Source organism: Maylandia zebra, linkage group LG3, assembly GCF_041146795.1.
Source record: "Maylandia zebra isolate NMK-2024a linkage group LG3, Mzebra_GT3a, whole genome shotgun sequence".
In the NCBI taxonomy this organism is placed as follows: Eukaryota; Metazoa; Chordata; class Actinopteri; order Cichliformes; family Cichlidae; genus Maylandia; species Maylandia zebra.
The window spans coordinates 46,968,307-47,029,254 of record NC_135169.1 but is presented as its reverse complement, the minus strand read 5'-3'; the positions used below and the strand labels follow the sequence as shown (position 1 = coordinate 47,029,254).

The 60,948-nt window shown below is 40.5% G+C and overlaps 3 protein-coding genes and 1 pseudogene across 4 annotated transcripts in view; all 4 read right to left on the bottom strand.

Moving 5' to 3' along the window:
- Positions 1-17,430: 17,430 nt before the first annotated feature.
- LOC101471435 (uncharacterized) lies at positions 17,431-20,550 on the bottom strand. Its single transcript, XM_004567112.3, has 5 exons — positions 20,475-20,550; positions 19,975-20,319; positions 19,753-19,863; positions 19,633-19,667; positions 17,431-19,307 (listed from the first exon to the last, which is right to left on the bottom strand). The coding sequence occupies exons 1-5, from the start codon at positions 20,515-20,517 to the stop codon at positions 19,155-19,157; spliced, it is 687 nt and encodes a 228-aa protein (XP_004567169.1). The 5' UTR covers positions 20,518-20,550; the 3' UTR covers positions 17,431-19,154.
- Positions 20,551-30,623: 10,073 nt separating this feature from the next.
- On the bottom strand, positions 30,624-32,554 carry LOC143417121 (uncharacterized). The gene is made up of 4 exons (XM_076882749.1): positions 32,512-32,554; positions 31,973-32,365; positions 31,752-31,874; positions 30,624-31,534 (listed from the first exon to the last, which is right to left on the bottom strand). Exons 1-4 carry the CDS (start codon positions 32,552-32,554, stop codon positions 31,509-31,511), a joined length of 585 nt encoding a protein of 194 aa, XP_076738864.1. The 3' UTR covers positions 30,624-31,508.
- A 6,233-nt stretch (positions 32,555-38,787) lies between these two features.
- LOC105940687 (uncharacterized) lies at positions 38,788-40,150 on the bottom strand. Its single transcript, XM_023153784.2, has 5 exons — positions 40,070-40,150; positions 39,581-39,913; positions 39,385-39,495; positions 39,273-39,307; positions 38,788-38,949 (listed from the first exon to the last, which is right to left on the bottom strand). Exons 1-5 carry the CDS (start codon positions 40,110-40,112, stop codon positions 38,830-38,832), a joined length of 642 nt encoding a protein of 213 aa, XP_023009552.1. The 5' UTR covers positions 40,113-40,150; the 3' UTR covers positions 38,788-38,829.
- A 16,632-nt stretch (positions 40,151-56,782) lies between these two features.
- LOC106676849 (NXPE family member 3-like) overlaps positions 56,783-60,948 on the bottom strand; it is a 4,542-nt pseudogene continuing 376 nt past the window's right edge. The window contains exons 1-5 of the transcript XR_013097335.1: positions 60,920-60,948; positions 60,396-60,688; positions 59,761-59,831; positions 58,492-58,698; positions 56,783-58,414 (exon numbers count right to left, since the gene is read on the bottom strand). The exon at positions 60,920-60,948 is cut by the window's right edge and continues 376 nt beyond it. The product of XR_013097335.1 is annotated as an NXPE family member 3-like (transcript). The remainder of the gene's footprint in view (positions 58,415-58,491; positions 58,699-59,760; positions 59,832-60,395; positions 60,689-60,919) is intronic.

Below are 60,948 nucleotides of genomic sequence, written 5' to 3'. Positions count from 1 at the left end.
ACAACCTTCCTCACTGCCACACACTGAAAATTCAATTAAAATACAATGTCAGGAATAGTGATTGTATAGATCTATGATGGTTGTTTCTTTCTTGACTAATCTCAAACACTTACCTCCACGACCTCTTTGTCCACTGACATAAGCCCCCCCACAGTTTAGCTCGTTCTCAGTGGCATTACAGGGGCAAGGGAATGCAGAAGGTCCTCCGCTTTTGCCATAAGCTCTTCAGGGACTGGAAGGACAGCTACCCTGAAAAACTGAGTCTTGGCAGTTATATTTATCACGTAAGGGGGATTTGTGCCTCTGAGCTCATGTCCCCCTCCAGGACTTTTGAGGAGAACTCCTCAAACAATGCTATTTTTATGACCATCTCCCCATCGGAGATGGCTGCCACCTTGTTTTTTTTTTTTTGTTTTTTTTTGTTTTTTGTTTTGTGATGAGTGGTTTAGCCACTCCATCCTGTAGGTCCCAGGTGATGACCCTGACCCTGTCCCGCATTTTTAAATCCCAGATGTGGATGGGTGGGGGCTGGAAGTAGGGTGTCTCCAGGAGGTTGTAAATCAAAGTCAAACAGTGACCACATGTCTTCTTGAACATCAGCAAAACAGATGGGCTCTTTTCTGTGTTCAAAGAATGTAACTGCAGATGAAAATTATGTAGATGAAGTAGAATCAACAGGAGAAGCAGGGCTGGGGCCCGTTCTTCGTACGTCACTTACTACATCCAAGATCAAATGACAAATCCAAGACCAAATCATCGCGCTAACCGTGAGCTCGCTAATCCGGTTCTCCGAACACACCTGCTGTTGACGATTAGTACAGCTGGATGAAGTAATGTGAGATCACTGGGTGTCGTAAAAGGAGCTACGCATCGATAGCAGAAACATTGATCGGCAACCCTCTGATTGGTCGGTGAAAATGTCGAAGGAGCGCGCCCGGTATTTCTCCGCAGCAGAGCAAGAACTCTTGATTGAGGGATTTCAGGAGTTCCAGAGTGTAATTAAAATGCAAGGGAACACTGCAAAGGCTGCAAAAGCAAGGAGAGAGGGCTGGCAGAAAGTTGCTGACAAATTAAACACGTAAGTAATTCAACATATTACATGACACCATACCATATCATATTATATCATATCAAATCATATCACATGATATCCTCCTACACATTAGAGCCACAAAAGGACCCACCAGAACATGGGAACAAGTAAAAGTGAAATACAAGAACATTCTACAGAATGGTAATATCTATCACTCATATTGCTGTCAGTCTCTTGAAAAGACACCCTGAAACAATCCCTGTGTTTGTGTATAACAGCAACCAAGAAAAGGGCAGAGCAACAAAAGACAGGTGGTGGTCCTGCACCCCCTCGTCACACCCCGGCAGAGGAGCTGGCCCTAAGGTTGAATGCCACCAGACCCATTGTTGAGGGCATCCCTGGGGGCAGCTCTTCCACAGACCAGAAGCCGGGGTGCAGTAGCAGCAGCACCTACATAACTGGTGAATGGGCTCATGATTCCATTTGCACAATGTAAAATATTTGATTGTTGCCTTAATGAAAATGCTATTCGTACTTTGACATTCATTGGCATTGTGGGTTTCCTTTGTGTGTAGTGTTACATGACACTCCATCACTTTTACCTGTTCCCATGGAAGGGGTGACTGGAGCATGCATAGTAAGTTGGGAGATATATATATATATCTGTCCCCACCCAATTGTACAGAACAATAGGCTGTACCACGTCCCTTTGTAACACCATTGTGTTTCCATTGCACAGGACAGTGACGCAACCCTGTCAGATGACTGTGGTTTGGAGGAAGACCCTGTGAGTACATGCATGAATTGGCCTGAATTGCCATCTACTTGTGCACTGCCATGTGTGTCTGACTGCAGTATGATTTGCAGGCCAAGAGGCCGGCAGAGAGGCCTGCTGATACAGAGGTGGGCAGTGTTGTGATTAATTTTACTGCCTATATGACATGTATTTCCCGTTAAATGTTGTCACTACAATTGAAACAGGGTGACATTCGTCTGCTCTACAAGAGAAGTCTCCAGCAAAAAATGGAGTACACTGAGCTGAAGAAACAAAGGCTCCTAGGTGAACTCGAACTTCAAGCTCTAATGAGGCAGAAACTTCAACTGGAAATCAAGTTGCTTCAAAAGGAACTTCAGAGTAAGTAAGAATACACTTTCATACGGAGCACTATTGATGACCTTGCATGACACAGTATATATGATTTGTTTTTCCAGGCAACTGATGACTGGCTTGTGTGTGATGACAGACAAAGATGCTCAAATAAACGTCAATAGAAAATATGTTATGTCATGATTTAATTATTCGAAATTGTGTTGCACAATTCTGTCCCGTGCAGCTCTGCCACTAGGTTGGTCCAAGTGCACTGGCTGGAGGTCATCATCAGGCTGCACCTCCACCACGGGAGTCCTCTCTTTTCTGATGGTGGCAATGTTGTGCAGTACGGCACATGCAACAATAATGTCACATGCCCTGTCAGGTGCAACCCTCAGGCGTTTCAGACACTGAAATCGTTCCTTCATTTGCCCAAAGGTCATTTCAATGCGTGCCCTTGTCCTGGCTAGAGCTGCATTGTAGCGGGTTTGTGGCCCAGGGTTGGGGTCAGGGAACGGTGTCATGAAGTACTGCCTGCATGCATAACCCCTGTCTCCAAGGAGAATCCCATCGTAGGCCCCTGTGTAATGGAGAAATGCTGTTATGTTAGGCCCGAAATGAGTGTGAAATATCAGAATAAGCCTCTTTTTCTTACCACGCTCGAATAATGTGCATAGCCCTGACTCTCTGAAGATCCTTGAGTCATGCACTGATCCGGGCCATTTAGCTTCCACATTTGTGATATGGCACATAGAGTCACACACCATCTGGGAGATTACATTATATGTGAACACACTCCTCCCATTATATATTGCCATCTGGAATGTTAGTATTACTCACCTGCACATTTATACAGTGAACCCCCTTTCGATTGACAAAATCCCCTTTATTGGGGCCTGGGGGGGCCTTGATCGCAATGTGTGTGCAGTCTATGGTACCAATCACATTCGGAAAGCCTGCGGACAATCGAGCTACAGTTAACGACATAGGTCATGATTGCATCACATTCACTATCGAATTTACTGTACCTGCAATGGCAAAAAAGCCCTGTTTGACAACCTGTGGTCTTAAGTGGCTTGGAAAAACCACAAACGCACCCAGGAAATGCTTGAGTGCCAGGTACACTTTGCGAATGGCCCGGCAGACAGCACTCTTGCCAACGTTCTCTGCGTCTCCAACAGCGTACAGAAATGTGCCACTCGCAAAGTAACGCAAGGCAATGCACACAGTTTGTGCAGTTGTTAATGCCCGACTACGGTGAGTGGTACTCTTAACATGGGGATCCAGCAAGTTGGTTAGGTAGATGATACCTTCACGGGAAAATCGGTATCTCTCTATGAGCACACTGTCGCGCTAAGCTAAAGGATCCTGTCTATCCCGCAATATACGTTGGATTCTGAAAACTCTCCTTATCACTCTTGCACCTTCCGCAATGGGTGGCTCGCGTACAAACGGACAGGACATGGCTGCGACAGACTTCCCACTTCCACCTTCGCTTTTATAGCCGTGGTCTCCCATCTTGATTACACGACGTAATTTGCTGTTACTACTCTGACATATGAGTTGCATCTGGCGTGATCACCTACATGACATAGCTTGATTAATAGTGCATTTCCCTTTTTTTAGGAAATGACCTGTATGTATCTGTGTGACATCAATAACAGTATCAAGTGCTGCATTATCTTTAGTTACATTGATGATGTCTATTTCTGGTGAAACAGTGGTGGGATATCGCTGTTGCTTTCGTATACATGAGGCGGACATACCTGAGTGGCCGCGATCTAATCCTGTTTACATAAAGTAAGCCTGCTCCCGAGCAGGTTTACGCTTACGGCTCTGTTGCTATGACAGCAAGTCCCGGATGAGCGTCGGGGAACCGAACGATCCAAGATCACGCGAAATCGTCAACAGTCAAATCCAGCTAACTTACTTAGCGACGTACGAAGAACGGGCCCCAGGTCTTTTTAAATAGAAGATCAGTGCCGGGGTCTGCACATAGACAGGAGGGCTGCTGAGATTGTGAGAAGGTGAAAGGATCAAGTTGAATTCAATGATCGTCTCTGTTAAAGGTGACCTCAGTGCGGAGCTGAACGGGTGCAGCAGAGGCAGCCAGTGACAGGAAGTGGGGACCTGATTTCCTTGACACACAGGTGTATTGAGTGATGTCTGTGTGTTTGGATTCTGCGCACACACTGACTGCTGGTGAGGCACTTTGCTAACATCTAGCTGTGGCTGCTGATCTGGGTCCTTCACAACTGAATAAGAGGAAGTGGATGGCTCTCTCAGCTGGCCTCATACAAAGCCTCTTGGTTTGCTGTGCTTCATCCTTGGATTCAACTGCAGATGCTGCAAAACAAACAAAAACACCAAATTATTGTCTTGTTTTTATCACATTTTGCAATAAAAATAACTGAAATGGTTTTTTCACTTGTGCTAGATGTGTGAGATGTCTTTTCCTCTTTTTGCCCTAAATACAAACACATTAGAATTTTAAAAAGTGATTCAAACGCTTTGCTGTGAATGTTTCATCATTTAGAGCAGCGATGGGCCCATGTATGAACTGCATATTGGCCCTTTGGACGTATGTAGTTGTCTTTGGTAGACCACGCTGGATTTTCTTTGGCATGACGACATCTTTCTGTTTCCGCCTGATCAGAATATTTCCTATGCTCATCCTTTGAAAGTGACTTCCACTGTGGACAGAAGAACACAAAAAAACACTCAGCACATAGAAATACACAGGTACACTGCTACTTCACATAGCTACAGCATGCATGCACAAACACAGGCATGAAATATTAGGAGATGCATAAATATATGGAGAGTTACAAACTTACTCTCTCTCCCACGACTGCATTTAGAGCTGCTCTCTCAGTGACGTTTAGTTCAGCTTTGACCTTTGGCCTTTGTTCCTTAGGATAAAGCATGAAGACGTTTGGTGGCTTCTTGATGTATGGCCTGTCTTCATCTTGTTGGGACACAGAGTAAGAGCAAGCAGATTCTGCGTGAATCATTGTAGTCAGTTTCCAGAAAAAACAGCAGAGAAACTTACTTTGGAGTGGAGCTGTCGGGTGGAGGAGATACAAAATCACACACCTTCACACCGTGCTTACAGATATACAGAGAGACAGATACACAGCAAATTCAAAAGTGTTAAATGTTTTGGTGTTAGTAGTCTTCTTGCAAATGTAGAGTTAATTTTACTCTAAGCAGAGTTACATTCTTTTAATGTAACTCTGAGGTGTAAAATGATAGTAGTTAAAATCGAGTGTTAAAAATGAGTGTTTCTCTGTCAAATCTGGAGGTGTTACAATGGAAACATTAACTCTTGACCTCTTAACTCTGAACTCCTAGAGGGGCTATGACACCAATAGAGTAAATTCACAGACTCCGCCCCCAGCACGGCTCCAATCGAAGCTGAAGTGAAGCCGTTTCAGAACATTTTGCTCTACATATTTGAGTTGTTTGCCATGCTTGGTAAGTCATTTTTTCAAAGATTGTTTCAATTGTTATTAGCTTTTACTTCTGTGGCTCTTTGGAGTTGAGACAAAGCTGTGTGAAAGGCATTAGCCATGTTGCTTGCTGATAGCATAATATTCTGTTTTAGCTAGCTGAAAGGTATTGTTTGCAGGCAAATACCACAGCCTTGAAAAAAAGCTTGCATGTGAATTTTCAGTCAAACCTTTGGTCAAATACACCTAAAACAATGTCTAGAATGTGAAATGTTGGTATAATGGTGCTACTCGAAGCCTGAAAATGATCTCCCATAAAAATTTAAAAAAAAAAGACGAGCAAACAGCAGTAGCAGACGTCCTGACTGGATTCTACGTTAGCATAGATCCCTCCAGAGTTTTGTGCACACGATTTAGGTAAAAATTAAAAAGGTTGAGGTTTTACATTTAGTTCAGTATAACCTGTTGCCTGTGTCCTTGTCTTTTGGGAAAATACTTTACACAAGTAATGGCTCAAAGAGGATTCCTTTTTTTTTTTTTACTGTGCTGCAATTGATTACTGGATTATTTGTGCCATTAATTAGTGTCAACTAATTTTTATTCAATCTCCGCACAGGATATGCTTGTGAAGATGGAATATGGGGGAGAGCAGAAGTGCGTTGAAGTTCCACAAAGGGATGAATGAAGGACATGCATATTGTATTGAAGAAATAAGTGATGAGAATGCTGTTATTTGCATTTACTATGTCAGACCTTTTGATAAACAAAATTCTAATGAAAGTGAGAACATGTATGCTGTTACATCTTTCAGAAAATGTTTTGAAATTGTGGTGCACAGTTCAGAATAAATGTTTTTCAAAAACCATTGCATCTTTTTAGTAAATGTTTATTTCCAAAAGAAATTTCTAGAAGTTCAGAACAGTAAAATTCCCGCTTTTTAGAATGAATTAGAAGATAACTCTTACGTAGTTAAACTAAAATACTCTTTGAGAGTTAATATATAAACTCTTAACACCAAGTGTTAAATTATCAACTCCAGACAGATTTGGTGTTTAACACTAAATCAGAGTTAACGTACCAACTCTCCAAAAAGAGTTAAATTAACACTCTGGTGTGGACCCATATAGACACTTTTCAAATCCGACAGTGTTAATTTGGACATGCTGGATTTGCTGTGTATGATTATGATTTCTCCACTAAAAGTGAGATCAGTGGGCTGTGCATAAAACTACATTCATACATAACTTCACTTTACGCTGCTGAGTTTTCTTTTGAATTATGATTCGCTGGCAGTGATTTACTGATTAGCAAAGCTTCAAAGCACAGTTACACAAAGGTAAAATACAAGGAAGGTGACCGCAGATTGATTTTAGAGTTAGGGTCCAGTGGGGAAAGGAGGAGGACGGGAAGGGCTGGGTAATGGCCCAAGAAAAAGGAGTACCTTCTGACCCCATGTTTACACAATATCGTCTAAATTTTCTCTGTTGTCCATTTTAATGACAGCGGAAAGTTTAAGTGCTGTTCTTGTCAGCAGTTAAACCTTGTGCAGAGTGGTGGTGATTTAACTGATTAAGCTAAATCGTGCAGCAAAATAAATATGTATACATTTATATTTATAATATACATTTAAAAGCAAAAGGTTACTCTGCAAATTCGAATTTTAAAGCCTTTCTTGTGATAATGGTTGGTTCAGTAAATTTACTGAACCATCACATCATCATCATTCAGCAGTGATGATCATTATGTTTGGATCAGACAGCCTGCAGCGAAGGACTTGGGTGTGTGTCAGATGCCACAGTAACACAAACCATCAGGGGATCTGAACAAAAGCTCTGTGGCTGACAAGTCGTAGCATGAAACCACGAGAGGAAGAACTTGAACACCAGTCATTTTGAAAGATTTTGCATTGTGTGTATGTGTGTCTCTAGGTTCTTGTTTATGTGCAACACCAAGGCTGGAGAGTTTCCCGCCCTGAAGTCAGCCACACCTGCCAACAATCATACTCACCTGCTGCTGATGATCCTCGTCATAGGCTCACCCTGAAACAGAGTGGCTGAGGTTTGGGATCACTAAGTGAGTCAGTAAACTCCGGCTCGCTCAGGTGAACCTGTCTTTGTCCTTTGTCGGTGAGAAATGAACTAAATTGTGTCTTGTTTTGCAAACAAACCAGAAGGGAGAGTGTGGGGGGAGCCGAGCACTTTTATAAATATTGCTGAGGGAGTTGTTTCTTGTACCACGGACCAAGAGGAGAATTCACTGTTCGGAAGTTGGGAGATTGTCACGGAGGAAACCATGCTATTCAAACTGTTTTTGCACATCTTTGCTTGTTTGTTCACTATTAAAAAAATAAATTCAAAAATTAACTCTCACCTATCCAGTCCTGTTTCTCCAAAACCTGACAGGCTGAATTTTTAGGTAAAATGTTGCATATGACTTTGTTGTTTGCAAAATTGGGCGTAACTTTCTAAAATTATAAGCATATATAATTACAGAAAATTACACTCCAAGTTGACATTAAGGTTACTCACTGTTGGTTTCACATAGCTGTAGGCTTCAAGCGTGTGTTTTTTTCCAGTCGGTTTTGTATCTTTTGTTTCACTATTTTTCTTTTTTGCATGCAAGTATGGGCAGAAATCTGTGCCATCAGAAACTGAATTTGAATAAGTTAAATTTGAATTTGAATTGCTCAGATTGAATCTGAATTGTAACTTGAATAAATGCTTTTGAAAACTGAATTTGAATTAGTCTAATTTGGAATTGAATTTATGGTTTGAAAATGATCATCACTAAATTGAAATTGAATTTTATATTTTGAAAATGAATTGATTTGCTTTGAAACTGCATTTTATCCTTTAAAAATTCAGCTCTCGAATAATTTCAGTTTCACTTCTCACCATTCAGTTTCAGTTATACAATTCAATTTCAGTTCTAAAATTCAGTTTTTTGGAACTTACATCCGGTTCTGGTTCAAGCGCAGATTAATAGAGCTACGTTTTACTAGCGGACCGAAAGTGTTACTGACGGGAATCTACAGCGTCTTTAGCTGAATTAAGACTTCAGAAGTCATTCGTCATGTCGAATGAACTCTCAGGTTGGTAATAAATGTACTACATGTATAAGAACAAGCGTCATGTTAACAAATGATAGCCGTACGGTAACTTTTATGCTTATTGTAGCTGCTAGCTAAAAACGCTAATTTAGCGTAGTTTGCCCTGAATTCAGCTTTGACAACAAATATGATCGACTGTTTCTAGTAGAATTCCAAAGTTGTCATCTTGTACCCTCTCAGAGTACCCCCTCTGTATGCTTGCAGAGACCCCTACAGTAGGGAAACATGCAAAACGGTGTCCAAACCTTTGTATTTTAGCTTTATTTGGTGCATCATATCTTTATTCTCTTCCCCCTCCTGCCCCCCCCCCCCTCTTTCTTAAATAGATAACTATCATATCTCACAGTACAATAATATTGAATGGGTTGCATTGTTGTATTTTGTCATGTTTCTCAGGTCTTTGTCTGAATTTCTACGAACATTATTGCTAAGGATTGTCTTATTGCATTGGAGTCACACTGGGTTAAATATGTACACTTGGGTTTTAAGGGGTATTTATTATTTTCTTCTTTTTTTTGGGTTGTATGGAAGCCCCAAACGCAATTTCATTGTTCTTGACAATGACAATAAATAAATAAATACTAAAATACTTTATTTATGTCTTACACAGCATCCCAACTCTTTAGCTAACTTAATAACTTTAGCTAAAGTGAATAGTTAGTCTAATTCATTAGTGCAGCATTACTGGATCACCTCTGCTTGAAGTGATATAATATGATATACAACTATCACTGTGTTTAACTACCATAATAATTCTACTTAATTAGATTTTTTTTTTTTTTTAAACATACTGCTCCATTAATATGTTTGACAGGCTGAAGTTGTCGGGTCACCTCCTAAATCGACCATCTTTTACAGGTGGTTTGTGCCAGAAATGGAGTGTCCACTGAAGACTGAAGATACTGAATCTCTACGCCTTGCCATCCATCCCTCTTGTGCCTTCATCTAGACAAGAGACAAACGTAACCACTCTCATATGCTCTGTACCTACATCACCTTCCCTGACAGTCGTAGCTTGGCTCATCTGAGGGTGAAATTATAAGAATGTGTTATTTTGCAAAGTGCTCTCTAGGGTTCCTAAATAAAATATGGCATTGAGGTCTTTTGAATTAATCCCTTCTTCTGAAATATAAGAACCTCTCCTGGTTTTAATGGCACTTTGGATTTCCTTACTTTCTGTTCCACTCCCAACCCCAAATAGATGCTGACAAGCTGCCACAGTAACATGGAAGAGGGAAAGAAGTTGGAAAGGACTACTGCAAATAAACCTAATGCCTAACAATGAAAAGTGTAAAATAAGAACAATAATAAAGATAAGATGAAGTAACAAGTTTTTAGTTTTTAGTTTATTCCAAATGATCATCCAGATGTCTGTGACATGTGATGACAAACACCATAATGGAAGGCCTTAGTCATCACATGCTTGAACTCATCATATATTTTTGCATATGCTGAACAGGCAGCCAGACATGCTGTAACTGTGGGGTAGAAAACAGCATAAACACCATACGGCAGGGGTCTCAAACTCCAGTCCTCGAGGGCATGGAAAAGTTGCATGACACTGGCCCTTGAGGACTGGAGTTTGAGACCCCTGTCATATGGAATATGACAGGTGTGGTTGAACTGCATGAAGACTCTGAAGCTTCTCTTCTCTTCTGGCAGGACAAGAATGTGGCCTTGTCCTGTGAGCCACTGTAAGGATGTACTTAGAGTAGAACTGGACTGTCACCGGCCTCAGGCTCTTCACCCTTTTCAAAGACAAAGCAGTCATTTAGATAAAATATTAGATATTGTTTACCTGTAAATGCACAAAGTAAATTTAGAAATGTAATTATTGTCAAGAGTGAACAAGCACTGATAGTGTAATCTACAGCTGTGGCCAAACGTTTAGAGAATGAGAAGTGTTGTTTGCTTATTTACAAAGTTTGCTGTTTCAGTGATAGTTGTATATCACATTATACCACTTCAAACAGAGGTGATCCAGTAATGCTGCACTAATGAATTAGACTAACTATTCACTTTAGCTAAAGTTATTAAGTTAGCTAAAGAGTTGGGATGCTGTGTAAGACATAAATAAAGCTAAAATACAAAGGTTTGGACACCATTTTGCATGTTTCCCTACTGTAGGGCTCTCTGCAAGCATACAGAGGGGGTACTCTGAGAGGGTCCAAGATGACAACTTTGGAATTCTACTAGAAACAGTCGATCATATTTGTTGTCAAAGCTGAATTCAGGGCAAACTACGCTAAATTAGCGTTTTTAGCTAGCAGCTACAATAAGCATAAAAGTTACCGTACGGCTATCATTTGTTAACATGACGCTTGTTCTTATACATGTATTACCAACCTGAGAGTTCATTCGACATGACGAATGACTTCTGAAGTCTTAATTCAGCTAAAGACGCTGTAGATTCCTGTCAGTAACACTTTCGGTCCGCTAGTAAAACGTAGCTCTATTAATCTGCGCTTGAACCGGAACCGGATGTAAGTTCCAAAAAACTGAATTTTGGAACTGAAATTGAATTGTAGAACTGAAACTGAATGGTGAGAAGTGAAACTGAAATTATTCGAGAGCTGAATTTTTAAAGGATAAAATGCAGTTTCAAAGCAAATCAATTCATTTTCAAAATATAAAATTCAATTTCAATTTAGTGATGATCATTTTCAAACCATAAATTCAATTTCAAATTAGACTAATTCAAATTCAGTTTTCAAAAGCATTTATTCAAGTTACAATTCAGATTCAATCTGAGCAATTCAAATTCAAATTTAACTTATTCAAATTCAGTTTCTGATGGCACAGATTTCTGCCCATATGCAAGCTCTGTCCTAAGAGGTCTTTCTGGTCCATCATGAGTTTTGGTTTGCCCTCATGGATGAGGTGTTAAGGCAGAGGCCTTCTACCAGGACTCCAGTCCTAATGACCTCCATTAACCTGAGTGTCCCAGTGTGCACAGGCACCTTTAATCAGGCCGGATATTTGCCTGAGTATGAAGTCTCGAGCAGTGCTGCTGAATCTGCTGGACCAGGACCAAAAAGAAGGAGGTGCCACAACTGAGACCCTTGGTTTGTGTTTCCAGCTACTGAGTGGAGCATCATACAGGGTGGTCTCCACAAGGTGTTCAGGGATGCTCTTCTCCATTGTCCACTGCATCATGTATCTCTTGGGTTTGCAGGGCTGATGTGACTAATGCCTGCCATGTCACTAAAATGTATTCAGAACGATGCAAGATCAAAGTGGTGCAAACCAGTCTCCCCTTCATCTTGCACATCATCCTTGGGCTCATCCCCCGGGGCCGCAATGTCACCAACACCAAGGCAGATGTTATGCAGAACAGCACATGCTGCTATGACCTGAAACAGATGTTTCGTTCTGTAAATAAAGTGTTTATACATGCACATACACTAAAAACAATAAAGATGTATTCTAATGACTTATATATGGTACAAAGGTGTGGTGCACCTCCAGCGCTTGGAGGAAGATGGCATGGAACCTTGTCTTCATCATTCCAAAAGCATGCTCTATAATAGACCATGACCTGGATTGATGAGAGTTGAAGCGCTGGGCACCCACACCTTGGACTGGCCTCTTGTAGGGAATGATAAGAGGGAGTGGATGTTGGACAGATGGGTACCCTCCATCTGTGAGGATGAAATGCACTGGAGGAGGGTAAATGGCCTGCCAGTACAGTGGGCTGTTGTGGAGCACCCTGGAGTCATGCACTGACCCCGACCAGCCCACATATGTACAGGGAGTGCAGAATTATTAGGCAAGTTGTATTTTTGAGGAATAATTTTATTATTGAACAACAACCATGTTCTCAATGAACCCAAAAAACTCATTAATATCAAAGCTGAATGTTTTTGGAAGTAGTTTTTAGTTTGTTTTTAGTTTTAGCTATTTTAGGGGGATATCTGTGTGCAGGTAACTATTACTGTGCATAATTATTAGGCAACTTAACAAAAAACAAATATATACCCATTTCAATTATTTATTTTTACCAGTGAAACCAATATAACATCTCCACATTCACAAATATACATTTCTGACATTCAAAAACAAAACAAAAACAAATCAGCGACCAATATAGCCACCTGTCTTTGCAAGGACACTCAAAAGCCTGCCATCCATGGATTCTGTCAGTGTTTTGATCTGTTCACCATCAACATTGCGTGCAGCAGCAACCACAGCCTCCCAGACACTGTTCAGAGAGGTGTACTGTTTTCCCTCCTTGTAAATCTCACATTTGATGATGGACCACAGGTTCTCAATGGGGTTCAGATCAGGTGAACAAGGTGGCCATGTCATTAGTTTTTCTTCTTTTATACCCTTTCTTGCCAGCCACGCTGTGGAGTACTTGGACGCGTGTGATGGAGCATTGTCCTGCATGAAAATCATGTTTTTCTTGAAGGATGCAGACTTCTTCCTGTACCACTGCTTGAAGAAGGTGTCTTCCAAATTCAAATTCAAATTCAAATTTTATTTGTCACGTACACAGTCATACACAGTACGATATGTAGTGAAATGCTTGGACAACTGCTCGTGACCTAAAGAAAACAAAAAAGGAAAAGGCTATGAATAAGATAGGAAATAAATATGAAAAATTAAAAAGGGTAAATTTAACTAGGAAGGAATAAAATATAAATTAAGGTTAAAAATGAAATAGCTGTACAACACAAATTAGAATGAAGGGTAAATTTAACTGGGAAGAATAAGATAAAGATAAATATATAAATTAAAGTTGAAAATAAAATAACTGTACAACAAAATACACAATACACAATATAGAACTATATAAGAATGTATGAAGAAATCTAAATATAAATAAATATATACACAATAACAGCAGCTGTACAAGTATTAACTGGAAATGAAGAATATAGTGACCAGTGTTGTGCAAAACCAAAGTCCAGAAAGTCCAGTGTGTGTGTAAGAACCATATGTGTGGGTCAGTACTGTGTGGTGGTGTGATTGAGAGACCGTATCGCCTGCGGGAAGAAGCTCCTCCTCAGTCTCTCTGTGTTGGTCTTCAGGGAGCGGAATCGCTTTCCTGACCTCAACAGAGAGAACAGTCTGTTGTTGGGATGGCTGAGGTCCTTCACGATCTTCCTGGCCTTGGTCCAGCACCGCCTGCTGTAGATTGAGTGCAGGTCAGGGAGCTCGGAGCGGATGGTGCGCTCAGCTGACCGCACAACCCTCTGTAGAGCTCGTCTGTCCTGCATGGTGCTGTTCCCGAACCAGGTTAAGATGTTTCCCGCCAGGATGCTCTCTATGGTGCACGAGTAAAAGTTCCTGAGCACCTTGGAGGGCAGTTGGAAGTCTCTCAAGCGTCTGAGGTGGTAGAGACGCTGTCGGGCCTTTTTCACCACGGTGTTGATGTGACAGGACCATGACAGGTCCTGCGTGATGTGAACTCCGAGGTATTTGAAGCTGTCCACTCTCTCCACTGGGCACTCGTTGATGACGGGGGTCTGGTAGTTCCTCTCCTGCTTAGTGCTGAAGTCCACTATCAGCTCCTTTGTCTTACTGACGTTTAGAAGGAGGTTGTTCCTCTGGCACCAGTTCTCCAGATTCCTAATCTCCTTCAGGTAGGCCGTCTCGTTGTTATCAGAGATCAGGCCCACCACGACGGTGTCGTCAGCAAACTTGATGATGGTGGTGGAGCTGGTAGTGGCCACACAGTCATATGTGTACAAAGAGTACAGCAGGGGGCTCAGAACACACCCCTGGGGGGTTCCAGTGCTGAGAGTGGTGGAGGCTGGAAACTGGAAGTAGGACTGGGAGTTGAGCTTGACTCCATCCTCAATCCGAAAAGGCCCCACAAGCTCATCTTTGATGATACCAGCCCAAACCAGTACTCCACCTCCACCTTGCTGGCGTCTGAGTCGGACTGGAGCTCTCTGCCCTTTACCAATCCAGCCACGGGCCCATCCATCTGGCCCATCAAGACTCACTCTCATTTCATCAGTCCATAAAACCTTAGAAAAATCAGTCTTGAGATATTTCTTGGCCCAGTCTTGACGTCTCAGCTTGTGTGTCTTGTTCAGTGGTGGTCGTCTTTCAGCCTTTCTTACCTTGGCCATGTCTCTGAGTATTGCACACCTTGTGCTTTTGGGCACTCCAGTGATGTTGCAGCTCTGAAATATGGCCAAACTGGTGGCAAGTGGCATCTTGGCAGCTGCATGCTTGACTTTTCTCAGTTCATGGGCAGTTATTTTGTGCCTTGGTTTTTCCACACGCTTCTTGCGACCCTGTTGACTATTTTGAATGAAACGCTTGATTGTTCGATGATCACGCTTCAGAAGCTTTGCAATTTTGAGACTGCTGCATCCCTCTGCAAGATATCTCACTATTTTTGACTTTTCTGAGCCTGTCAAGTCCTTCTTTTGACCCATTTTGCCAAAGGAAAGGACGTTGCCTAATAATTACGCACACCTGATATAGGGTGTTGACGTCATTAGACCACACCCCTTCTCATTACAGAGATGCACATCACCTAATATGCTTAATTGGTAGTAGGCTTTAGAGCCTATACAGCTTGGAGTAAGACAGCATGCATGAAGAGGATGATGTGGACAAAATACTCATTTGCCTAATAATTCTGCACTCCCTGTATGCCACTAACATGTCTGTTACACATTCCTACAAGAATGCTCAAAACCTCTTATCGTTATTTACTACTTTAATTTTAAATATCTCTTTCAAGACAGAATTGAGGAATGGTTCATTTGAATATTTTTATTCTGAGTTTTAGAGTGAATCTTAGCACAGAAACAGCAGTGAAGGTTACTAATGACCTTGTTATGCTCATCTTTGTGCTTGTCCTGTTGGACATCAGTCCAGTATTCAATACTACTGATCGCAATATCTTATTACAAAGACTAGAACACACTTCATTGGTTTGAATAATTTGAATATGTGATATATTCCAATTTCTGCATGTAAATGGGGAGTCACACAAAAGGTTCATCTTTTTAATGTCTTTAAAACAAAATCAGCACACAGCACGTTTGACATCAGTTTTGTTTGATTTGAAGAAGGTGGGGGCAGGGCACTTCACTCACGTCTGTTAGACCTGTTTTATTTGACCCACACAAAATGTGACAAAATTGGAAACATGCCTGGATCAATCCACTTATCAGATACATCGAAAGATTGTGTACCAGTAAAGGTTCCCAAGGTTGTGCAGTCTGAAGCCGCATATAGATAGCTTCTTATTTGAAGCAGCAGCTTATAGGCAGACTGTGTACTTGTGCACCAGCACCTTTGCTGTGGCTATCACCCTGGTACAGACCGGAGAATATAATCTGAGGCTGTGCAACTGCCACGCCACATCTCACACTTACAGACAGGTTAAATAACAACAGGAAGTCCACCAAAAGATACAGCGGCTTGCTGTATGTGGCTGTGACTCAGGCAGCTGAAGACCTGATTCAAGATATAGATAGAAATACCGCACTGGTGTGAATGTTACCACAGAGTAAATGCAATAATGGACAGGTGAGGTCATATGCAAAAAATAGATAATGTCTTACAAAAGCAAAGCAAAGGTCAATAAATGCTCATTTATACACAGAAGTCTCAATAGGAGTTTAATCTGAAAGATTAATGGTTTATTCCTGAGCTGCAGTTACATTTATGGTGGAAAATAAATAATGGATGAAAAATAATGACTGTAGTGAAAAAAAGAAACAATTAACCTATTCTGGTCCCCAAACAGACTTTGTATCTTTTACCACTATCTTAGATATGTTTTAATTGCTGTGACCACTAGAGGGCGATATCGGTACAACTAGTAAATATATAAGTTGTAATTAAAGAGCAATTTCTGGGGCTGGAAAATGAAACCAACTAGTAAAGAGCTAAAATCTGCAGTTCTTATGTCCTCTTAAATATGGCTCTAAAAGGAGTAATTTCCCCAAGACTACCTCATTTATTTAGACATTCTTAAGGCTTAAAATGATGGACTTGGTCACTTTGATTGACAGGTATGTCAGTGTAGGCAGCTCTGGCTTCTAGCTGACTGCTAGGCCTCACGTGACAGTACTAAACCCGACTTGTCCATGATGTTCATCTTGTTGGAACATTTTAAATATAATTATCCGATAAATAAAAAAAGTTGCCATCTTAACGCCTGAGCGTTTGCATTCTGTGGGTCACCACGTTGGGGTTTTAGCATCTGAGGTGAGAAAGCACTGTGTGTCATGGATATGCATCCGCAGCTATATTATTTATCGGATAATTATATTGAAAATGTTCCAACAAATGATATGAATCTACAATAAACATTGCATACATCATTTCCTGGATTGTTATACTTTATTATTATTATTATTATTATTATTATAAATTTTGTGTTGCAGCATCAGAAAAGTTGTCCAAACTCAAAAAACACTCATTACACCAGCGTTACACCTGCTCTGTCATAGCATACTGAAGACAGGTGGTTCTGAGAAACAATTTTTTTTTATTTAGAAAAAAAAACCCCAAACAAGACAACAACAGACAGATATTTGATGTGACAGACCTCACGATCTCAAAGTCAGCTTTGCTCAGACCACACCGTGTTATTGTTTCCTGTTGCTCATGATGTATATCTCACTCTCTCCTCAACTGCTGCAAACCTCCATCTAACTCTCAGCTTAAGAAACACTTGACAGTCTTTAATGTCCTGACTTATGTCCTTCAACATCAAAATTAATAAAGACAACAATATCATGTTCATCATATTTATTACAAGCTTAACTTTTAATCACAATACAGAAGCGATCTTATTTTTTTGGGACAGACACAACGTATCAACGCTATCTTAAAAAGTTGGTTGTGTTCAGGCTGTCTGGTTGCAGCATGGATAACACGAGTTTCTTATTTCTCCCCTGTTGCATGCCTCCTGGTTTTAATTGTTCCATGCAGATGAAGTGTTACATCCTGATGATCATCAGAGTCTAGATCAAGAGCTGAGTCATAAGAGTCAAACACGATTTCCCTTTATGAGATGCAACTAAACAACAGAGCTTAATAGCTCTCAGAAGAGGGCATTTAAGCTCATCATCATAAAGTTATTCTTGGCAACTACTGAAGCAGTTTTTCATGATTTCCTTTTAAACTAATCCTCCTGATGCCCTCACTGTCCGTTTACGCTAGCTTTCTGTTGATTGGCTGCCCGTCATAAACTGTAGATTTACCAACCAGACCTGTGTAGGTGAGATTAGTTATATCTGTGACATCAAACTGATGCAAGGGTTTAACGACTAAATTTATCTCTGAACAATCAGCCGTCTGTACTTATGACTCACAGGGGTTATTCGTACGTAAGACGACCTCATTATCTGAAACTTTGGCCATCTTTAATATGAACATACACAAATGTACCAGTATATGTGTGACAGATGGTAAGGAGATTTATGAAAGGTCTTCTTTAAAGATAAGCATTAATTTATTTCAAATGTCTGTGTTTGCTATGCTGTGTCACCTGTTTATTCACATCTCTACATTATTTGTTAAGATTCTTATTTCCACCTAAATGATAAAAATGATGTGCCCAATTTATTACTTACTACAGCCATTATCACATTAATACTTTGAATACTTTGTTGAATGTAGATATAAATGTTGCTAATAAAATCTGAGCACGTAGGTCAGACAAATAGGACTGCTTCTGTTTATGTATCTAAGGCAGAATATCTGAGAAGAAGTTTGCAGTAGAGCAGTTTGAATTCTTCACCAAACTGAACTGCCTGGGCTGAAACAAAAGAGACATAAATTCTTTGATAATAAAGAAAAAAAATTAGCAAAAGAAGAGAAGAATAATGAATAACATCAGTGATTTGTAGGTATTTCAGTTCCAGGACTTACAGAAGCTGCAGAGAAGTAAATCTCTTACATGAAGTTTGAAGATCGCCACAGTGTGTGGAACAGTGGTTGCTTGTTATGCTTGATTTCTCAGAGAAGTCGTGTGTGTGTGAAATTAGGTTATAACAAATTCAGTTTGCTATTTGCTTAATTAGTAGAAATATCTTTTTAGTTTAAAAAAGAATATATATTTCATTTTACCTTTTACCTTATTACCTTAGAATAATACTTTAGAATAAAAATTTATACAAATTAATATTATTATATATTATTATAATAATTTACATGCAAATAGAAACTGAATTTTCAGATAGTGCTAAAAAAAGGTATTTTCTCAGTTACAGTTACAACTAGAAAGTTGTGAAAATGGCCCAAAATTGGGTTGCTCTTTCTTTCTTTTTGATAGTTAAAGCTTGAAAAGTGTAAATAATATTATCATTATTGTGTTATACAGTTATAATATAATAAAATATAATATAATCATGTTATATATTATAATCCTTGAGATATTCATGTTCGTCCGTTCAGTTCATCAGATTTTAATACTCAAAAAACAGGACTGAATATATGCATGTGTGTATGTGTCAAATCCCTCACGAGAGATCAGTGTGACAGCTTTCACTCTGTGCTGATCTTCCTGTTGTTTTTCAAGTGTTTCGTAGAAGCATACACCACATTTGTGTCCAGCTCACTCTGTGGTACAGGCCTTCTGATTTTAGCTTTGGGATGGAAATTCAGTGCTGCATAGTTCATGTCATCAGAGTCCACATTCTGTAAATGAAAATGTTCAAAGTCACTAATCCTGCACATTACTTGTTAACCTCTTAACATCCAGAAGGTCACAGGGAACCCTTCTGGTGTTGGGGTCCAGCTACTGAACTTTCATCATTAAAATGAAAGAGCTTTTGACAGAAAAACTGCAATGCCAAAATGAATATGTGAGACTTAATTTGGATTTTAGCATCCTGTAATTCCTTAAAATGTGCATATTCAAGCCTGGTATGGTCAGGCACGGCCTCCAACTGTTACCCTAAATGGGTTCAAGGCAGTTAAGTTTAATATCTTGCTTGGTGAGAATAAATCTTAAATAGATTACCTCACTCTGTTGTGGATTCTGTCCATCATCTTGAGCTAAATGACAGGAACAATCCATCCGTCAGTAATTCGCTTCTGCTTTTGTATTTGTAATTTAAATGAAATGAAATCATATAAATACCTGAGTGAAATTTCCTGATTTGGACAGCCAGACCAATGATGACCAGTAGAAGGAGAACAATTAAACTGCCCAGGATCACAGGCATCACATTTGTTAATCCATCAAACACATCTACAAAATGGACAATTTAAATAAAACTTTGTGTAATATACTGCCTATGACAGTAAAAAGTCATGCAAAATAACAAGATTTAAATGACAGAAAACATAATTACACTCTTACCTTGCACCTTTAAATATGTTCCACTTGAAATTACCGTCTTTTCATCATTGTACTCTCCACAGAAATACAAGCCAGAGTCAGATGAATCCAGATGTTTGATCTTGAGAAACAGCACAGAGGTGTTGGACGTCATGTTAAATTTGCCAGCTTGAAAACCATCTTGGAGAGAAGCATTTCCTTCAGCACTGACCATAGATGAGATTCTGCTCACGTTGGGTCTGTTGGTCATTTTGAACCAGGTTATGTGACCAGTATGTCTGCTAAAGTTGGAGCACTCCAGTGTGACTTCTTCACCAGCCTGAACCTCCACAGCATAAAACTGTGTGACTATGGAAGAGATCCAACCTGAACCAAACAACAAAATAAACTTCAAACTCCACCAAAACCAAACAATACCTATGAACTACACTGGCCATTCAGTGTCTCAAGATTCAGTTCTCTTGGATTACTCAACAAAATGTAATTCTTGTATGAGGAAAAAAAGTGATAGGTCTACTTACTGAAGGTGTAGAGTAAAACTGCAATCCACTTAAATTTCAGCATTGTGTGTATGACCACTGCAATGTTGCTAACTGAACTGTGCTCCAGTAAAAGTGATCTCTACATAAAGAGGCGGGCTGCTCTTTTATATGTACCGTTCCTCAGCCTGACGGTGCCACCAGATTTAGGAAAATGGTGCAAACCTAAAGCTTTAGGAAGAACAGAACATCAATATTTTATTGTTTGACAGCATTTCAGATAATGCTGGTTAATAGGATATATTTAATAGATGACTTATTTTAAAATACAGTCTTAGTCTTACAGTCTCAAGTTTAAAATACATCTACAAAAGCAGTCAGTCTGTATCATTTTGATATATTAGATATTTGTTGTCTTTACAATTAGATGTTTTAAATAAGACTTTGCGCTAGTGGTTACGCAGCTCTTTGAAAAGGTTTAACTCAGCATCAGACGTGTCAGTAATAATACGTGACAAAAATTCCTGATATCGAGCACTCGCTGAGGTTCTCTGTTGATTCTGTAACTGTTAACATTGCATGAAGCAGACTATTGGCCCCAAACTAAATAAAGTATTAATACTATAATCAAGTATCTTTTTTCATCATGCATGATTATATTATGTTAGCAAGGCTTAGTAGGTTCAAGTGCATCTCAGTGTGGAGCCTTTAGCTAGTGTGGGTTTGAAACGTACAGCCTGTGGAGGAGTAAACCCTTTGATATGAGGCTGTGCAAGTGTCACCTTGCTACAGCAGAGGGTAGTGATGTGAGTTTGTGTGAATAACAACGTGAGATTGATTTACCACGAAGACGTGTCCTGATCTAGATTTGTTTAGCATGCAGCAACACAAATGCTCTTCGAGTGAACCGACTGAATCAGCCCTGAATAAATTAGCAACTTAGTGAAGCTCCTTGTTGAGCACAATTGTCACATCAGCTGGTGCACTCATTGTTTACTTTTTCGAATCAACAGGTCCTTTTTGTCCAGTCTCACAAAATTTGGGCAAAAATGTATTTAATCAGCTTTAACTTGGAATGATTGTTGGTACCACAGTCACTGATCTCAAAATTATGAAACTGCTTATCATTGTTAATTTTTGCATAGCGGTGATTAGAGCTCACTCAGAATGATGTGACCAATGTAAAACATTTGGCGTCTGGGTCTGTCTGAGGGATTTATTTCCTCCTCTTGATGCTTTTTTTTTTTTTGCTGCTTCTCTTTTAAAGTCCTTTCAGAGACGCAGAGATCCAACCAAGTAGCTCATTTAATGATGGAAGTGATGTTTCAGTCACAACACATGTCGGTTCTTCAGCATTAGTTAATGTTTGTGTTTTGATACATCATAGCAGTTTCTTTAGTAGACAGATTACCTATAAACTATGTTCAGACATTCAGATGATGCATTCAGTCCACTGCATTGTGTTAAATAAATATTTTTATTGGAAATTAAACAAATACACTTCAAACATGCAGTATGAAAAATGTCTCAACATAATAAAATAACATAATATTAACATTTTTGTGCTGACTGTCAAGTCTACTACAGATAACAGCAGAAGCTGACCCAGAGTGCTTTAAACACAGATTTGCATCACAGGTCTCCAAACAGGCATTTTCACAATGAAACTGAAAGGCGTGTTTTGTTGTCTTAACTCTGGAAAGTAAAAGTCACAGAGATTCAGTTGTCATTGAAATGTCTTCAGATTTGGCAAACTGATGATCTCATCAGTCATGACAGACCAGCCTCCCCTACATAAGCTGCCTTTATAAGTTGGAAGTATTGGTACCACTATTGTTTCATTAGGAATAAGACACATTGGAATATTCTCATTGTTTAACATAAATGACAGAATGTTACATAAATGTTATATAAATTAGCTTATATACAAAACTGTAACTTTTGTGCACCACTACAACCCTGGTCCATAGCAACGAATCGTTGGCTGCCCTTGGAAGCCATCGCTAGATCCTCTTGTTTCAGGAAAACCAGGGCCACAGGTGTCCTCACGTCAGCGCCTCACGTCAATCAGGTCCCAAACCTTCAGACTCACAAACTGGCCCATGTGTGGATTACCTCTGGCAAAGTAGATCTGGGCCACAAAAGGGCCGTCATTTTTTGCGGTATGTGGGCCATGTGTAAGTTGTGTGCAGCCACGGGCCAGTTGCAGACACACTGCTGGACCTGTGCTGGCCCAGAACAGTTTCAGCTCTGGCCCCAGATGTCAGCCTAATGTGTACCTTAATCAAGCCAACTAATAACAACATGTGCCGGAACATAATAGCGCAAAAGTAGCATGACGAAACTTTATTCAGATAGTGAATGGACTGATGCTTATATAGCGCTTTTCTACTCTCATGGATTACTCATAGTGCTCTATACAACATGCCACATTCACCCAATCACACACTTTCTCTAAACTGAGTGCTTCCTAACTGCATTCACACTCTTGACATGCAGACTGGAGGAGCTAGAGATCGAACCACTAACCTTCCGATTAGTAGGTGACCTCCTCCTGAGCTACAGCCTCCCAGTAGTAAACATGAGTAAACCCTCACAAGGTTTTGGATAAAGTGTACACTCATGCATAAACCCTTGCATTTGAAACGTTGGCTACCATAGCAGTATAGTGTTGCAACATGGCATTTGGGTCTTCTAACTAAAATAGGAAAATAGGAACATAAATAGTGCCATCATTGCCAAACCTGGCCCACATCTTTTTGACAGACACCCTCCATGACACCAGTCAGTCAGAAGTGCCAGCTTGATGCCGGATCTGGGCCAGACCTGTTTTCTATGAGCCTGGGCCACATACACCACAATCAGGCCAGATGTGGCATGCCATCACATAAACAGTGCCATCATTGCCAGACCTGGCCCATATCTGGATGACATACCATTTACCAAAAATAACTGTGCTATTGGATTAGTTTATCATTTTGGTACAACGTAAATAGATCTAACCGTAGTCTTCATCAAGTACCTATCTGAAATCTCCAGAGTTTTACAGCCATAGCTGTGATAACGGGGATGAGAACAACAGTCACAACAACCAGTTTCAGTTTCATTTGGCATGCTGGCATGCTGAATTTAGCACATCAGACTTACAATTATCTCCTCCCAGTCTGCCAGTCAGCAAGAGTTTGTGGGTCACATTCATAATGCAACTTTGTCTTCTGATTCTTCCAACACTGAAGACATAGCTCAAACCAAAGTTGTGGTAACATCTGCAAAGTCAGTTCATTTTTATTTTGGAACTATTTTTTTTAACCATGACAAACAAAACATGTCAGCTAACGGCTATTCAGAACTACGTGTCATGGTTCTGGGTCATTTGACCCACCATTTTGAGAGCGCGTTTTTGTGATTTATTTGTGTTGTAATGTAATTTCTGGTTTACGTTCTCTTGTTTGTTGGGTCCATTTTGTGCCTTTGTGTCTCCCTCTCTTGTAGTCTGTGTTTATGTGTCTGTATCGCTCCTCGCACTTCTGTGTCTTGGACAGGTCGTTGCATTTCTTTTCCTTTTTCTGTTCACATTTCCCTCCTTGTGTTTCATTCCATCTTTCCCTTTCCGTCATGTGCATTCATGTCTCCCTCTCCCACAGTGTCTCGTCTCCCTTAACTGTTTCTGTGTCTCCCTCTTTGTGTCTCCTCCCTTTGTCTCCCCGGTCTGTCTTGTGTCCATATGCGTTTCTTCCTTCTGGCCCCAGAGTCTGAACCAAAAGTTTGGTGCAGAAACCTGTGGTCGGGGCTGTGCAGAGCTTGCTGCAGGCTCTGGGTGCTGCGGCTGGAGCTCGCGTTGAGGGCTTAGCCATCTATTCCTGGGAACCGGAATGGGTGGAGGAACTGGCCAAACCCCATCCATTACCACCCGAAAAACAGGTATGGATGCAGGGAAAGGTTCAGGTCCTGGCCACTCTCACCCTAGGAGCAGGGGCAGGCGCAGGAGCTAGCTGGACACCAGCCACCCCCACCGAAGGAACAGATACGAGTGCAGGAGTGGACTGAGTGTCAGCTGCCTTTGCCCTGGGAACCGGTGTGGGTACAGGAGCCTGCTGGACACCGGCCACCCTCACGCAAGGATTTGGTACAGGCCCAGAGGTGGACTGGCCTCACCGTAGGAGCAGGCAACAATGGACACCAGCTGCCCCCACCTGAGGAACTGGTATGGATGCGGGGACACACTGGGCCCTAGCTGCTCTAGGAACCAGGACAGGGACCGGCTGGGCCCTGGCCACCATCACCTGAAGAACTGGAATGGGTACAAGGTGGCCCAAGCTGCTCTGCAAGCAGGAATGCAAACAGGAACAGGAGCAGGGACTGGCTGGACCCTAGCCACACTCACCCAGGTGCACCCACAATGGGTGCAGTGGAAGGCAGGGTCCAAGTCACACGGCCAGCAGGAACAGGCTGAGCGACATGTCTTGATGCATGCTCAGTCATCCAGGTAAGTAAATCCATAAAAGTTGATTCTGTTCATCTGGACATGTTGTTTTCAGTGGGAGAAACGTTTCATCACTGATCCAAGTGACTTCTTCTGTCTGAGCTGACTGCAGGTTTCCCCAGACTTATAAACACAACATTTGCACAATGACTGAAACTAGCACCACTGAATGAACAGTGGGCTGTGAGGTCAGTTCCTTGATCATTAATATGCAAATTGCCATGGCCACTGATCAATGGCCGTGAGCACCATCCACAGAGAGTTGGGAAATGGCTGCATTTTAAGATGGGGAATAATGTACCCTTAGGCCTCCTCCTCGATTCAGAGATAGTTTTTCCCTTTTCATGTAAATGGCCTCCTTGACTCCGCGCTCAAACCAGCGTTCCTCCCTGTCCAGGGTGTACACATCCTCACCATTGAAAGAGTGTCCACTGGCCTGTAGGTGTAAATAGACTGGGAGTCCTGGCCTGACGAGTTAGCTCTTCAAACGTGTTTACCATTGAAACCGCTGAGAGGCTGAGAGACAGGTTCTGAAATAACCACAGGAGATCAGAAATGATCAGTTTCAGAAACATAATGATCTGTAATTAGAGTCTCAGAGGGCAGAATAGTGTTTATGGAAGCAGGATGAATACGACCAGTCTTCTGACAGCCCAGCACGGGCTAGTCATTAACCCTTTTGCAGAGTGAACAGGAGTTTTTGACTGATGGTGAGCAGGAGGAAAAAAGTGAGTCTAACTCACCACAGGAAACTGCTCTAAATTGTTCTTCCTGTGCTACTTCTGTCTCATTGGTGTGTATGAATACTGTAAGTGTGGTGCGAGTTAACCTCACCTGCGTGTTAACCTCACCTTTGTGTTTGGGACCTTTCCTGGGTTTCCACCCTCTACATCCACACACTTTGAGGTAACAAGTTCACCTATTGAAAATCTTATTTCCAGCAATAACTTAAGATTAACTAACTGCTTTCGTGAAGCTGGTTCTTGTTGCTTGAATGGTTGCTCAGTATTTGCCCTGTGAATTATTCACCCTTTTTTTCTCTTCTGCACAGAAATCTTAGAGTTTTGTCTGAGACAGAAAGACAGAGATTGATGAAAGAAAGTCTTACAGAGAAAATGATTTGTGGTTTATTGCTGTGCTGTAAATAAACTTTTATTGAGTTGCATCTGCATTCCAGAACTACAGTTATGATTCAGTGTGTTTCTTTCAAGACAGAGACAATTGACATACATGTAGCACTACAATTTTACTTGTAACTTAAATAAGAATATTCTCATAACGTTTGGTCTGCTGTGGTTTGAGGCAAGTAATTATCATCAAAATGAGTAAAATATGAATGTGTATTTTATTGGGATGTCTTAAAAAAAGCTCTACCTTAAACCGTTAAATATGTTGCATTAGTGTTAAATTCACCAAAGAAATACAATAAGTCAAATGAGTCCAGCTGTTTGAGCTTAACAAACAGCACAGTGGACATCATGTTATATTTGCCAATTTGAAAACCAACAAGGAGAGAAGCATTGATATCAGCACTGCATATAAACAAGATGCAGCTCGTGTCAGGTCTGTTGATCATTTTGAACCAGAATATGTGACCAGGAGTTGGAGCAGTGTGACTTCTTCACCAGCCTGAAACTCCACAGCATGAAACTCTGTGACTATGGAAGAGATCCAACCTGAACCAAACAACACGTTTTCATAAACTTCAAATTCCACAGGAACCAAACAATGCCTATGAATTGTTGTCAGTTCTCTTGAAATACTCAACAACAAGTAATTCTTTCATGAGAAAAAAGTGATGGGTCTACTTACTTAAGGTGTAGAGTAAAACTGCAATCCACTTAACTTCCAGCATCGTGTGTATGACCACTGCAATGTTGCTAACTGAACTGCGCTCCAGTAAAAGTGATCTCTTTGTAAAGAGGCGGGCTGCTTTGTTATATGTACAGTTCCTCATACTCACAGTGCCACCAGTTTTAGGAGAATGGTACAAACCTACAGCTTTAGGAACAAAATAATATACTAATGTTTTGACAGCATTTCAGATAATCTAGATAATATCTTTTTTAGAAGTTTACATACATGAAAAAGCTGTCGGTCTGCATAATTTTACCCAGCATTTGTTGTCGTCACCATTAGATGTCAAACATTTTTTAAAATAAAAATATACACTAGTTGTTACACAAGTCTTTGCAGAGGTTCAGCCCTACTTTATGCCAGAAATAATAATCTGATGTGACGCACTCGCTGAAGTTCTCTGTTGATTTTGTAACTGCTAACACTGCATGAAGCTGACTATTGGCCCCACACTAAAAAACAAATTAAACGTATTTTTTCACCATGCTTGATTATATTATGTTAGCAAGGCTTAGTAGGATCAAGTGCATGCTAGTGTGGACCCTTCACCTAGTGTGGCTTTGGTGTGCAGCACGTGGACGAGTAACCACATTGATTCGAGGGTGTGTAGGTGTCACCCTGAGAAGCAGAGGGTAGTGATGTGAGTTTGTATGAATAACAGAGTGAGGTTGACTTACAGTGAAGATGTGTCCTAATTTAGGTTTTGTCAGCAAGCAGAAACACAAACGCTCTTGATTTCTTCCAACTGACTGAATCAGTCCTCACTCTCTGAACAACTTAGCAGCTTTTAACAGTGAAGCTCCTTGTTGACTATAAAGAGCTCCATTGTCACGTCGTCTGGCGCTCAGAGCACACTCACCATGTACGTTTTTTAATCAACTATTCATTTTCTATATATCCATTATCAAGCCAGATTAAGTCAGATTTCTAAGATTAAAGTGGGGCTTATATACATATCATACAGTGGGGCAAAAAAGTATTTAGTCAGCCACCGATTGTGCAAGTTCCCCCACCTACAATGATGACAGAGGTCAGTAATTTGCACCAGAGGTACACTTCAACTGTGAGAGACAGAATGTGAAAAAAAAAATCCATGAATCCACATGGTAGGATTTGTAAAGAATTTATTCGTAAATCAGGGTGGAAAATAAGTATTTGGTCACCTCAAACAAGGAAAATCTCTGGCTCTCACAGACCTGTAACGTCTTCTGTAAGAAGCTTTTCTGTCCCCCACTCGTTACCTGTATGAATGGCACCTGTTTGAACTCATCATCTGTATAAAAGACACCTGTCCACAGCCTCAAACAGTCAGACTCCAAACTCCGCCATGGCCAAGACCAAAGAGCTTTCGAAGGACACCAGGAAAAGTATTGTAGACCTGCACCAGACTGGGAAGAGTGAATCTACAATAGGCAAGCAGCTTGGTGTGAAAAAATCAACTGTGGGAGCAATCATCAGAAAATGGAAGACATACAAGGCCACTGATAATCTCCCTCGATCTGGGGCTCCACGCAAGATCTCATCCCGTGGGGTCAAAATGATCATGAGAACGGTGAGCAAAGATCCCAGAACCACACGGGGGGACCTGGTGAATGACCTGCAGAGAGCTGGGACCAAAGTAACAAAGGTCACCATCAGTAACACACTACAACGGCAGGGAATCAAATCCCGCAGTGCCAGACGTGTTCCGCTGCTGAAGCCAGTGCATGTCCAGGCCCGTCTGAAGTTTGCCAGAGAGCACATGGATGATACAGCAGAGGATTGGGAGAATGTCATGTGGTCAGATGAAACCAAAGTAGAACTTTTTGGTATAAACTCAACTCGTCGTGTTTGGAGCAAGAAGAATACTGAGTTGCATCCCAAGAACACCATACCTACTGTGAAGCATGGGGGTGGAAACATCATGCTATGGGGCTGTTTTTCTGCCAAGGGGACAGGACGACTGATCCGTGTTAAGGACAGAATGAATGGGGCCATGTATCATGAGATTTTGAGCCAAAACCTCCTTCCATCAGTGAGAACTTTGAAGATGAAACGAGGCTGGGTCTTCCAACATGACAATGATCCAAAACACACCGCCCGGGCAACAAAGGAGTGGCTCCGTAAGAAGCATTTGAAAGCCCTGGAGTGGCCTAGCCAGTCTCCAGACCTCAACCCCATAGAAAATCTGTGGCGGGAGTTGAAAGTCCGTGTTGCTCGGCGACAGCCCCAAAACATCACTGCTCTCGAGAAGATCTGCATGGAGGAATGGGCCAAAATACCAGCTACTGTGTGTGCAAACCTGGTGAAGACCTATAGTAAACGTTTGACCTCTGTTATTGCCAACAAAGGTTATGTTACAAAGTATTGAGTTGTATTTTTGTTATTGACCAAATACTTATTTTCCACCCTGATTTACGAATAAATTCTTTACAAATCCTACCATGTGGATTCATGGATTTTTTTTTTCACATTCTGTCTCTCACAGTTGAAGTGTACCTCTGGTGCAAATTACTGACCTCTGTCATCATTTTAGGTGGGGGAACTTGCACAATCGGTGGCTGACTAAATACTTTTTTGCCCCACTGTATATACATATATAGTCTCTCTCATAGATTCTGGTATAATGGTGGATGTTAAATATTGGCCACAAAAATCAAATAATTTGTCTACAAGCGACCTTAGAAAAAATGATCTAAAACAGAATCAGGTAGAACACGAATGAAGTACATATATGTTGATAGATGATATATAATTCTATAAATTTACTTTTATTAGCAGTAACATTTACAGATTTTATGATAGCAGTTAAAATATTCGGTTTTGAATGTGCAGTGAATAACATGAATATTCTCAGCTGGTGTTTACTGCTTCCTTTTCAGGTTTGACTTTTGCTCTTACAGTCCTCATTCTCCTCACCTCAGTTGTGTTCGACCACACCATGTTGCCTCTTCCTGTCAAACACTCATTTCAGCCCTACTGCAAACTCCCCTCTAATTCTGACTTCTGACTCACTGCTTACTCATATGATTTGCATGTCCCGCACTGAAACACAAAAGCAGACAAAATTAAATAGAGACAGGTGAGATCAAAAGCTGCTGCTGGTATAAAAATCATCTCTACTTCTCCACCTGCTACAGATCTTCTGCTTCTTATTATGAAATTGGGCATGCTCAGTGCTTTCATGTCATTGGAGTCTAGGTTTTGTAAATAAAGTACATGCACTAAATAACTGAGTTGACGTGATTAAACAAGCCTGAAAGCACTACATTGAAAGAATATTATGTTAAAACATATGCAATAGATTGATCTTTATGATGCATGAAACTGTCAGCGAGTCTTTCCCTTGCGTGGAAGGGAAATTCTGTGGATGGGAAAACCAGCAAAATAACATCACGACTTTTATAAAGATGCAAACTGACACCCGGCAAGTGGATCATGATGTTGTCAGTATTGCCGACTGATACTCATCAATGTACTGTTGATGCTACTGTCCACATATTTATAAAGAAAGACATGAAAAATAGCTCACCAATAATATTTTTCATTTCAACCAAGAAAATGTTTGGTAATGTACGTCTCATTTCAACAGCTGTAGTTAACTGTAGCTGTAGATGAAAATATTAACACCTACAAGCAATTAACTGTAACAGAGTTACTTGTCTCTAGTTTTCAGTGTGTTTTGGAAAGTGTATAAAATACAAAATCTCAGTTCCATAAAAGTTGTGATTCTATATAAAATAAAAAAATAAAACTGCTTACAATGATTTGCAATTTCATAAGCCCATATTTTATTAGCAGCAAAACACAGAAAAAAATCTAAATTTTTAAACTGAGACATTTTATTGTTTCATGAAAACTTTTAGCTCTTTTTAAGTTGATTACAGCAGCATGTGTCAAAAAAGTTGAGAGAAGGTAAAAAAGGTTGGAAAAATAAGTAGCACCAAAATAAACATGGAGAAATATTTCACAGCTAATTATGTTAATTGGCAACAGATCAGTGACATGACTGGATACAAAACGAGCATCTTAGAGAGGCAGAAGATTGACAGAGTCTCACCGGTCACTCTCTACCTACCCCTACAAAACTATAACTGTTTCTATAAATTATTGAATACTTTAAGAATCATTTTTGAGTATCTCATTATCTACAGTACATAATATTAAGGGAATATGGAAAATTCTCTGTGCAGAAGGGACAAGTCCAAAAATCAGTATTGGTTATCCATCATCCTGAGACCCTCGGGGCATGATTCTGTCATGGAAATCACTGTAGTGGCTCAGAAACACTTTCAGAAGTCATTATTTATTTAACCTTTATTTATACAGGTAGTTCAATTGAGACTTTTTGTCTCATTTAGAATAGACCTGTTTCAGACAAACATATTAAAAAACGAAACAATGAAATAGCTAAGATTGTCTAATGTTTACACAGTCATATCATAAACAGGAAGAAGTTCACAGTAATTATTTCACAAGGTCATTTTTACATCTTTTAAAGTCTGGAAGTGAAAGCAGTTCAGAGAGCTGCAACTTCCGTAATGTATTCTATGAGGACGGAGGTTTGATGGAGCGGTGAATCCAAGGAATTCCAGAGATCGCACACTATAGATGAAATGTTTATGTAACATCTAACATCTGTGAACACAGTTAAAGTTGGGAATTGTGGGGCAAAAAACATCTGGAGTTTCAAAATGGTCTTGATCTTAATCAAACTGAAATGATTGAGTTTCCTCTTCTGTTTTGCTCGATGACAATCAATACTCGGGACTCGATTCGGATTCTGTAAGGAAGAGACAGATTATATCTTCCACTGAATATTACATTCAATATTGAATATTACAAATGGATTATCTGGTTGATCAGTTATTTTTGGCGCAGACAAATTAGTTATTTGTTTTTTTAATTTAACTTATGCTGGCTTTTGATGTGCTGTTGATACAGAAATTTTTAAAGAAGAAAGAAAATGGAATAAATATCAACAAGTCCTCCAGCAGTACCTGTCTGAAGCCTCATTTTGACAACAAGGCAAATGATGACCTTAGTGAGAACGACAGTCACAGCACTCAGGATCAGGGTTGTCAGGTTTGTTGTTTCACCAGCTTCCTCTAGAAGAAACGTGCCTACACTTGATGTCATGAATGATATGTTTTGTTGCAAAGATTGACAAAATTCTTCACATGTGATCCAAACTCTTTACATTACCACATTTCAATCTGACTGTGGTGAAAGCTGCATATCTCATTCTCTTTGTTATTTCTTATCTCACCATTCTTACCTTGAACCTGCAGATCCATTGAATTAACAATCACTGGGAGTCCGTTTGTGTAATATCCACAAAAATAAAACCCAGTGTCAGACAAATCCACATGTTTGATTTTGAGGAAGATCGTCGAAAAGTTGGATGTCACTTCAAATTTTTCCTGATCAACTCCGTCGCAGAATGATGGTGGCTCAATAGAATTGTAAATGCTAATGCAACAAGGCTGGGTTCTGTTCACTAGTCTGAACCAGACTGTGTGAGTAGGAAAACTTGAAAGTTTGGAGCAAAGCAGTGTGGCATTTTCTCCAGGCTGGACTTCCACAATCGAGGACTCTGAGCGGGAGATCCAGCCTGAAACAAACGGCAAAGAAATATATTTTTGATCCAGTAAAACCAAAACAGAAACTAATACCCTCAAAGGTTTTGGTAGTTTTAAATTCAGGTTAAACACACCTTTATCACAGACATTTTGAGATAAAATGAGGTCTGTTACTTACCGAGGCTGCAGACCAGCAAAGCAGTTCTTATAGTAAAGCTCATCACTGTTGATATGAAATCACAGAGCTTCACTAAGGAAGGTTCAGTATAGAAGAAGGTTCCTATTTTTACCCCGCTGCTCAGACACACAGCAGCTCTAAAATCACTCCCACGTTATGCGCCACAAGTACCAAAATGAGCCAGGGGTCGTGAGGTGCACCTTTCCTGTCTGGTATTATGAGTAACCAGTGTTTTCACCACTTCTCAATTTTCCTTTTTTTGTTGTTGTTTTTTCCCCGAAGCAAAAAACAAAGAAATAAAAAAGATAAAAACTGTACATTAGTTTGGTAAAGGAGGAAATCGTTTGAGATTCAATTCCGTTTTTTCAAGGCCGTTTGATTAGGTATAGCTTGATGGTATCGAGCTGGACCAGATGCTTTAGTTTAGACACAGCAAGCGGCTGAAAACATTCCTCAGAGACTATCATTTCTGTAGAACTGAAGACAGGACCTTCATTTAGCAAATCTTCAGTTCCATCACATCCCCAAAAGATGTGATAGGTTGAGATATAGTCACCTTACTAACCATTTGACAGCAAAAAGATATGTTGACGAGAGCATTCTGAAATGATATAAGCTTTGTGACACGTTGCATGCTGCAGTGGTTCTCAGACTATGGGGTGGACCCCTCTAATAGGGGCGCAGTGTGAAGGCAAAATAAACAAATGTAACTTTGCTGTTCTCCTGTTCATAAAAATGCATTTTAAACCTTTTTTTAATTGCTAATAATTAGCAAAAGATGTGGGGTCTGCTTCTGAATATAGCTAGAGGTGAAACCTCCTAAAAATGAAGGCCATTGTAGAAGTGCTCAAAACTGCTGTTTTTGAAGCAAATGCTGCACGGAAAGCACTGCAGCATTTGTTGCATGGGGTTTTATTGCAGAGCTAAATGCTTGCCTTTCTGTGGGTTTCAAGTTGGGTGACACACAGTGTTGTCACGGCGATGGAAAATGACAGAAGGAGGGTGCGCAAAAAATGTTGTTTGCCCACAAAGCTGCCCCCATTTTCTTTCGTATATATATTCAATGTTACAGGTTACAATAAAAAAAAAAATGAAAAGGGCAAAAAGGGGCCGTGTATACACCATTCATCCATCCTAAGTAAAATCACCTGTATGTGTATGTCCTAAAACTTTACTTACTTTACTAAAACATCCCTTTTTGGTGTAGATTCCATAATTTAATTTTTTTTTAAAAGAGACTCTTTGTCATGGTCCTGAGTCTGAGGACTCAGTGTTTTGTGTTTCCTTATGCTTTTGTTCATTCCGAGTGTGTATTCTGTTGTGATTTTGCCATTTGTTAGGTTTCTGTTCTTTGCCTGCCTGCTCCCACTTCTCTGTGTTCCCTCTGTCTGTCCATGGTGTTATTGTGTCTGCTCATGAGTCTGCCTGTCATGTTCAGTGTCCTGTCTGATTCTCTGTGTCTGTTAGTTTCCTGTTTTATTCTGAAAGTTCATGTCTCATGTCAGTGTGTTCAGTTTTACCTCTCCCCTGTCTCGTTAGCCTTATTGCTCCCAGCTGTGTCTCCCTCCTGTGGCCCATTCCCTGATTACTCCCCGTGTATTTAAGCCCTGTGTTTTCCTGTGCTCTCTGTTGCGTCGTCTGTTTAACTCCGTGTCTGTCTGCATCATTCTGTGTAACCTGGTGTTTAGTCTGCGTCTCTCCGCCATCTTTCATTGTGTATTTTGTTCCTCCCCCTGTGCGTGTTTGGTTTTAGTTGAGTTCTTTAGTTTTCCCCAGTTTAGGTTGGTTTACTCCCCGCTCTGCTCCTCCTGTTTTTGTCACCTTATCACCTCTGCAAATAAATATTCACTCGCACCCCAGTCAGTGCCTGCATCTTGGATCCTTCACTCAATTCACCACACGACTGCTGTGCAGCCGTGACACTCTTGTTCATTATTCCTCATATAGATAGATAGATAGATAGATAGATAGATAGCAGAACAGTAATGAGATAACTTTCAATTTTTAAGGTGGCGTCACTGCCAGTCATTCGCTGGATGACATGTAACTGATAATTATAAGACTTTCTATCCATTATTGCAAGTTTTCTGATATATTTACACTTTCACGCCTCTGATAACATACACATTCTGGATACATATTGTAGATTGTAGCAGATGTTCACAAATCTTTTACAGGTTTACAGATGTATTTATACATTTACAAATCTACAAACATGCATGTGATGCATGATATGGATCTCAGTACACAGCATCTTGATACACACACACACACTAATTACAATATGCACACTCACAGATAGTTTTGTTATAAAAATAGACTCATATTCTTCTTGTGCACCTTGAAAATTGAATAATTTACAGAAATACCTGAACTTAAACATGCTCTGTTGGTGAATTTTAAATCACCATGATGGTGATTGAAAGTGCGTAGTACAGCACTTTCCATGCCTTTCATGATATATCCGCTCTTTAAGTGATGACGTGATGAATCCTGCTTCTGGGCCCAAACTACTCTGTGTTTAATAAGGCTTTTGTGTTTTTTACATGTTTTAATGCTTTGTATCTTGTTCTATTTAATCTCAACAATCCCCTAAAAACAGTCAGTGATCACTGTTGGCCTCTCTCAGTTTTTACTACCGCTATTCATTTTAAATCTCATTTTTGTAAAACCGTACGATGTAACTACACCCCAGCAGTATATTAATGACTAACCTCGTATTGTGGATGGATTATTGTCCCTAACCTTCGGGAACCCTCACATTAACTTTTGGAGTGGAAGAAGGTTAGCATTCATCCTGCAGCTTCACTGTTTATATTATGCTAACATAGCTGTTTTGCTAGTGATCACGTAGCACATGCCAGCTAGCCAAACGTCAGTAACCCTACAAACGTCACTGCTGTTTACTTTCCTGTCTTCATTTATGTCGGAAGTGATAACAGAGTTGTACCTCTTAATTTTTTCAGAAATCCCTCAGTCAGAACATGCTATATTATATTTAGATGGAAACTAGCAAGATAACTTCCTGCTAACTTCTAACTCTATTAAATTTCATGAATTCCATTTTCATGGATGCCTGGATGTTAAACTTAACTGTTACACCTGGTAGAGCAGCCACACTGATCATTTTATTACAGATGCAAGAATTTAGACAGTTTTTAACTCTCAGTGATGCCGCAGTGATTGTGTGACTTAGGGATCTGCTGCGGAGTTTGGGTCCAGATATGGCTAATGACGTCAGACTTAAAGACCGGATTACTTGATAAAGTTTCATGACATTTTTTTCCCAAGGTTAACTTTGACCTGCTATGCTAACAGTGAAACTCAAGGTCAAGTGCATAAGCCAACCTAGGTACTCATGTCCCCTAAGGCCTAGTATTTGGGTGAGAACTTTGAAGAATATCCAGAAAAAATTGTGGGTAATATGAACTTTTCACTGATTTTCACATTGTGGACTTTTACCGTTACCTGATTTTGAACAAAATAAATCAGCTCAAGCTGGTATTGGTATCTTGAAAAATGTGGATGCAGACAAACGGACAAAGTTAACGTGGAACAAACAAGAAAACAAACAATTAACTATGAATAAAAAAATTATTTTATATGGTCCAACCTTTATTAAGCTCCTTTATTTATTCACCTCCATATTTCCAGCTATACAAAACTAATCCCAGAGGGTCTGTTACTTTTAGAAGGCTGATGTATAAAAGTAAAGCTATTTATACTAATGTGGATTAATACTGAGGACTTTTACCTTTTGCTGTTTCACGAAGGGTTAAAAAGGGAACGTCCACAATTTAGACTTCTTTAATGCAGAAGATTTTATTAAAGCAATTTAGCAGGATCAAAGGAAAAGCAGATTTAAATAATAATAATCACAGAATCTAATCACTTGGATCCCTAACCTATTTTAAGCTAATCCTGACTTTGTTCCAGTGTTTGGGAGCAGAGAAGTTGGAGAAGAGAATGAAGATGCCTTGACTGCAACACACTCTCTGTGTGGATATAATACAGTGGGAAAAGAGACACTGCAAACCCATTAGTGGAAGGAAACTGCTGCCTTGGACAAGTTAAATGCATGATATGCAAATAAAACTTCTCTGCTTTTATATGCAAAACATTTGTGCTCTAGCTTACTTGGTTGCCATTTTACCGAGATTTAAAAATAGTTATGCAAATGGGATCTCAGCTCATCCCCTCGGTTTTTAGGGGTTAAATGTGTTACCATATTCTTTAACAGTGTATTTCAAGTCCTCAGGCTCCGACACTGGAGTTGGACCTATCAGAAGCACTCCTCTGGTTTTTGGTTTATATCCTGTGACTGAAGAAAATGGATCACTCTTGGACACATACTATTGTCTACTATAACAAAATATAATCAATAAACAATATAACAAACAGTAAACCACTGGTGGTAATCAGAGTTTGCTTTAGTAGTCAACATGCTTTTCATTTTTTAAAATTACAAGTTAATGCCTATTAGTTATGTTCTCAAAGCCTTTAATTGTTGGTTTCAGGGATTTATTATGCATGTTTTCATATGGACTTAGTACAGTTTCCTTTTAGCATAATAAACATGGTTTACAGTGTGATGTACTGATGTTGCTGAGTTACTGTTCTGTGGTTCAGAGCGAGGGCTCAGGCATGAATTAACAGTCCCATTTTACTGCCAACCATAGGACAAACCGAGTGAGAAGACACTGCTGGAATGTGGACAGAATGTCTGTCAACTATCTAAGTAATGTTTGTTTTTTGTTTTGTGCATTTTATGTTCAATATAGGTATTTGTTGTGCCTGAAAATGAACAAATAAATGAAATGAAAATGAAATGCTAATGTAAGCTCAGCACAATGATCAGTAAATTTATGTTGGATAGGTAGTTAGCTAGCACCATTACCATTAGCTAGAGTGATTGTTCACTCTGGTTTTTGCTGCTGTTCCTAATGAGGAATAAAGGATTTCTGTGGCTGTGTTAATTCCCTCATTAAACAAAGTGCTAAAAAAGTCTGGAATAGACAGCCTTAGCGACTATAGACCTATAGCCCTCACGTTTGTAGTCATGACATTTTTGAGTGGAAGGTGTCCCAGCAAATCAGAGACTGCCTACCGTTCTCTCTCGACCCCTACCAGGTTGCTTACAAAGCAAATCGGTCCATGGAGGACTGTACACAAATCCATCCAACCAACATCATCTTTAAGAATGCTGTTGACACCACCGTGGTGGGCTGATGTCCAATGGAGATGAGACAGCGTACAGGGCCGAGGTAGAGAATTTGTCCAAAACAACCTGACACTGAACATCCTTAAAACGAAAGAACCTATCATGGACTGGAGGAGACACAGAGAGGTCCACTCCCCTCAAATGGAGAATGGGTGTAATCTGTCTCCACCTTCAGGTTACTGGGCACCCAGATCTCTGCTTATCTCACCTGGACCCACAACACCAACACCCTGGTAAAGAAGGCCCAGCATATTTTTCCTGTAACTGTAAATATAAAACAAGTGTATACAAAAGTTTACACGTGAAAAATACAATTTCAAATTATTTCTACACATTCTCACTTTTTATTCTGCAAGCTCTCACATCACATCAAAAATATTTACCTTCATAAAGAGTAATTAAAACAATCAGTGCTGTGAGAATGTCAATGGAGGTCATCATGGTTTGTGGAACTGTGCCTCTGGAATTACTGAGTACCAGAAAAAGTTTTTCATTCTTGAGACTTGAGCTTTTGTTTTTCTTTTGTTTTTATTCTGTCATTCAACTTTGGAACTTGTTTGGATAAACCAGCATGAATGGATTAATAATTTGTTTTTAATTTATAATGTAGTAATGTTGTAGTGGTGGATGTTCATACTAAACATGGCCAACATTTTAAGCAGGCTGCTCCAAAATTTGGGAAGGAGAAAAAAACTTCCATCCATCCATCCATCCATTCGCTTCCGCTTATCCTTTTCAGGGTCGCGCGGGGACGCTGGAGCCTATCCCAGCTGTCATAGGGCGAGAGGCAGGGTACACCCTGGACAGGTCGCCAGTCTGTCGCAAACTTATTTTCAATTAATATTTATGCACATCTACTCAGATAAAACTGTAATACAAACTGTGGATGTAAGAGACAATTTGATAATATTAATAGCTAAAATAACAGCGCACACTTTACACTAGTATTTTAACCCCCCCCATCCCCCCACCACACACACACACACACACACACACACACACAAAACACGTAACAAACACACCAAATGCAGATACCCCACAAACTCAATAAGCACATATATTTCACTGTTTCACTACTGTTTCTCTGCTTGCTCAATCTATCGTGTAGCAGCATACACTACATTCGTATCCTGCTCTCTCGGTGGTACAGGCCTTCTGTAGTTTGCTTTTCGATGGAAACTCAGAGCTGCATAATTCATGGCATCAGAGGTCACATTCTGTTAAGGAAAATGATTAAAGTCACTAATAACAAAGCATTATATGTTAACGTGTTAACATTTACCAGGACAGGACAAAGCCATCTAAGGTTAGAGGCAGGGTTTGAGTTAGATAAATGTCCACCGCTCGCAATTTGAAATGAATTTTCACCAGTTTTTGAGCAAATGGGAATAAAAACTGGTGACAGAAAAACTGTAATTTCAAAATAAATATACAGTATGTGACTTAATTTGAAAGGTAATATTATCCTAAGCCTGGATAACTTTATTATGTGTTTACAAATCTTAATCCAAAATTATAATTTGATATGAAAATAAATTACCTCACTGTGTTGTGGATTTTTTTCATCATCTTGAGCTGAAAGAAACAATACATCCTTAAGTTCTGAGGTCAGTACCTTTGTATCTGCTATTTAAATTAAATCATATGGATACCTGTAGGAAATTTCCTGATTTTGATAACCAGAACAATGATGACCAGCAGAAGGAAAACAGTTAGCCCGCTCAGGATGATACTTAACGGATTTGTTAATCCATCAGATAATTCTAAAAAATAGAAAATAGAAAATTATACTATACTACCTATTTTAACTAAACACATATATAAAAAGACGGAAACAGTGTTATTTACCTTGAACCTTTAAATATGTTCCGGTTACAATTACTGGCTTGTCATTGAGTTTCTCTCCACAGAAATACAGCCCAGAGTCAGATGAATTTACTTGTTTGATCTTGAGAAATACCACAGACGTGTTGGATGACGTGCAAAATTTTTTTCCATTACAGGAAAAAACCTTTTCAGAAGTTAACATAGACGAGATGGAACTGATGTTGGGACTGCTGGTCATTTTAAACCAAAATATGCGGGAGTGAAATCTGCTGAAATTGGAGCACTTCACTGTGACTTCTTCACCAGGCTGAACCTCCACAGTGTAAAACTGTGCGACTGAGGACGAGATCCAACCTAAAACAAACAAGGCATCCTAAATTTAAAATTCAACAGGAACCAAACATTGAATTACACCATCCATGAAGTGTCTACACGATTCTTTTTGGCTCGATTATCGTACAGAATGAAGGGTTGAAACTTTACTGAGAAAAAAGTGAAAAGTGTACTTACTAAAGATACAGGGCAAAAGTAGCATCAAGGTGAAGTTCATCATTGTGCATACCACCACTACAGTGTCTGTAAGTGAACTGTGCTCCAGTAAAAGTTGTCTCTATGTACAGAGGCGGGCTGTTCTTTCATATGGGCGGCTGCTCAGTGGAAATGCTTTTTTAGCAAATGGTGAAAACTGGCAACTGAAAACAAAAAGCAGAATATCATTATCATTATTGTATGACAGATTTTATATAATTTAGATAGTTTTTTTTGCTGAAGCTTACATGTCTACAAAAGATATTTCACTCTACATATTTTTTATACATTTTGTCTTCACCTGATATAAACACTGTTTAGTGAGGTTCTGTCGTGATTTTGTAACTACTAACATGGCATGAAGCAAAATGCTGATCTCATAATTGTACTATATTATATATGCTTGATCGGGTTGCAATTTATCTTTAGCACCAGACAGCCTGCGAGTCTGTATTTTCCTTAGTAATTTAGAACAGCTACTTGTGCAGTGTTGCCTCTGTTATTTATAGAAGTTATTAGCTCCATGAAATGAACACTGGTATGAATGCGCGTGCCATTCAAGTTGATGACATGTTCACGAAAACCAGCAGAAATCTAACCTGGTCAATGATAACTATGAGAATAATGTCCACAAGGCTTAGTAGATTCAAATGCGTGTTAGCATGGAAACTTCAGCTGATGTGGTGGCGTCATAGCTTGAAATGTGCAGCCTTTTAAGGAATACATGCTTTTGTCTGTTTGTCACCTTGCTGCACGATGTGAGTTAGTGATAGTAAGACAGTAAAGTGTAACCAAAAGCATAAGCTTGATTTAAAACAAGGATTTGACTGGGTATGTGTCCGTCTAGCACACAGAAGCAAAAAAGCCACAAAAAAACACTTAACAGTGGAGCTCCGTACAAAATACAGGTTCCACTGTCTGGTCAACTTGTACTGACAGCACACCCACAATACTTATTAGAAACAAATGTAGACCTTCCTGTTTTTGCATTAATAGAACCACTTTCCAGTTATGAAACCGCTGATCATCGTAAACGTCTGCAAAGCAGTCACGAAAATTAACTCAGGATGACGTGACCAACAAAAAACATACAATAAGCAACAGCTCCTCTTTGTAGACTACAGCTCGGCTTTTAATACCATCCGGCCATACAAACTCCGTCCCAAACTCCACCAACTGGGACTTAACTCCTCTCTGTGCAACTGGATTGTGGACTTCCTCACTAACCGTAGACAGAGTGTCAGAGTGGGTAAGAACACCTCCTCCACCCTTGTGGTCAACACCGGTGCCCCTCAGGGGTGTGTTCTGAGCCCTCTGCTATACACTCTCTTCACCCATGACTGTATTTCCTCCTGCGCGTCCAATCTCATTGTTAAGTTTGCAGATGACACTACAGTGCTCGGACTTATATCCAACAATGATGAGACAAACTATAGGACAGAGGTGCAACAACTAGAGTCATGGTGCCACGACAATAACTTGGTCTTAAACACCAAAAAGACCAAGGAGATCATTGTAGATTTCCGGAAGAGGGGTCATAACAACCATCTGCCTCTCTTCATTGGCAGTGAGGCGGTGGAGAGGGTGAGCAGTTTTAAATTCTTGGGGGTAACTGTGACCGAGGACCTGTCCTGGGGCAACCATATCACCTCAGTTGCACGGAAGGCCCAACAGCGCCTCTACTACCTGAGGAGACTGCGGAGCGCACACATTCCCAGATCTCTGATGTTGAACTTCTACAACTGTGCCATCAGCAGCGTCCTGACGCATGGATTTCTAGTGTGGTTCCCCAGCTGCACCAAGGCCGATCAGCAAGCACTCCAGCGGGTGGTGAAAGAAGCTGGCAGAATTATTGGAACAAGTCTGCCAGAGATCAGTAATATCTTCCCCACTCGCTGTCTGAGGAGGGTGCACAGTATCCTGCGGGACCAACATCACCCTGCGCGCCACCTTTTCCATCTGCTGCCCTCAGGGAGAAGGTACAGGTCTATACAGGCCAGAACATCCAGACTGGCCAACAGCCTGTATCCACAGGCTGTGAGGCTCCTGAACTCTCTGTCCCCCTCTCACGGACAATAACCATATCCAACTTCTTAATAGCAATGAACTGGTCTGCATTGGTGCATCATATCTTTATTCTCTTCCCCCTCCTGCCCCCCCCCCCCTCTTTCTTAAATAGATAACTATCATATCTGATATCATATCTCACAGTACAATAATATTGAATGGGTGCATTGTTGTATTTTGTCATGTTTCTCAGGTCTTTGTCTGAATTTCTACGAACATTATTGCTAAGGATTGTCTTATTGCATTGGAGTCACACTGGGTTAAATATGTACACTTGGGTTTTAAGGGGTATTTATTATTTTCTTCTTTTTTTGGGTTGTATGGAAGCCCCAAACGCAATTTCATTGTTCTTGACAATGACAATAAATAAATACTACTTTTTTTTTTTTTTAAAGCTTTGTAAGGATGGGCATAAATTGGACCGCAGGAAAGCAGCCACCTGTTGTTCCGTGGAGCTAATGTCAAGCTCTCCAGGTTCCTCATTGCTGTCAGCGGTCACCGCCTGAGCGTATGACCGGGGTTTAATATGGAGCCCAGTGATGATGACGTCGTTTATCCTGGAGTATTGTTCCAGGTCAGCGACCTTACTTTCCAGGTATGCAATCTTTTTATCTTTTTCGGCATTTTGGATGGAGCTTTACCTCCTCCACAATTTCAATGATATTTTTCTGCTGCAACCTGATAGTAGAAATTTCGTCCATTATGAAGTCAAGGGACTTTTTAATGTCCTCGACTTCCTCAGCTGTCGGTATCCTCTTCGGCCCCATTTTATCTGGTTACCCTGGTAGCAGGTTCAGTCAGCTGATTCCTCAGTCAGCTGTTAGCCTGGTAACGTGTTGGCTAGCCTGCAATTACCTCGTTAACTCCGTTAGTCCAGTCCAATATCCTGTATCAAAGTCGTAATCCAGACAGGGTTGTACCAAAAGTTCCAACAATTTGAGTAGTCTTTGCTCCAGAAATTGATGGCCAAATTTCAAAAATCCACAGGACACGATCAAAACACAACTTTCAAACAAATGGCAAACAGGTTTTGCCCTTTTGTTTTGTACTGTTAACCAGCCTTAAATAAACGGCGCGCCTTCTGATAAGATTTAGATGTGTTTTGTTTTTCGCGTGTCAGCACTTGGGTCCTCCTTCTCACACCACACAGCCAGCTTCCGCCAACTGTGGCAAAAGCTGGTTTATCCATCGGACTGCTGCTGAAATGTCGCAACATTCTGGTTTAAGTAGATAACTATTCAAATTTATGTTCTCTGCTGAGCATAAAAAGTGAAACAATTGTTTGCCTTGAAATATACTGCATCATCATGATTACAGCCATTTCAAGTAACAACAGTTATGTAATGTGCATTTCACTCACTGCTGCTGACTTCCACAAAACTTCCCATAAAATGTCATCAGATGCATCCTTTAAGTCTGCATCTGATATAAGGAAAAACAAATTGACCCTCGTAGAATGAAGATGGATGTTTCTTTCAATGTTCATCAAGTTATCCATGACTACTTTGTAATGTTCATCGTGTATATTAGGACTGGGCGACCAAAATTCATATCTCGATATTTTTTAGCTGGATGGCGATATAAGATATATATCTCGATATTTTTTTAATCCCATAAAGTAAGAACAAAAAGAGAGTTCTTGGTCAAAGGTACTTGTCCCAGATGTCACACAGGCACTTTTATTAACATCCAACTGATGTACATGAAAAAATAGTCAAAAATAAATTGTCAGCATTTATTAAATAATAATGCTCAATTTTTCTTTTCATGCATAATAAAAAGCTAAAAATTGTAAACTAAATGTAAAATGTAAACTAAAAAGATGCAGATAGAAAAATAACAAAGGCAACTTGCTCTTTAAAAAGTGCTTACACTGAAGTAAAGTTTTCTAAAGTGCTTCTTTGTGTGTATTCCTGAACAATCAACTGGTACTTTGTGCAAAAAAACACAAAACATGTAAACAGATTGAACGAAATTAACAAAAATCCATTCTTTGGTCAGTGAGTCTTTGTGCAAATCTCCAATCACAATAAAAATATAGAAAGAACACAAACAATTGGCAAGGCCAACTACTGTACAGCTTACAGATTTTGTGCCAGGAAACCTAATCTGTCAACAGTATCAGGCTTCAAGGATGCCCTGTGGCAGGTTACAATGTTTCCACTGCAACTAAAAATCCTTTCAGAAGGGGAGCTGGTAGCTGGCACACAAAGGTATTTCTTGGCCAAGAGACTCAGTGCTGGATAGGCAACTTCATGTTCCTGCCACCATTTGAGAGGGTCAGCACCACTCTCTACACAAACTGACAACAGGTAGCTAGAAAATTCATTTTCAATTGCCTCCCTCTTTGTGAAACCAGTGTTGGTGGCTGTGCTGTGCTGGAAGAAGCTTGCCAGTGATCTCTCTTTTTTTTAGCTGTGTGTCCTACTGCTGCTTCTTCACGGTCTGCAGGCAGGCATGGCTGGATCAGGCAGCTCAGACAAACACGTACCCTGATAGCTGAGCAGACACTCTGTCTCTCCAAGATGAGTTTATGTTTTAGTGCATTAATTTTCTCACTTCGGATGTATTTCGCCCTGAACCGTGGATCCACAAAAGAAGCAATGTCCAACAGATCATTGGTAGACGGATCTGCATATTTATTGTTGAGGTAATCCACAATGCGGGTCTTGATGGATTTACACAGCTCACTATCCTCCTCTCCAGGTGCCAGGAGAATAGTGTTAAACAGGTGTAGCACAGGTCTGACATATGACAGGGTCACATACTTCTCTCCTGAAAGTGCATCAGTGAAGTCCTGACAGCGTTTGAGAGCTTTCTGAACTGCTTCCAGGACCTATATGTCCTGCCAAGTAGGGACTAGAGGTCTGGTTTTCATGTCGACAGAGAGGACTTTAGAAAGTGCTCTTCCCTGCTCCAGAACCCTCTCTATCATGAGAAGCCTTGATCCCCAGCGAGTTGTTGCCTCTGTGATTAGCTGGTGACTTGGAAGACCCAGCTGTATTTGCACTTCAGCCAGCTCTCTTCTCTTCCTCCAGCTGTAGGAGAAGCTGCTGATGACTTTCTTACACAGAGAAATAGCCCGGGTAATGCGGGCATCACCTATACCATGTCCTGTGACAAACAAAATACAAACTTTTAAAATCACTTTAATTGATATGTTAAGAGGCAAATCACTCAAAGGGAAATTAACATCCACCTCAGTTGTATAGAATGTGATGCATAAGACTTAATAATATTTGCAAAATGTGTCGTGTAATGTATAGCCTAGAAATGGTTCTAGTTAAACTATCGTGGTAAAATCACCAGCAAATGATTGGAACGTGTATATTTTTACATCTTTTCAATCTCACTATGTATGTACAAATGTAACCCTGTCTTGTCTCAGCTGGGGTCCTCATTTCGTGTCACAATCTTCAATCTAATACAAGCACAAACACACTCCAATACGTTTATTGGATTTAATAGCGATAGTTTATTTAATTATTCAACTAACTTTCAATTTCTAAGTGATAGATGTATATGCTGGCTATGACTTATAAAAATATTTGTCTTGTGGTCCATAGGCATGTTTAGCTCTGCAAGTGACTCTATAAACTTTTCATTTATTAGCATTTTTTTTCCAAATCAACAGATTCAGCATTGCACTCACCAATGGCCAGATGAAGCCTGTGACCAAAATACTGGATCCTCGGCCACTTGTTCAGTTGAACTGCCTTGACAATATTAGCCCTGTTGTCAGTTGTTATAGCAACCAGTCCCGCCAGGTTGAGCTTCCAGGTTTTGAGGACAGGGTTTCAGCTATATGCTCTCCAGTGTGGTCTTGAGGAAAGTAGCTGGTCTGGAGACAGGCAGTTTTCAGTCCCCAGTCTTCCATGAAATGTATAGTCACACTCATGTATGGCTCGCACGTCCTGCTGGACCACATGTCGGTGGTCAGTGCAAAGTGAGACACTTTGGTGAGCTGGGCAGCGAGACTCTGTCTAACTTCAGTATACATTTTTGGCAGTGCCTCTCTGGTGAAGTATTTCTGGCTAGGTAACCGGTATCTTCGGTCAAGAGTTTTTAGCAGCTGTATAAAGCCCTCTTGTTCCACAGTTGAGATGGGGACCACGTCTTTAGCGATATGATAGGCCACTGCTTTAGAAATTTCCCCCCACTTCTCACTTTTTCTATCATATGGCACAACACGAGCATATGAGTGTTGTAAGGTGGTCTATTTCGCGGCAGGAACCTGGGAAGACTTCGGTCTGGGATACAGCACCCAGTTTCACACACTCTTCATACTGCACTTCATGGCGCAGTTGTAAATGGTGGAAAAGATTAGTAGTGCTCGAAACTTTCGTCAGGACGCTTTTTCGACATTCTCCGCAGAATACATTATTCTGCTGCTCATCTGACACTTTGAACCCGAACCATCTCCAAATAATTGAACCATTGGTTTTCTTTTTCCGACGATCTCCTCTTCGCTAGCTACCGTGTCCATCTTGTCGCCAACTGGAGGTGTAGCGATGGGTGTTGTGTTCAGTGAGGGAGAGAGGCGGGGCAGACAAACCCAGATGAGAGAGAGGCAAAATAGCGGCTCCATAAGTGTAATTATAATGCAACATAGACTATATCGATATAAACGATATTGTCACATCTTATGTCTTGTATAAAAATATATCGATATTTTTTAAAAACTCGATATATTGCCCAGTCCTAGTGTATATTGTGAAGAAGTTGCCCATATATCAAATTGTGCATACGTTTGTGCTTTTGGTTTTGTTTTGCATTCGCAACACGTTCATCATGCCATCACGTTCATACATTTTCTAACACTGCTGGTACTGCATGCAACACATGTCATTTTTTATCATTTATGTCATTAAATGTGTTTAAGATTGAATAGTGAGAGTCCATTTTTCTTTTAAGCACACTCTGGATGTGACTACAGCCTCCTTATTTAATGTCTCCCGATATATGTTACATATCTCAGCGGCTAGGTGGTTCAGATTTTAGCACTTGTGGTAAATGGGTTGGTTCTTATATAGCGTTTTTCTACTATCTCTGAGCACCAGTGTTGGTCAAGTTACTTGAAAAAAGTAATCAGTAACTAATTACTGATTACTTCCCCAAAAAAGTAATCCCGTTACTTTACTGATTACTCATTTTCAAAAGTAATTAATTACTTAGTTACTTTTTAAAAACACGATTTACAACCTGAAGAGGTGATAAAGCGATAGATCTTTCAGCCCAATTCTACTTTTTCTGCATAATCCATCATACAAAATGTAATCAAATGGAAAAGTCTCTTTTTTTTAACTTGTTTTATCAGTTTTAATCTTTTAACTTTATGCATCAAGCAAAAATTTAATTATATGCAACATTCTCTGACTTGAATAAATTAGTTTAACATTTAAACCTATTTTCTGCACATTCCAGCACATAAAATAAAATATTTTTTGTGTTTACACTCAGTCTTTCAAATAGATGCAAGTAAAACACAGCAGAAAATAAATAAAGTCAAAGACTCAGCGGTCCTTTTGCTCTATTTTCACCTGTAAAGCAGGAGTAGAGTAGGCGGAGGTTTACCCTGGTGCAGGTGTGCTGCGGTCAGTTGAAGAATCCGCGAGCTTCTCTGTGAATTTCCCATTACGTCGTTGCGCACTCGGTGCTTGTTTAGGGGTTTTGTTCGCTGTAAAAAGAAGTTTTCTTCCCACGCACGATGGACGCTAATGTTTTTGTAACTTTTTATGGAATCAAACTCAAAATAAGGTCAGTACTTCCACGCTTTAAACGCTGCACGCTCATACTCTCTCCCACAATCGATATGTGATCCATTGTTGATCTGCACACAGCTGTTGTCACTACCTGGCTTACGTCACTGTCGTGAGACATTCTCGCAAAAAAATCACGGTTTTAGTAACGCAGTAACTGTCACGGTCCTGGGTCTCCTGACCCAGCGTTTTTAGTTCTTTGTGATGTTTGTATTATTGTACTTGTGTGAGTTATTCTATGGTTTCTAGTTTCGATCCCTTGCCCTTCATGTTGCTCTGTGTCCCCTCTGTTCTGTGTAAGTCTGTGTCTGCATGTTTGAGTTCCCCTCTGTGTCTCTCGGTTCTTAGAGTCCTCTGCCTTATGGTTTATGTCTCTGTGTTTCTTAGTTGCTGTCTCCACTGTCAAGTTCGCGTCTCTGTGTGATCCTTCCTGTTTTACTTTGAAGGTCCGTGTCTTATGTGAATGTGTCCTGCTTTGCTTGTCTCGTCAGTCCTGATTTCTCCCAGCTGTGCCCTCCTTCTGTGTCTCATTCCCCTCGTTACTCCCCAGTGTATTTAAACCCTGTGTTTCTCTGAGTCAGTGTCGCGTTGTCCCTCATGCTGTGTGGATCTCCCTGTGAGATTTAGGCCATTGTTTCCCAGTTTAGCTTAGTTTACTTTGTATGCTCGTTTTTCTGTGACCAGCCAATAAAGCTGTGATTCTGAGTTCATCCCCTGAGTCTGAGTCCTGCATTTTGGGTCCAACTCCTGCCTGCCGCACAGCGATTCATGACAGTAACGCAGCGTTCCTACGGGAAAGTAACGGTAATCTAATTACTGTTTTTGCAATAGTAATCCCTTACTTTACTCGTTACTTGAAAAAAGTAATCAGATTACAGTAACGCATTACAAGTAACGCGTTACTGCCCATCTCTGCTGAGCACTAAATGTGCTATTATGTTATTTTTATGCCCCTTTTCAGTGCTTTCTAGCATTAACATGCATTCACACTCCATGGGATGGATTGGCGAGCAACTGCCAAAGATATTTGTCATGCAGACTGGAGCAGACAGGGATTGAAACGCCAGCCTTGTAATTATTAGGTGACCTGCTCTACCAAATGAGCTACAGCTACCCCATTGTGAGTGACAGGAAGGTTCTATATTCAAAGCTTTGTGGGACCTTTCTACCTCCTGTGCTTACTGAGTTTTCTCCAAGTACTTTCGTTTCTTCCATCTCTACTTCCAGGAGCTCAGCAGCTATAAAGGTCATCTACCAACCAGAAGGTTGGTGGTTTAATCCCTGGCTGCTCTAAATATCCTTAGACAAGATACTAACCCCAGATTGACCTCTAATGCATCCATTAGATTATGAATGTGTGTGAATGTTTAAACAGAAAGCACTTAAGCATAGAAAAAAAGTGCTTGTATGAGTGGGTGAATGAAGTTGAGTAAAGTCGAGACTGTATAAGGACCAGTTTCTCTCACAGCCCAAAGACATGCACAGTTAACGACACATTCTAAACTGGATGCAGGTGTCAATAAATAAAGTTTTAACTTCTTAACATCAGCCAGATCTTCAGGTATCCATTTAAGGTTTGGTTATGTTTTGGGTGTGTTTACTGTATATCTGAGTGTCAAACACATGAAATTTCCATACATAAAAACACATAAAAAGAGGTACGGTCAACCTTACACCTATTTCTTTCTCAGTGAATACCTGGTTGATGTTATGAGGTTAGCAATATTTGAGAATAGTGGTCAGTAATACGAGAAAAATACCTGAAAGTATAAAACATCAAGCACAAGTTGTTGTGTTAACAAGGTATTTGATCTTCTAAGAATGAACACATAAAAATGGATTTCATGCATGAGTGTAGAGTTGTTGAAAAGCCTAATGGATGGATACTATAATCTAATATATATTGTTGGAATAACTGAATGTACTGTGAGGGGAGTGCATGTCACAGGGGAGATGGACTGCAGCTGCACCCGCTGTAGCCTTCCTTTGTTCTGTAACTGCTGGAACATTCACAGTGTGGACCAGAGTGATTCAGTTTCAGATGAGGCTGTAAAAGTTTCACGCTGCTTTAAGCACTTCACAAGTTCACAAGTTTTACGGACGCTTATACATGTTGAGTAAAGTTACTGTAAACCTGTTAGACTTTAACACATATACATCTGACTAATGCAGACAGTGCACAACTGTGTGCGAGTGTTACAACTGTCAAAATGCAACAGCAAGCTTGTGTCATTCATTTGATCTTTTTAAAATTCTGTGCATACTCACAGCTGTAGATTATGCAGCTGTGACAATAGTGTTCGCACATTTCACCCTAAGGAGACTTCAGCCCCATATTCTTCTTTCTTCAAATAAAAGTTTTAGTTTTCAAATATTATAAGGCCTTTAAAAAAAGCCAGGGTAACAAGTACCACAACAGCTTTCTGACAAAGAGCAGAGTAAAGGCAAAGTTCCACTCTGAGCTGCAGTTCAACTGCTTCATGAACTGGTGGCAGCGAACACAAGATTTAGCTCAGGGTCTCCAGAGTTTTAGTCCAAAAGCCACTGTGCCATAATTCATCAAAGCACAGATTCTGTAAATTATTTTTAGACAGTATAGTTTGAGAGCGAAAGTGCAGGAAAAAAATCGTGTTGGATATCTATACTGATATGGACTGGTTAATATGTTAGGAGTGAAAGGCTGCCACATTGTGTGATGGAAGACATCCCAAAAAAAATCAAATAAATACAATGATGGGGCATTTTTTCTCCCACTTCATTTTGCCGAATTTTCACCGCAACAACTGAAAAGGGTACAGGGTTGTTTGTATGACCCCCACACAATTGTATCCATCACTGAGGCATCACTGAGCTCCTGGACAGTCGAACGTTCGTCCTGATGCCGTTGGATGGACTGAAACATAATGTCCCAGAGGTGTTCTAATGGATTTGGATTTGTTATGGAAAATGCCAATAGGGCTCCACAGTGAAAGGCAGTGATCAGAGGGTCCACTACAGGACATCGGGCCCTCAGGGCAGTCTGTATATTTTGTTCAATTCAAGTTCTCCAATTCCAAAAATGATAAATATTACAACTGCTACAACAGCAGCATGTGAAAAATTTGCATTGATTGTGACTGATGTTACAACATGGAGCTGCAAGAATTCATTCTTAATGATACAATTATGGAGCCTTTTCACTTAGTTTTAGGGATCAACAGCAAAACGTAATTAAAAATATATAATTCAAAGTTGACTGTTTTGAATTTTATATGTCTTATCTTAGGCTTTAGAGAGGGAGGGTCTGATTAATAATTATATGCTCTCACTTTTATCAAACACTGGCTCAGATTTACTTTGGATTGTTCCTTTAACTGGGTAGCCACAAAGAAATCATATCATTCCTCTTTTAAACAGCAGCACAGTCCACAATGGAGTTCTGAGGGCTGGCAGTGGATTAAGTCAGATAAAGCTGTTTGTTGCTATTCTTGAGAACATGTTTTTTCAGCTGGTTTTTACTGCTTCCTTGTAGGTTTGGCTTTTGCTCTTACAGGCCTCATTCTCTTCACTCCATTTGTGTTCAAACCACACAGGGTTGCCTCTTCCTGTTAGACACTCACTTTGCCACTGCTGCAAACTCACATCAAACTCTTACTTTTGACTTACAACTTGCTTTTATGACTTCCTTGCTCATCATGTAAAATGCAAAAATAAGAACAGAACATCATTAAGAAAAACCACAACAGCAGATGAGGTGGATCAGCTGCTGGTCTTAAAAAAAGTCTAAACTTTTGCTCCACCTACAGGCCTCCACCTTTGAAGTCCAGTGGTGGCATAACTAATTATAAATCCTGGAAACCAGTACATTCAAACTCTGAAGCATATGACAAAATATGTAATGCATTATTCTTTTTGATGCATGAAACAGACCTTAAGTCTTTTTCGCTTTCATTTTAACTATGCACATTTCTGACTTTAGTCATGCGCGGTTTTTACATTAGCTTTGCTCAACACACAAACTGTCAAATGATTCATAAAGAAAAGGGGAAAAAAAAGGGGAAAAGAGCACCATAAAGCAAAAGATGCAGCTTTTACCACAACATCATGACCACATCACAGCTTTTAGGCAAGAAAAAGGTTGACAACAAATGAGAAATCTATACTGATACTTGCTGTTTTAAGCACGCGTGTGCGTTCACTCATTTGTGTCAGGTTAAAAACAACTGTAAGACAATTTAAAAGAAAATGAAACACAATTTCTTTATTAAAGGGGTAGGGGTGGGGGTGTTACAAAGCAGTTTTTATGCTGACTGCTAACAGTGATCAAGGATTATGATAGTCACTTTCATTATTCACACAATGTGTTAGCAGAGATCTGGCCTACTGATCAGCCACACTTCTTGTGATGAGGCACTTGTTAGTCAACTCATCCTCGACTGTAATTCCTGCATCCAAATAGTTCAGATTGCTGCTCTGAGCCTGGTTCTGCTGCAGGTTTCTTCCCGTTAAAAGGGAGTTTTTCCTTCCCACTGCAGCCAAAGTGTTTGCTCATCGGGGTTAAATGATTGTTGTTTTTTTTCTTTGTATGTATTATTTCAGGGTCTATCTTGCCTTGAAGCGACTTCTTTTGTGATTTGGCGCTATATAAATAAATTTGAATTAAATCGAATTGAATTAAAATCCCTCACCAGGTGCTGGCTGAAATGTTTATAAGAACATGGACAGAAAAAAAAAAGCTGCATCTTTTGTATTTTTCATATAAACAAATGTGTCAGGATACAATAGAGACAATTTAAAAACTTAAATCTCAAAGTATCCGGTGAAATTAAGAGATATATATTCTGATGAAAACACTCGTTTTAAATCACACCCAGACCACATAACCGTATTAGAAAGATTCATGTTGTGGCTTCATTATTTATTAGTCCTTTTCATTAGTGCTGTCAGCATTAATCTCGGTAGAATAAAGTTGACGCCATAACTGCATTAACGCGGCAAATCTCCGTTAGCGAGTATCTCCCCGTCTGTCATGTTTCAGCTGTGTGGCAGGCAGGGATTGGACCCAAACGCAAACTCACTGGAGACAGGATTGAACTCAAAAGGGCAGCTTTTATTGCTGAACACAAAAACTCTACAAAAATCTAAACTGGGAAGACTAACAAAACACACAGGGAGCTACAGGTAGAAACACACAGCATGAGGGAGACTACGACACTGACAAAGAGAAACACAGAGCTTAAATACACAGAGGGATAACGAGGGAATGAGACACAGAAGGAGAGCACAGCTGGGAGTAATCAGGCTGGACGAGACAAGGGAAGCAAAACAGGAAACACTCACATGAGACATGGACCTTCAAAGTAAAACAGGAAACACACTGACTGAATTCTAAACATTCAAACTTAACAGCAACTGGGGAGACAGAACATAGGAACCTGAAACATGGTACAAAAACGTCACAGTGGACATAACATGGAACACAGGGAAGCCATATGACAAAGCCAAAGAACTAAACCTATGATAACCATAACAGACCTAGGGAAACAAGAAACAGTACAAAGGTCTCAAAACATAAACCATAATATAAAAACACAAGATCTCTTCAAAATAAAATAGGAAACATAATGAGACGCAGACATGACAACCAGAACTTGACAACGTAAGACACAGACATGAAACACATGAAGAGCAGGGGAGACTTAACATGGGTTGGAAACACAAGGGGGAACTAATAAGCAAATGAACATAGGAGACCTAATGAGCTTAAACATACTATAAACATCAAAATGAACTAAAACCCAGGATCGTGACACCGTCTGTGCGGCTGGACGGTGCAAACGCGTTAAAGAGCTAGTCGCACTATATCATTGATGCCGTACCTTTAATATTTAAGTGTATCACTCAAAACAAAGCAAAACCTGGACATCTGCATAAAATCCATAGAAATACATTCCAGAGTCAAACACATCCACGTGTTTGATTAGGCAGAAGATGGATGAGAAGCTGAAAGTCATTTCAGGTGATCCCCTTATTGAAATCCTTCGCACCATTCACTACTTTTACCAGGAGTAAACATGAGTCTGATCCAGCTGTACCAGTGAACCAGAATGTTATGGAACTGGATGTTGGAGCGCTGCAGCATGATTTCTTCTGGAACGACCTCCACAGTCTGAGACCCACTGAATCAAATTAAATGCGTTTTTAAACAAGAAAATGCCATACATTCAGAATTAATGAATGAATTAAATTAAGTCTTAATTAAAGCTAGGTTAAAATATAAAAAATATGTCAGCACATACACAGGCTGCAGAGACTGTCTTAAGAGACAAAGCTGTTATCAAGTTGAAGTTAATCACTGCACACACGACTGAAGCTTTGCAATGTCTGGAATTATGTGAGACCCAGGAAGGGGGGTCTTTCAATAAAAAGAGGAGGGTGTTTTTCTCAAACGACAACAAAAACGCTACCAGGAAAAGCCACCGATACTACACTTTTACCCACATGACATACAAATGATATTTTCTTCAGTTTCTCAAGGTTAAAAAAGCAGCGACATAAAAACATCTTGTTAAAAAAGATCCAGTTCATTTCCATGCTCAAAAGACTTGCTAAATAAACTCAGATAATGAAAAAAAAATAGTGTAAAATAGACAAGAAATGTGTGTAGAGGTGTGTATAGGTTGTCAAAACATGGTTTCCTGTGTCAAATGTTAATTATTTCTTTGAAACTTTATCATGATGACTGACTTCTTCCTGTGTTATACAGTAACTATGGCCACTAGAAGGTGCTGTTAATATGAATAGAAATTATGTAAGTTGTAATTAAAGAACAAACTCTTTGGCTGAAAACCCATAATTCATTAATAAACAATTAAACCAATTTCCCTTGGGATAAATAAAGTATTATCAATCAAATAATCAATTAATCAATATGGATACTGTTAAAGTTTAACTTACTGGCTGCTGCTAGTATTGGCAGCTCTCTACCCAGTCTACAGGATATTTACACCTCACGCTGCATTCATAAAGACACTAGCATCATGGCTAACCTGCATGACCCCTCCAACCAACTGTTTACTCCTCTTCCATCCGGAAGACTTGAAGGAAGACAGTTGCCAGAAACAGAGGGGGCTGGCAGCTCAGACGAGCCTCTAATCGCAACATCCCAGTGGCTGATTAAATGTGATTATTATGAGTGTACTTGACCTAGGAATGGTGTGTACTCCAGGTGTTTTATTTAATGGACGCCAGGCAGGGTGGTTTCCAGCACTTGGTTAAGCCACTCCGTCTGGCCATTAGTCTGGGAATGATAACCAGAGGACAGACTAACCTGGGCGCCACTCATCACCATTATCATCATCATTATCGTTTATTTACATAGTACTTTAAAAACACACCTGGTAGACCAAAGTGCTGTACAATACAAATATTTATAGTAATAAAATAGCAGAAACCAGACATAGCAATAACCATCCATCCATCCATCTTCATCCGCTTTATCCGGAGCCGGGTCGCGGGGGCAGCAGCCTAAGCAAAGAGGCCCAGACCTCCCTCTCCCCAGCCACCTCCTCCAGCTTATCCGGGGGAACACCAAGGCGTTCCCAGGCCAGCCGAGAGATATAATCTCTCCAGCGTGTCCTGGGTCTGCCCCGGGGCCTCCTCCCGGTGGGACATGCCTGGAACACCTCACCCAGGAGGCGCCCAGGGGGCATCCTTGTCAGATGCCCGAACCACCTCAGCTGGCTCCTTTCGATGTGGAGCAGCAGCTGCTCTACTCTGAGCCCCTCCCGGATGGCCGAACTTCTCACCCTATCTCTAAGGGAGAGGCCAGCCACCCTTCGGAGGAAGCTCATTTCTGCCGCTTGTATCCGCGATCTCGTTCTTTCGGTCACTACCCACAGCTCGTGGCCATAGGTGAGGGTAGGGACGTAGATCGACCGGTAAATTGAGAGCTTCGCTTTTACACTCAGCTCCCTCTTCACCACGACGGACCGGTGCAGCGTCCGCATTACTGCAGCCGCAGCCCCAATCCGTCTGTCGATCTCCGGATCCCTTCTCCCATCACTCGCGAACAAGACCCCGAGATACTTGAACTCCTCCACTTGGGGCAGGAACTCATCCCCGACCCGGAGTGGGCACTCCACCCTTTTCCGGCTGAGAACCATGGCCTCAGATTTGGAGGTGCTGATCCTCATTCCCGCTGCTTCACACTCGGCTGCGAACCGTTCCAGTGCGAGCTGGAGGCCCTCACCCGATGGAGCCAACAGAACCACATCATCTGCAAAAATCAGAGATGAGATTCTGAGGCCACCAAAGCGAAAGCCCTCCGCCACTTGGCTGCGCCTAGAAATCCTGTCCATAAAAATTATGAACAGAACCGGAGACAAAGGGCAGCCCTGGCGGAGCCCATCACCCACTGGGAACGAGTCCGACTTATTGCCGGCAATGCGAACCAAGCTCTTGCAACGGTTGTATAGGGATCGAATGGCCCGTAGCAATGGGCCAGACACCCCATATTCCTGCAACACCTCCCACAGGACACCCCGAGGGACACGGTCGAATGCCTTCTCCAAGTCCACAAAACACATGTAGACTGGTTGGGCAAACTCCCATGCACCCTCAAGTATCCTGGAGAGGATAAAGAGCTGGTCCAGTGTTCCGCGACCAGGACGAAAACCGCATTGTTCCTCCTGTATCCGAGGTTCGACTAGCGGACGAACTCTCCTTTCCAGCACCCTGGCATAGACTTTCCCAGGGAGGCTGAGGAGTGTGATCCCCCTGTAGTTGGAACACACCCTCCGGTCCCCCTTCTTAAAGATGGGGACCACCACCCCGGTCTGCCAGTCCACAGGTACTGCCCCTGATCTCCACGCAACATTGCAGAGGCGTGTCAACCAGGACAGCCCTACAACGTCCAGAGCCTTCAGGAACTCGGGGCGGACCTCATCAACACCAGGGGCTCTGCCACCAAGGAGTTGTTTAACTGCCTCAGTGACCTCGCCCCCGGAAATTGGCGGGTCATTCCCCTCATCCCCAGACTCTGCTTCCTCCTCGGAAGACGTGTCAACATACTATAGCAATAACATTCATAAAAATGTCAGGTACCCACAGAGTAAGAATAAAAATAGGTTTTTAATCTAGACTTAAAAACTAGCACTAATGTAGCTTGTCTAATATGGAGAGGAAGGCTATTCCAAAGCATCGGAGCTGCTACAGAGAATGCTCAGTCTCCTCTAAGTTTCATCTGTGACTTAGGGACAGAAAGCCACAGTTTCTCAGCTGACCAAAGCGTACGCATGGGGACATGGGGCTTCAACAAATCAGACAAATAAACAGGTGCCACACCCTTTAGAGATTTAAAAACCAATAAAAGGACTTTAAAACGAATCCTAAATTCAATTGGAAGCCGATGTAGACAAGCTAAAACCAGAGTGATATGGTCGAATTTCCTTCTGCCTCAAAAATATATCGGTTAAAGATCTGGAGCACATTCTACCAGATATTGTCCATATTTGTGGCGAATACAAAGGCATCACTACCTCAGATAGTACAAAATTTTAAGTCTTATTCTAATCAAAATAAACAGATACAAAAATGACATGAACAAGAGAAGTCTATTGAGAGTTTGAGCTTGTTTTAGAAAAGTGAATATGCTTGGCACAACAGTGCTCTTAGATCATGATTCTGATTGCAAAAGCTCCCAGGCAGGATTGTAGGGGTTAAGAAACTAGGCAAGGACATTATTCTATATTGATCAAGATGATACTTCAGATGAGTCATTAGGATCTTTTTAAAAAAAAATACCTTCGTGAAGGCTAAAATTGGCCTTGAAAATTTCAGCTTGAAAAACACTCATATCATTGAGGCCTAGACTGAAGATTAGTTTTTGCAATTTTTGAAAAGTTACTTTTGGATTTTTTATAGTTTAGTTTAAAATTGTGCATGGACTGCCAAAATAAACACATCTATCCACCCTTTTGAGGACATATGTAGGACAAAAGAACATTAATCATGTTCTTGATAATTGAAGGTTGTGGGTGGAGCTCATGTGGCAGATGGTGGGCCACAACCATCTCCCAGGCATCCACTAGATGGACATTCAGTTCTTTGAACATATCCCTGAGCACCTTGTCCTGCTGTAATGAGTACCAATCACTGTTAGTAGATGCATGAAGGAAGGTCTTCAAACTTTTGGGGTTTCCAGTCCGAATGACAATCAGTGTGTCTGGAGCCCTGGACAGCAGCCGGACCATCGCTCTGCGGATGGTCTGCAGCCGGCGGATAAAGAACTCAATAGGGAAAGTGCCAAAGTGTGCCCAGATACCAAGTACTATGACCGTGTCCCTGCCTCCAGGCACCTCGTCGAGCTCATTGGCAATATAATGCAGCTCAATGGCTGGGACACTGACGGATCGTAGAGGAGGACCGTGGGTGCGGTATGTCACCAAAATGTTGTTTTTGTAGTCCAGGGACATCAAAGGTCCAATTGTTTTCTGGCTATGCATGTTAAATGCCTTTAGATCTAAAAAGGATTACACAGGGAATAAGTTAAGCAGCAATAAATCAGTCGATGCCAGAAAGGTTTAGTAGATCTGCTACCTGGTAGTGCTGCATCAAGGTACTCAAACCACTACCTCATGGTGGAATCTCCATACATATGAACGGTTTTTCCTTTTAGACACTGAGTGATGGCTGAGGAAGAGTTGAACTGATGAATTGGGGTCACACCTAGTCTTCTCCACACACCTTGAAAGTAATAGCCAGAGGGTCCAGACCCCACTCTGCTGCTAGGCACCTCTGACTCACCTGACCAATAAAACAAACAAACAATTGTATATTAGTGTATTTATTATACACACATGGTAAACATCAGATGATACAATGATACAATCACTACAGAGAGAACACATTTTTACACTGCTAAAGTTAAAGATATTTCTCTATTCAGATTTTATATCTGATGTGTGATTAAGACATTATAGGGAGCAGCCCACAGTGGTCCTAAACCTAACTAGATTTTAATGTGGTCTATTATCCATTGAAGAATTTCCAAGCACTTTTACCACTACTGCTGCTAAGTGTGGGTAACTTTCAGGAAGCTTTATCACTATGCTCTGTGATTTTTTTTAATGTCCTGAATGTGTGCAAAATGAAAAGAAGTGGTTATGTCTTGAATTTATTTTAATTTTAATTTTTTAATTTTGTGCAGAGGACCGATGCTAGTAATGAGAGCTAGGATTCCAGCCGCAACTCAGGAGATTAACCCTCTGGTTTTGTGCATAACCTTGTGAGACAACTTAGGGAGAATGTTCAGGGGACAACCAGAACTGTGGTGCCTACCAGTGTGCCAACATGTGCTGGAACAGAGCACATTGAAAAAGTAGAAGATTTTTGTCCACAGAGACACAACTTTAATGACCACAATCCCTATACTTGCCTAATTTTGACTTATGTCAAGTTACTTAAAACTCAAGTTGAACAACCACTGTTTGACTAAGCGAGGGAAATCCGGAAGTCACTTCAAAGACAAATCCAAGAGAACTGAATGAGACTTAAAGGGAGCTATCTATGCCAAACAATATTACTGAAAGCAAGCTGAAGGTAATCTTACAAAATACAAAGGAAGATCAGCCTAATTCAAATCTGGGAAGGGGTTTAATTTTTACTGGCCTATTCCATATCTTGTATTTTCATAATAGACTTCATTATTTTAGGAGATAATAGAATATTAAATGAATAATAAACTGCTTGCAATTAGTGCAACATCCATAGTGTTTTAGTTAATTACTGTAAGTACTTCACTTAGTCCTTTCAGTTTTTTTTGTTTTTTTTTGTTAGAGACACCAATAGTAAAGAATCAGGCTTTACCGTTCTGTTTGGGCAAAACGTTGACACTCGCCACTCCTGAAGGAGGAATAGCGACTTTCAGATTGACACCACTTAGGGAAAGAACACATATTGAAATATTTTAACAAAAATGGCAGAGAAATTTTATGTTTTCTAAACTAGAATTGAATCAAACACAGCAGTCAGCAAAAACACTTGGGTTTGACACATCAGCTGGTGACCCCCCCCCCCCCCCCCCCCCCCCTTCAGGCACATTAACATAAAAAGAACATCACAATACAGTTTAAAAGTAAACTTCTTTCACTGTCACAACAAATCGTGAGTTACTCATTTATGCTTTTCCCAACTCTGCTCACTTCCTCTGGCTGTAGTTTGTTGCATTGCAAATGCATGTTGTCAATAGGGAAGTTGCAGTCTCTCTGGTGCCACATAAATACTCATAACTTCACTATTTAAAATTTCACCTATTAGCCATCAGAAATGCCAATACTGATGATAATATCAGATAGCTAAATAATTGATAGCTGCCTGCTAATACATCAGTAGGGCTGTAATAAAATTGTTTTACTTTGATTCTAATTGATTAATTTTAGTTCTGCCTCTTCATACATAAAACTCCAGAGATTTACCACCTTTGGCATATAGAAAATGCTCACCTCTGAAAGAGCTTCTCCATGGTGCTAATGTTTTGTTTATATCCTTCCTTGAAGTTGCTGATCCTGGTATCACAGCTTAGACTTTTTGGCTTGTAGCAGAACCATGGCTCATTTGTATGGAGGTCAGTGTAGTTGCACACAGGCTGCTGGGTTGGACGTAGACATACATTACAAGTGGTAGTTTCAGTGACTGAGCCTAACTGGAACTGGCTCTTGAAGAAAACCCTGTCAGGATGTTCTGTGTTCAGCCTTCTCAGCTCTGTGACTGCCTCACTGGGGTGAACCAGTATCACCTAGTAGGACAAATAATTAGAATTTTGTAACCTGCTCCGTTTGTTTTATAGACTGCACTTGTCACCAATAGAACAATCAAGTGAAATCAAGATTTATCATAGACTGGCAAATGGTCTGCAGATGAAAAATGAAGCTAATGTGAAGTGCCACAAAGTGAATCTTGTGATGTGACCACTTGATGTTAGCTTCAAAAGCAAACAAGCAATAATAGTTAACGTAGTAAGTGTCACCTGAACCTGGGCGTTTCCTTCCCAAAGTA

Bases quoted from the DNA above. Each gene is read 5' to 3' on its own strand.
- LOC143417121 (XM_076882749.1), bottom strand. From the start codon at position 32,554: ATGAGCTTTACTATAAGAACTGCTTTGCTGGTCTGCAGCCTCG. The intron at 32,366-32,511 runs GTAAGTAACAGA...CGTTTGTTTCAG, and splicing joins TTTGCTGGTCTGCAGCCTCG to GCTGGATCTCCCGCTCAGAG. The intron at 31,875-31,972 runs GTCAGATTGAAA...CATCAAGTGTAG, and splicing joins GATATGCAGCTTTCACCACA to GCACGTTTCTTCTAGAGGAA.
- LOC105940687 (XM_023153784.2), bottom strand. From the start codon at position 40,112: ATGATGAACTTCACCTTGATGCTACTTTTGCCCTGTATCTTTA. The intron at 39,914-40,069 runs GTAAGTACACTT...TGTTTGTTTTAG, and splicing joins ACTTTTGCCCTGTATCTTTA to GTTGGATCTCGTCCTCAGTC. The intron at 38,950-39,272 runs GTAATTTATTTT...TTTCCTTAACAG, and splicing joins AAAATCCACAACACAGTGAG to AATGTGACCTCTGATGCCAT.
- LOC101471435 (XM_004567112.3), bottom strand. From the start codon at position 20,517: ATGCTGAAATTTAAGTGGATTGCAGTTTTACTCTACACCTTCA. The intron at 20,320-20,474 runs GTAAGTAGACCT...TGTTTGGTTCAG, and splicing joins AGTTTTACTCTACACCTTCA to GTTGGATCTCTTCCATAGTC. The intron at 19,864-19,974 runs GTAAGAGTGTAA...TCCATTTTGTAG, and splicing joins AACATATTTAAAGGTGCAAG to ATGTGTTTGATGGATTAACA.